The 72,089-nt window shown below is 34.9% G+C and overlaps 1 long non-coding RNA gene across 2 annotated transcripts; it reads left to right on the forward strand.

The window, feature by feature from the left end:
- The first annotated feature begins 27,653 nt into the window (after nt 1-27,653).
- LOC125146709 (uncharacterized) lies at nt 27,654-54,450 on the forward strand. 2 transcript variants are annotated; one of them, XR_007144849.1, is made up of 5 exons: nt 27,654-27,915; nt 33,439-33,666; nt 39,741-39,772; nt 42,765-42,958; nt 54,278-54,450. It is a non-coding gene; the product is annotated as an uncharacterized LOC125146709 (long non-coding RNA). The 2 variants fall into 2 exon arrangements; XR_007144850.1 differs by lacking the exon at nt 39,741-39,772.
- Nucleotides 54,451-72,089: the final 17,639 nt, after the last annotated feature.

The raw sequence follows: 72,089 nt of genomic DNA on the forward strand, positions 1-72,089 counted from the left end.
TAGGTAAGGAAATTTCTAGGTGGAATATGAAAGAGAAAAATGTTTTGAAAAAGTTTCATGACAAGTGAAAGCAGGATTATTTAAACAATATAGTATATATTTAGTTGAATATTTAACTTAGCTTCACTCTCTTCATCTGTAGACTGGCTTTTTTTTCAATATATGAAATTTATTGTCAAATTGGTTTCCATACAACACCCAGTGCTCATCCCAAAAGGTGCCCTCCTCAATACCCATCACCCACCCTCCCCTCCCTCCCACCCCCCATCAACCCTCAGTTTGTTCTCAGTTTTTAAGAGTCTCTTATGCTTTGGCTCTCTCCCACTCTAACCTCTTTTTTTTTCCTTCCCTTCCCCCATGGGTTTCTGTTAAGTTTCTCAGGATCCACATAAGAGTGAAGACATATGATATCTGTCTTTCTCTGTATGGCTTATTTCACTTAGCATCACACTCTCCAGTTCCATCCACGTTGCTACAGAGGGCCATATTTCGTTCTTTCTCATTGCCATTTAGTACTCCATTGTGTATATAAACCACAATTTCTTTATCCATTCATCAGGTGATGGACATTTAGGCTCTTTCTATAATTTGGCTATTGTTGAGAGTGCTGCTATAAACACTGGGGTACAAGTGCCCCTATGCATCAGTACTCCTGTATCCCTTGGGTAAATTCCTAGCAGTGCTATTGCTGGGTCATAGGGTGGGTCTATTTTTAATTTTTTGAGGAACTTCCACACTGTTTTCCAGAGTGGCTGCACCAATTTGCATTCCCACCAACATTGCAAGAGGGTTCCCGTTTCTCCACATCCTCTCCAGCATCTATAGTCTCCTGATTTGTTCATTTTAGCCACTCTGACTGGCGTGAGGTGGTATCTGAGTGTGGTTTTGATTTGTATTTCCCTGATAAAGAGCGACGTTGAGCATCTTTTCATGTGCCTGTTGGCCATCCGGATGTGTAGACTGGCTTTTAATAGCATTTACCCCACAGGATTTTATCATGATTAAATGAGGAAATTAATGAATGGAAAGCACTTAGTAAAAGACATGAAACATAGTGAATGCCAAAAAATAAATAAATAAATAAAGCAACTTTTCTTAAGAAAATATATGAAGCGGGGCGCCTGGGTGGCGCAGTCGGTTAAGCGTCCGACTTCAGCCAGGTCACGATCTCGCAGTCTGCGAGTTCGAGCCCCGCGTCAGGCTCTGGGCTGATGGCTCGGAGCCTGGAGCCTGTTTCCGATTCTGTGTCTCCCTCTCTCTGCCCCTCCCCCGTTCATGCTCTGTCTCTCTCTGCCCCAAAAATAAATAAACTTTGAAAAAAAAAATTAAAAAAAAAAAAAGAAAATATATGAAGCAATATAAATCTGAAGACTAGTTAATTTTGGTTGTACACTTGTGAACATAAAATTATGAGAGAAATTACACAACAATAGGTTGAGATGAGAATCTAATTTGAGTACTTCTGAGAAAAGAAATTAAGTCTTGTGTTTATTAGATTAAGGTGTCTACTTATTTTTTTCATTTGCAGTTATATAGTTTTCTTAATATAGTATTGTATAAAACAAATTCTATTTTTATAGTATTCTTTAAAAATTAAAAAAAAACTGCATATATGGTCTCTTACCATAGTGAATATAATATGTACATCCCTTCTCTAGCAAAATTACACTCTTATTATGAAATGCCAGAGTGGCCATAAAATCAGAACTAATTGTATAATTGTCATCAGAAAACATACTTGTCATTATTAAGTATGCAGATAAGCTTTAACATTTAAAGGAATAAGGTAGGATACTTCATATAAAACTTTACTTGTGGAAAGTTGCACAAGTTTATAAGCTATTTATAGTTTAATTTAGTCTCCAAATACCTTTCAAAACTCATGTTTGATCAAACACAAGTGCTCTTCAAAGTTGTATTTAATTTATTGTATAGCTATTTTTTTCATATTTTATATAAGAAGCTATAATCCCCCCCAACTAATGTCATATATTACATGTTGTCCACTTTGCAGACATATAGACCCGCATATACAGGTTGCAAAATTCCCAGCTTTCTATTGGAAAGCCTATCTACTTCTTCTCTAGGTATCCTCTGTAGGAGGGTAAAGGAGTAAGCAAGAAGCCAGTTATGAGTGTTTTTTGTAGTAATAGTGACAAAAGAAGATATGAGCTCAGATTGAGGTTATTATAGTAAACCCATTACATAGAATAGTGTGAATGGTGGCCCCTGAAATTGTACTACGTGAAGGACTTGGTTAATGCAGTTGATGTGAGAGAGTCAAATTCAAGATACATTTTAATGGTAAAATTCACAAGATTTATCAACAGATTACCTATGGAAGGGTTTGCGAGAAAATAAAAAGCATAAAATATGATTTTTGGTCATCAGCCTGAGCTCCTAAAGTAATGAACTTGTCATTTCTTAAACAGGGAAGATTGTAGAAAAGCCACATGTGTGTGTAGAATGTTATGAGCTCAGTTTCGTGCAAGCAAAATTTAAGATGTCTATTAGACATCCAAATCGAGTTATTTTTGCAATTGATAGATGAAGTCTAGGGCAGAAGTCTGGTCTGGAGACAATAAATTTTTGAGATATCAGAATGATGCTATTTAAAGCCAGGAACCAGAATGAGAACATACTGTTTTTTGTTTGTTTGTTTGTTTCACTTCTTTCTCAATTCATCAACTCCTCTATTAAACTTTCTCCTTGCCTCTAAACTGTGTTACATGCCCCTTCCATGTACTTTCTTATGTTGTGATCAACACAGTACGTTCCAAAGTCATAGCATTTTAATATGTGGTGAAAGTTCCCATCACATTATAATGCTTCAGGGTGGGTTTTATTTCTGTATTGCTTTTCACAGAATAAGGTATTTATAAATATGTATCTAATTGATGAATGAAAGATTTTTGAATTAATATAAAAGATCTGTGATAAAAGGATGACTTTGAGAAACAAGTTTGTAATTAATATAATGGTTTTCCTTATAAGATTATGAAAATCTCATCATGGAAAGCATCCAAATAAAATGTAAAATATATAATTTCCATAGAATATCTTGTGGAGGGGAATCCTGTGCATGATGATCAGGTCCTCTGAGAACCCTATCAACTCTAATATCTTAACTTCCATGAATCCAATAAATTTATTAGTAGACAAAAGAAATAAATGAGTACAAATGTAGGAAGACCCACTAAAAAAAAAAAAGGTGATGATATTAAGGTGTCACCTGCATATTCAGTGGTCTTTCAATAAAAAAGGCTTCAATAAAATGTGATTACCTTGGCAATTTCATCAAATTTGAGGTTCCATTTCTCAGCCAAATCCTCAAGGATTTAAAGGTGCTTATTTAAGCACAGAGTTCACCAAAGACTTGATATTGTGTTAATTTACAGTGACAAATGGAACTCTCAAAGGTACAAGATTTTTAAATATGTGTGAACAGTTCTCTCTGTAGACAAGCCACATGGAGAATAAATTTAGCAAAATGGCATCTTGTTGAACAGAACAAGAAGTCATTACAAGAAGAGATAGGGCTTATCATCATTTGAACGTTTCAAGACTCCTTCAAGGTTGGAGGTTCTAAAGCCCAGTCTTCTCAATAGGATAAACTTCTCCTAGCACCCTCTCATAAACTGTTTTTATTTAATTTGCTTCTTTGGCTATTGACTCCCTATGCTCTATTTCTTACTAACTCTACTCTTATTAACATTTTTGAATAGAAGTAGTAACTTTATTTTAGTCTTGTTCTTCTTATGTAATATTCCTTTTGCAGTGTCTTTTTCTGTCTCTGCTTGCTAAACGGTGAACTGACTTTACAGTTTAATTTTTAGGAAGAAATGAGTTAAAGCAACAGGCTTGCTGTTCACTCACTTTTTTTTTAATGTTTATTTATTTTGAGAGAGAGAGAGAGAGAGAGAGAGCATGCAAGTGATGGAGGGACAGAGAGAGGGAGAGAGAGAATCCTAAGCATGCTCTATGCTGTCAGTGCAGGGCCCAATGCAAGGCTCAATCTCAAGAATCTATGAGATTATGAACTGAGCTGAAATCATGAGCTGGATGCTTAACTGACTGAGCCACTCAGGAACCCCTGTTCATTTACTTTCTTAACCAAAAAGATACTCCTGGGGCAAGAACACAAGACAAGGAAACATATACTCTCTTTATCTGCTGGACCTCTACATAAAAAGGAGAGAGAGTCCACCTCTGAAATATCTTCAGTGACTCTACTGGTTAAAGATACTCTGTAATCAACAGAGTCCAGGGTCTATGAGGCATGACTGCCTGGAGAATGTCACCAAAGCTGTACAACTCCTTAGAATAAAAAAATGGAGACAATTTATAAGTGAAATGTTTTTCATTATGTGAGAATATCTGCAAACCTCACGCAGAGTACTTGTCTATCTGGGCCAGAGGTGCATACCATATATGGGAAAAAGAGCCTAGGAAACCCTTCTCAATGTCACAGATATATTTCTGTTGATCTGAGCTTCTAATTTCCTATACCTTTGAAATCACTTAGTAAAGTGTGTTACTGGGTAAGGTCTCTGATTTGTATGAGGCTGATTTGACAACCCAATCTTTTGAATTAGATCAAAGGATAGAAGAGAAATTTCATTCCTTCAGATCTAAGACATAGTGGAGAGGAAAGGGGAATCATTCATTATCCCTGCTTTATAACACCCACAAGTTAACTCATAACTGTATAGTTTTTAAATGTATATGTAACTCCATTAATTCTATTATTAACGCAAAAAAATTTAAATAAATCTAAATAGTTCCACTTAGTAATGTGATGTAGAAAGTATTTGGATACTTATGGAACAAGACATGCCACTTCTAGTAATAACTATTCTTTGAAATCCTGAATCCTTTCAATGCCAGCTCAGTAATATTTATAAAAATATGATCTTATTTACCTATGAGGGAATGCATTACAAAACTATAAAGCATTTAAATTTCTTTACGGAATATGAAGCTCACTTTACCACCTTAATTTAAGACACAGAAATCAAGACTTTTGTACGTCATGTACACTGTCCAGAAAATATCACTATTAGCCCAGGGACAGAACTATATCCCAGATTTCTGACTTTCCTTTTACTATTATCTGCACTGTTCCAAATATGATACAGTAAATTCAAGTTTGAAAATCTTATACTTGTGAAGAGTGGGTCTATAAAGAAAAATATAAAATAAGTAAAAAGCTTTTCTAGTATTGTTTTGCTTTCATCTTTCTTTCTTTCTTTCTTTCTTCTTTCTCTTTTATTTTGAAACAGTATTTTGTTGACTCTGTCACTCTTCTAGATATGTTACTATGTGATTTGTAACTAGAAACCAAAATAAATTTTGTCAGTTTTTTAGATCCAATTTTCTTAAACTGTGTAACTAATTTGTAACAAGATGTCAAAGTTTACAACTTGAAATTGTAATTCTCATCCTTGTTAAAATACAATATTTGCCATAAAAGTAAAATGATAATAGCAAAAAAAAAAGCAATTGAAATCTAATACATAAATTACAGTCATGTTATTAGGAAACTTATAATTAATGTCATGTCAAGAACTTTAATATAAGATTTATTTTTCAGAGTGACCATAAGTTAAACATAAAGTGATTAATTCTGACATATATAGCTGGTTTCATTTTTATTTATTTTGACAGAAAGAGAGAGGGAGACAGCGGGGGATGGGCAGAGAAAGAGGGAGAGAGAATGCCAAGCAAACTCCATGCTGTCAGCTCAGAGCTGGGCACAGAGCTGTATCTCATGATCCCTGAGATCATGACCTGAGCCAAAATCAAATGCCAGATGCTCAACTGACTGAGCCACCCAACTGCCCCTGGATAGCTGTTTATAATAAGAAAGCATAAACATTTTCTATCAATATACAAAATAGAAATTATCTCCAAATGGTACTTTCTTTTCCCATTAGCAAGAAAGTGGTTTCTTGAATATATATTATAAACAATTATATATTTGGGAAGTCTAGATATGTTAGTATATTGAGTTTTAAAGTTTTTTTAATGTTTATTCATTTTTGACAGACAGAGAAACAGCATGAGTTGGGGAGGGGCAGAGAGAGGGAGACACAGAATCCGAAGCAGGGTCCAGGCTCTGAGCAGTTAGCACAGAGCCTGATGCAGTACTCGAACACACAAACTGTGAGATCATGACCTGAGCTAAGTTGGACGCTCGAGCAACTGAGCCACCCAGGCATCCCAGTATATTGAATTTTAACCTAATTTTATATTTATTCTCCCAATTAGCTGCTTATTTCCTCATTTAATTTAAAATAAAGATCATACATGAAGTGTATTTGATCAAAACCATACAATGTAAGCTTAGTGTATATGCAACAACTCTAGCTCATTTAAAAATCTTCATAAACAAAATCTATATACTTTTAGAGTAAAAATTTCCCCTCAAAAAATATCTAACATATATTTGGTAATTTACATCCAGAAAACAATCCTAACTTTCCAACATAAAAACGCAAACACCCCCATAAAAATGTGCAAAGGACCAAAACCCACCTCACACACATACACAAAAGACAGAGTAATGGCAAACACATATAAAATGTTACTAATGTTATTACTCATCAGGGACATACACATGGAAACCACATTTTGATACTATCTCAAACCATCTAAAATTAGTACAATTAGAAAGACTGACAACACCAAATATCTGTAAGGATGCAGAGTATCCATTACTGGTGGAGCTGTAAATGTATACTTATGTTGCATAAACACTGCTTGCAGTACTTCCTAGACATACTTAGCCAGGAGAAATGAATATAAATATGTCTAGAGAAAGACTTGTATTACAATTATTCATGAAAGAAATCCAAATACCCATCAATGGGAGCACAAATTCTCATTGTGTTGTATAATGCTATTCAGAAACAACAAAAAAATGATTTTAAAAAATATAAGTGAATTTTAGCATTAAAACTAAACAAAAAAGGTCACATACAAATGTACATACTGTATAATACCATTTATATAATTCTTTAAAAATTTTTTTTAAATGTTTACTTATTTATTTTTGAGAGAGAGAGGGAGACAGATCACGTGTCGGGGAGGGGCAGAGAGAGTGGGAAGCACAGAGTTAGAAGCAGGCTCCAGGGTCTGAGCTGTCAGCACAGAACCCAACATGGTGTTTAAACCCATGAACCGCGAGGTCATGACCTGTGCCTAGGTCAGATGCTCAACTGACTTAGCCACCCAGGCGTCCCAGCATTTATATATTTTTTAAGAGCAGGGGAAATTAAGCTTTGTGCTAGGAATTAGAAGAGTGGTTGTCTCTTCAGAAAGTGGAGGTTAGAATTTGGAAAGTGAGGTGGTCAATCTAGCTAGAGTGCAGAATATAAATAGGCTCAAAGGGAGCTAAGTTTGGCTAGATCAAGAGGAGCTGTGCTAAAATAAAATAATGCTAAAATAGCCCAAGACATGTTTTTAAGCACAGGAAGTAAAGGTAGGGTAACATCTTTTTTTTTTTAACATTAATATTGAACGTAATTTTAAAAATAGCACATTTAAAATCATGAATCCAGTAGTTAAATGAAGGATTATACTGCAAATTTAGTTCCTTATCAGTATTTCATAAATTTTATCCTCATCACTTCTTGTGGGCGGAACTTGCTCTGCATTCAAAGACCTTTTATTTCCTTAAAAATACACTTCAAATGGTGTTGAGTCCTAAGAATGTGAATAGATAACTTTTCTTCATTTGGGAGAAATAAACAATTCTTCTTTTCTTTAGCATAATTAAAAAAAAATAGCTGAAGCTATATAGCTTCAAAGTTGGCAGGATTGCAGTTTTTATTGAGGAAGAAAAATTATGCCATAACCAAGAAAACTGGTTAACTATTTTTGTAATGTGGGGTATTTAAATTATACATTAGAATATATATAAGGACTTTAAAAAATTTTTTAAGTTTATTTATTTTTGAGAGAGAGAGTAAGGGAGGGGCAGAAAGAGAGGGAGAGATAGAATCCCAGACAGCAGGAGCCTGATGCAGGGCTTGAACTCATAAACCGTGAGATCATCACCTGAGCTGAAACCAAGAGTGGGACACTTAACTGACTGAGCCACCCAGGCACCCCAGGACATTTTTTCTTTTTTAATTGCATTCAATAGCTCCCTTAACTAGGGCCATTTGAGTTAAGAAGGCATTAACTCAGAGTTCTTAAATGAAGATAGTTTTATTGGAACATGGTCAAATCATGAGTGCCAAAGCAAAAAATGAATTCTGTATGTATAAATTTGCAGCTTCAAAGAAGCAATTAACAGCTGAATAAACTAGATGTTCTTCTCTTTTTCTTCTTATAAGTTATCAATGAAGTACAATTATGTAGAATATTTCCACTCCAAAACTTTAAATGTGCTTCTTACTGAGATATTTACAGGACACTGTTGTTTGAAGAAGGGATTTTGAATGTATAAATAAGTTTGGCTGTAGATTTGTTTGAGACCAGAATTATCCCTACCAAATATTTCTTTTGGGTGTTTTTGTATGATTTGATCTCCAGAAAGGAGATTTCAAAAGTATTTTCCTTATTCGTCCCACAGTAAGCTTAGTAATGTTCAAATTTATTCAGCACCCTTAGTGCCAGTCACTTAGTGGTTAAAGAATCTAAGGCTTATTGACCATAAGTAACTTAGTCAAGGTAATAAAAGCAAAAAGAAGACCAAGATGCAAGCCTTTCTATGTGATCATAAAGTCCCAATTCTGCTCATGACCACAGATTCACTACATGAAAAAGAAGCATAATATGTCTTTGTCTTTTTTGAACATTATTATTTATTTAGGTGGAAAAAAGATGTGTAAAAAGTAAACAGTACAAGATAGAATATATTGAAATACTAAATTAGGTCATACAAACATTAAATGCTATAAACATATTAATGAGGGATATAAGTGAGAGCTGGTATACTCTAACAAGTCTATTGAAGTCAGACTTGCTCCATTGCACAAAATTTGACTAAACTTTAGAAAAGTGGAAGAAATGCCATTTTTAACATTCATGTTTCCCCAAGAATATTTTTGCCAGGCATTTGCTTTCTAGATCACTACATAATCTTATCACACAGCCAAAATTACCCCCTTTTATCTATCTTTTATCCCCCAACGTGGCATAAGTAACCCATGATAGTAATATCCACACCATTATTGTAGACTTATTGATTCCTAAAATGACATTACTATGGCAACTGTAATTACAATGGCACCTAAGCACGATAACTCCAAGGGACTAAATATTTTTGAGGTCTAGCCTATACCTTCAAAAAACCTCTGTGTACTCAAAGAGTAGCATAGTTTGTGACATTTAGTCAACCAGAGCCCAATAAATGTGTATAATGGATTAAAATGATATCACTTTACTTCTGACTTCTGCTTTAGGATGCAGAGAACAGGAAATATGATTACTCCAAAACTTAAGTAAACTTAAGCAAAAAAAAATATCAAGACTAACATCACCTTTATGATTTATTTAAACTGATCAAAGAATTGAGGTCACATGGCCTTTATCTGGGCCAAAGTCTAAGACAGGTGACTTCAGCAGTACAAGAACTCATGACTATTCACTTACCGTAGACACAAAAATATATGAAAGAGTTCAAGGCCACTTGAATAGCTCAGCCGGTTAAGCATCTGACTCTTGGTTTCAGCTCAGGTCATGATCTCATGGTTTTTGTGATCAAACCTGAGGTCAGGTTCTGTGCTGACAGTGCAGACAGAGCCTGCTTGGGATTCTCTGTCTCTCCCTCCCCATTCACACACACAATTTCTCTCTCTCAAAATAAACATTTAGAAAAAAAAGATATGAAAGAGTTCAGCTAGAATAGTTGACTAGTTGATGAAGCCCAAGTACAGGCTGTGGGGCTGTGTGAGACAAGGTAATTACAGCAGGTATATTCAGACTCCAATGCACTGAGGGCTATCTGAACAATAAAAAATTCAGACTTAGCTCACATCCTAACTAGAATAATGCTAAATTTTCACTTATGGCCTAGCAGAAGGGAAAGATTTACCTATTTCCTGACATAAAAAACTATTTTTTCAGACATAAAACCTATGTACCTCAATTTCTACTGACCTACATGAGTTGTCCATCATTCAATAAAATATTATGAAATATATGAAAAATCAAGAAATAACATACCTCTGAGAGACAAGACAATCATCAGAATGAAACTAAAAGATGATGCAGATGTCTGATAGGTAATTTTATATAATGGCGATTAATATGATAAAGTTGCCAATGGAAAAGGTGGCAGCATATGAGATCAGATGGGTAATTTCAACAAAGATATGTATCCAATGAGAAAGAATCAAATTAGGATGTTATACATTAAAAAAAACACAACTTAGTAAAAAAGGTTTTCAATGGTTTCATCAATAGATTTGACATAGATGATAAAAAGAGCTATTAACATGATAATAGGTCAATATAAATTAGTCCAAATAAAATAAAAAGGGAATAAACAGTGAAACAAGCAAAACATCTAAGAATATTAGGACATTATTAAATGGTCTAAAACAGGCTCTGTGCTTATAGCTCAGAGTCTAGAGCATGTTTCAAATTGTGTCTCCCTCTTTCTCTGCACCACCCACCTCTCTCTCTCTCTCTCAAAAATAAATAAACATTAAATTTTAGACCCGTGGTCTGTGAGTTTAAGCCTTGCATTGGGCTCTGAGCCTGGAGCCTGCTTCAGATTCTGTGTCTCCCTCTCTCTCTGCCCCTCGTCCACACACACTCTGTTTCTCTCTCACACACAAAAAAATAGATAAACATTAAAAAAGATTTAAAAAATAAAAAATAAATGATCTAAAACATGTACAATATGATTCCCAGAGGGACAAAAATAGATAAAAGAGGTAAAAATTAAATAAATAATGTCTGAGAATTTTACAAAATTAATGATTGACACCTATACTCACTTTCACCAGTAAGGGAAAAAATAAAAACTTTTTTCACAGATTTTTTTAATTAAAAATGTTTTAATATTTACTAATTTTTGAGAGAGAGGGAGGGAGTTGGGGGGTGGGGGTGGCAGAGAGAGAGGGAGACACAGAATCTGAAGCAGGCTCCAGGCTCTGAGCTGTCAATACAGAGCCTGACGTGGAGCTAGAACTCACAAAATTGATTCATGACCTGAGCCGAAATTGGATGCTCAACTGACTGATCCATCCAGGTGTCCCAAAACTTTCTTATAAAAATAAAAACTGAGGAAATTCATTACTAGAAGATATACTGTGTAAAATTAGGAATTTGATTCAGTAAGTTAGTTACTCAGATAACAAAATTACAGATAAGCCAATTAGGCAATCCAGAATTTAGAAATGACACCACTACCATTTCCGGGCTGAAAAAACAACAAGAACAGGTTGTGGCATGAAAGTAAGGCTCTGCTGTCTAGTAGGAGCTAGAGCTCTACATGGAAAGCATGTCCAGCAGCATCTGGAATCTCAGAGAAGCTGCAGCCGCACATTGAGATGCTTCCTGAAATAGCAACTCCCTCTAGGAATTCAATTGGCTAAATCAAGCTGGAATACAGTCAGCTTGGCAAGCTAGGGTGTTTGGGAGATACAGACTGCAGCATCCAGCCTCTCTGAGATACAGAATGAAGAAAAAGTGAAGAATGGGTTTGAAAGAAAAGAGACAAATTAAAAATTTGTCCTGTTTAGTTTACATTTTAAAATTCTTCTGTATCCATTTTACCACAGTAATCTTAACTCCAAAACAAAATAGGATGCCTCTGCCTCATATGGCGCATGTATATTAAATAATGCATAACTGCTCTTCCTTTCTCCCCAAAGTCTCATCAGTTATTGCATTCATTTCAATAGCCCAAGATCTCCAGGTAGTATGAAAGCTTCCCCATCAAATCCGCAGGTGGCTTTTTGTGATCATAGGACATATGTACTAAACTGTAAATTTAAGAATCTCTCGAACTATTTATACAAAATAACAAGATAAAAGGGAGAAGGAACATAACTCGTTAATATACACAGGTTAACGTATACAGATACATAAATTCTCCCTCTCTTGCTCACATACACACACACGCACATGTACAACTGCTAAATTCCTCATTTCTATAAGTGAATTCAAAGTTATTTATTACTTTCTTTTCCTATCACCTATTACATGCTTCCTTTGCATTAAGCTAGAACCTCAGTTGATCACCATTAAAAACAAACAAACAAACAAACAAACAAACAAAAAACTCATGAGAATTAAATTCATCCTTGAAAGGTCCTCATATTTAGTTGTCCTGGTTTTATTCATTTGATGTAATTATTACTTAATATTTAGTAACAGGCATGACAGCAATCAGGAGAGCCGAATTTGAGAAAACAAATACATTGAGATTGATTTACTTCCTATAATTTTTGACAAAAAGTAATTTTTCATTAGATAAATTATATTTTAAATGACAGGGTGAATGATAGTTAAGAATGTTAAATCAAAGAAAATCTCTCTGACACAAATAATAATTTTCTAATTTCTTGTAAACTTTTTTTTTGGCTTGAGGTTTTTTTGAACTGGGATATTCTAATAATCTATATATTTGAATTTATGTACAATTTAGTTACTACATACCAACCTCAAAGTTGCTTTTCTATTCCTTGTGAATATTCCTTTACATCTAATGAACTCAAACGAGAATGAAAGAGTAGCCTTTAATTAAGAGATAAAAGGATCCATTTCCTAAAACAAAAGCATGTGGCAAGATTATTGACTCCAGTTTGCCACCAGCTCAGCACATTGGCTGATGGTATTGATTGCTGAAATGCTAACAAATAATGGGACCATAAAAAAATTCAATTGTCTAGTGCTATGATACCAGTTTCAAGAGATATTAAAAGCAGGCTAGTTGCCTTCAGGTCATTTGAAAATTACAACAATCAAATATATTCCATCAGTGATTATAATGTAACTAGGTTTTGTTTCTGGGGCTTTTCTTTGCTCTTCAATTGAAAAACATATTTCATATTTGAATGGATACAATTTGTGTGAAAAGTATAGTCTTCAAGTACCAGCTATTTAGAATTCTTTGGCTATGAGAAAGAAGGGAAATATTAATTCGAAATATCACTGCTTGATTTCTTAATGATCTTTTGTTCTCTGCTGCTAATTATAGATTCCAGTGGGAGAAAGAGCTATAAAATGCAAACTTCTTCCTGTTGCTCTCAGATATTCATGAGTTTCATTTCATTTCCTAAATGTTATAAGGAAGAAAATAATGCTGTAAAACCATACAGATCCTGCAAAAACAAAAACGTTATACTGAAATGAAAACAAAATGAATTTTGGACGGAGTATAGAGAACCTAGACCCATCCCTGTATCTCTACATGTCTTATGTGAAGCCTTGTATTCAGGAACTTAACATCTTATGCCTCCACTTTCTCATTGTAAAATGAAAGGTGTGTCTTTAACAGACTTCTGGGGAGATTGCATGTTCTAGTTATCAGTGAAAAGAAACTGACTTTTGTATTTAAACACACTTAGTTGGGATTCCTCCTCTGTCACTCCCCAGCTGTTATTTACTTCTGTTTAACCTTGGGAAAGTTATCTTTTCTAACCATCAGTTAACTGTATCTCTCTCCAATAAGGAGATTTAATTACTTTATTTACCGTATTAATAAGAAATCAAAATGCTTTGCACATTGTAGACACTAAGTGAACAATATTTTTTCTTGTATGATCTCCCTTCTCTTTTAAAGTTTCTTCGAGTTCATCTTATCATACTGTAATATGATTCTAATAAATACAAAGCATGTTAAATAAATCTAGTATTAATTTGTACATGTACCACTGCAATATTTGCATGAGTGTAATCATCCAATTTGCTTATTTAAGATTTTGCAGGCAAATGATTTGTAAATTATGATGTAAAAGTAACCTTCATATTAAAAAAAATTCTGTGGTTGAGGGCTTCTAAAATTAGTTGCTTGGTTAAAAAAAGTACAAATGATATAATCACTTCTAACAAATATAATTTTTCATTAAATAAATACTCAGAATTTACTGTACTTCCTCAGAGTGCTATAATATATATATATATATATATATATATATATATATATATATATATATTCAGAGAACTTTTAAGGTAACCAATTATAGGGTTGCATGTTATCTACTAAAAAAAAAGTTTCTTTTTCAGTGGAAATTTTAGTTTATGTTTACTCCCAATGTTTACTCTGACAGTGAAAAACATAATCCCATTCCTCAGGTACCTCCATGTTCTGTCTTGAATCTTTGGGAAAATCTCTCCCACTTAGAAGGTGTAAAAACACTGATCCTTGTTCAAGGGGCAGAGCTAAGAAAACAGGTCATATTAAGAGCAAGAGATAAGCCTACGTTCCTTCAGCACATGCATTATTTTTCAAAATAAACATTTAAAGACTTAATCTGCAATGTTCTCATCAATGTATTATTGGTTATGAACCCCTTTTAGTTTATTCACTACCTGTGAGCTAATCATCATTTTATATCCCATGTGTTTTATGGAAAATCATTTAAATTACTACCGTTATTTTCATTTTTCCAATAGCATAAAAATCTTACGCAATTTGTGCAGACCTGTTTAAGTGGACTTATGGTAAAGTAATATAAGTTTAAAAAGTACCACATGTGAGGGTAAATGAGCAAATAAGGGTACCTCAAACAAACTTATTAAAAAGAAAAAAAAAGGTTTGACAAAATATAGAACAAAAATATTTGATCAATGTCTGTTTAAATCTAGATTCTGTTTCTCTTATGAATAATTACAATTTAATTTTTCCCAATAATGGCAAAATTATGTCTATCTTAAAACTTAGATTTAGATCAGGGAGAAAACCAAACTTTTTCAGGAACTAAATTATAAGGAATTCATAAGGAACTACAATTCCTTCAATTCATAAGGAGCTACAAAGTTTTGGGCAACAACAAAGAGAGATGATATCCTGCAGAGTTCTAAATTCAAAATCCAGCCCTTCCACTTTCTAGCTGCCCTGGGCAATTATTTTTTATTTTAATTCCAAGGGATTATATTGTCAAAATTGGGACAATAATAATAAAACATACTTCCTACACTGACTTTAGAAATTAAATGAGTTGATATATGTAAAAAGGCTATTACCAAGTGTTTATTAACTGAAATAAAAGAACACAAACAAAAAACAGAGAATAATTGAGAAAAGCCAAGTTTCCTGTAATGTAGCTAGACTCTGCCAAATTCTCTTTTTTTAACTAAAATTCTTACCAATCTTTCACTCTATCTCCTCCCTTCCCTTTTCTTCCTTCCTTTTTTTCCTGCTTCCCCCACTCCCTACCTTATTTACACACACATGCACACACATTATTAAATACAACACTAAGATTATTATTATTAAAGATGAAGAAATATGGGACTTATAATTCATCTTAGTAGGATTTCTTACTATCAATATTTTCACATTTATATATATATATATATCATATATATATACAGCTCTGTAAATTCTGTTGGTTTGAGGTTCTCATAGGCCACAATGTTTCTCCTTGCATTTATCCTGGGTTCTCTTCCTATGGAATCCCTAATGATTATATGGCTAGTTGGGCAGCATATCTGGTATGTGGCCAATAAGTCTAAAAATACACCAGTGTAAGCAAAAGAGTTCATGTGCAGAAGATGTCAGGGTTTTGAAACATTTTGAAAGCTATACAAAGCATTTGAAACATCTGTTCTTATCTGTTATGTAGATAAAATGATGAAGTTTTCAAAGGCAGAATTTGACAAAATGTAACAAAGGAGAAAAATAAAATTTGGGAAACATGAGAGGTTATTTCAATCTGCTCAAGAGTTAAACTTAGAGCAGAAAATATTATTTAAATTGCAAATGTCAAAAATTAGTGAGAAAGCATTTAGAAATAACAACATTTGTTTTCAGCACATCTATGTGCTAATATTAATTAACAAAGGCTTAAGTTAGAACTTTCCATCTTCTGAATAAATGAATAGATAAAAGTATCCTCATCCAAGGAGGTAATACCCAGCCACGATCAATAAAAAGTACATGGCAATATCAAGGGAGAATGATCACATATTGACTAAGCAGAGATGGGCTGTCTCTTTATATATATATATATATATATATATATATATACATATATATATATATATATATATTTTGTTTTTTGTTTTTTGATAGAGAAAGAGAGAGAGAGCAGGGGAGGGGCAGAGTGAGAGGGAGACACAGAATCTGAAGCAGGCTCCAGGCTCTGAGCTGTCAGCACAGAGCCTGATGCAGGGCTCAAACTCAGGAACTGTGAGATCATGACCTGAGCCAAAGTTGGACAGTTAACTGACTGAGCCACCCAAGCACCTTTGGGCTCTCTAACTCTTGAACTTTTTTGTACAAATAAGTCAGGCTTATTTTTACAGGTTTGTTCTAAGAACATTGTGATTTTATACCCAAAGGTATTAGTAGTAAAAGTATTTTTGAAGGAAAAAAAAAACCACAATAATTTTGCTCATCTAGAATTTGTCTTCTAGCTTTCAAAAAGTTGGTGTTTCTCAGGGTCAGGCTTTGAGTCCAGTATTATTTCACTGTTTTTATTGAGTAAAAGTTAAACATTTTATAAATTGTTCCCTCACTATAAAATTGCTTGGGGGCTCTATACTGCTAGGATTCTGAATGATAATATTATATTATGAAAATGTCCTGATTTTTTAAGAGTAAACAAATAAAATACTGCATTAGATTGAATTATGTTGAATTCTAGGGCTAGGTCTAGCCAATATGTACATAGTATTGTAATTTCCTCCAATTTTCTGTATCATATCTGTTTGTAAACTCTCCAGACAGCTGAATCTCTGGTCTCTGTTTAAAATGTATTGCCTTGCTTGGTTGCCCTTTGGAGATTTATTGAGCAAATAATTTTTGCTTTCTGCTACTGTGCAGAAACTGAATCTTTGCCATTTTCTAATTTCAAGCAGAACATGATTTTCTATGGGTTTACATTACAAAATACTAAGGAAGCAATACCCAAACCCTCCTGATTTTTAACTTTTTTTTTCTCTTTCCTTATGCAGTTCTTTAATGAAAAATTCAGATTCATTTCCATGTCCTCTGTGGTAATATTCATTGCAAACATCATTACGGATGTGAGGTCTCTCCCTTAATTAAGAACTAAAAGGCTTCATTTCCTAAAACAAAGCATGTGGCAGGTTTTATTGATCTGGTCTGTGTCGCCAGCTGAACACATTAGCAGAGGTTATTGATTACTCTAGCGGTAATGAGCTTGGGTTCCTTGTCAGGTGAAGTCCACATTCCTTGGGAGCATTTTCTTGAAACGGGCTAATATGGAAGTACATGTTCACTATGATATATGATTCAGCAGACTTTTAAAGCTTTATTGCCAATGAATCATTCTTTAAAAATATAACAGCAGTCATTAAAAAGGTTATTTTCCAGTCATTATCTTTTTATAATTTCTTCTGAATGCTAATGATGCACTTATGAATAGATGCTAAGCCATAACAAGTGTAGCATTAAAGAAATGTGATCACATATGGCTCATACTGCTTTTAATAAGTTCTCAAGTAACCATCATCATTATCTTCTGAGGACCAGCCTGGGCAACTTAACTAGTTCAACTTCACCACTATCAGTAGTCATGATCTCCATCCAGTATTTGGATAATAGTTGATGAAAACATCTTTGTGAATTGATAACCAATGAGAAATGGTAATCTGGGTAGTAAATGTCAGCCACATTTTTTAAGAAAAATTATAGCAACTTCTTCATTAAGGGAAATGCTTTAGATAAACACTGCTAAAATATATTTCACCCCAAGATTTCTATTCAAGTAAAAGACCCAGTACATTACTTATTAATCCATTCAGGTGGAATATTGCCAAATGGGATGAATAAAAGCAGTAAGGGGACTTGTTCTCCTTTTGACAAAATAGCATAAAGCTTAAAGGTGATTGGAATTGGAATTCTTGGATAAGTATAGATATGTGTTCAGCCAAAGGAAACTGAGTAATCTTACAAAAACAAACAAATGTTTTGTTTTGTTTTGTTTTCAAAAATGCCTTTGGGAAATCATTTGAATATTTGAGTTTTGAATTGCTACTTCATTACAGAGAAATTAAAATGACCTGAAGGGGGAAATTGTATCCTGCTAAATGGAAGGGAGAGATCCTGACTAAGAAGTACAACCAATGAAAATACTAAGTGATGTTATTTGGAGCCTGGAATTTCACGTTGATTTTGGAATTTGAGGAAAATGATTTTACTTGGAACCTTCAATCCTTTTATAGTTTGCTGAGAAGTTTCTGTTCAGTCATTGAAATATGTTACAGTGCCCTCTGGACCCTCTGTCAGACAAAGAAAACATCTACATTTCGCCTCTGACCATTTCTGCAACACCTGACTGGAAGAGCAAAATTGTTTCTGACTTTTGAATCAATCCAATCCCCAACCCCCATCACCCCATGAAAAAGCTTTCCACAAAACATAGGTAATATATGTTGTTTCTATCTCTGGTGGGTTTTATACTGTGTGTGCCCCTAATGGAGTGAGACATAAATTTAATGGAGATTTAAACAAAACAAACAAATTAGTATGCTATTTATAATTTAGAGTTGAGATCACCTTTGAAAGATGGACAAAATTGATATTTGGTCATGTGGAATCAGTTGCAGGTGTCTGAAGCCAGATTTATCAACACAGCCACAGAATTTTGGTGTCAAATTCTTATCCAGATAAAAAATAGTTCCTTTGAAACTTACTTACTTGGCTTATTTACATGTCATTTTGTATTGATTAGATTGCCATATTAATTGACAAATTTTTGCCCAGAATACATTTTTTTTTCTGAATGATTTAGTATCTGCTAGGCAGTATCAGTAAAAACATCTTGTATTAGTATGACAAATAGATCTACCTCATGCCAAAAGTACTATAATCTTCAGCATTGGTTAAGGGTGACAGGCTATACATTACACCCATTTTTTTTTTAGTAATACCATGATTTTTAGTGGAGGTGGCCCAATTCTTATAAATAAAAATCTAAGACTTTAAATCTAATTCAATGGTGCTTAATATTTCACTACAACTCTGCCTCAACTTTGAGAAAGAAAGAATAAGATGGTAGGAATTCTACTTATTTATAAAATCATCACAAAAAAGTTGCTATACTTTATTGAGGACCAAGTAAAAAGCAGTAATAGAACACATCTTCTCTCCTCAACAATGGACACAGCGTATATGAGGTGCTAAAAGGAGTTTTAGTGTTCACAATATAAGTGAGGTATGAATAGCCTAGTTGGTGAAGAGTAGCAAGTATAAATAAAGGACTGTAAAATAAAGCATAAACGGAAAATTTAGAAAAAAAACTTGCCATTTTTTAGCTGAGAAAGAAAAGAGATTTATTAAATGTGTTGTAGTCTCTGAAAGAAATAATGTGATGTAGAATAAGAAATATTCATTCATTAGGAGAGATAGGAAAAAAATGAGTTAGTTATTTGCTCTTCAAGGATGTACAGAGGTAAAGTATAAGTTCTTCAACACAAAATCTCAGTGTCTCCATGATCTTGTCCTACTCTCAATGTGGTGCATTTGCAATCACACACACACACACACACACACACACACACACACACACACACACCAGTACAATAGCGGGGGAGTAACATTTTTGTTTCTTCCACAAGCACATTATACTTTTTTCCAGTTCTCCTTGTCCTGTTCTCTCTTCTTAGAATGTCCTCTATTCCATCTTTACTTGTCAAAGTTGCTCCCATGGTTAATGGCCCAAATCCAAGAAGGCTCCTGACTTATGGAATAATAATAAAGCTTTCTGTACTGTGTTGTCCTCGCTAGTCTTTTTTACACTGAATCACATTATATCTCACTTTATAGTTTATACAGAGCATGTGTCACCTTTTCAGGTCTGAACATTCTGCCAATACAATTTCTGAAATATACACCTCTGTTTCTCTCTGAATATCTGGAATAAATCTTTGCAAGTAGAAAATATTTATTTTGAATAAAATTAAAATGATTACTTAGAATGTCCTTTCTATCCAAACAGGCTGCAGTTTAAACACTGTAAGAGGGTTTTGCTTAGTTGTTAGGTGTTCTCTCATCCAATATAACACACATTACATGCAGTAGTATTTTCTAACTTGAAACTTGGGAATACCACTTTCCTGCCTTCCCCCTTCCTTTTTTTCCTCATTCAGGCTCTGGATTTTATTTTTCCTTATTATCCTTATTATCCTAATTTCCAGATTTTTCCTAATGTCAGCCTTCCATTGCATCTGCAGTACGACTTGTCAGTAACCAGTAGGGAAGATCTGGGTTCAAACTTTGCTTTTTAATACTTAAGCATTCTGTAGTACTTTGTAAGCTATTTGCCAGGTTTCAGTCTCCTTATCTGCCTCATAGGTTTTCTTTGAGATTTAAATGAATAATGCATGTGAAACATTGAGCAGAGTGCCTGGTACATAGTAAAAATTTGGTAACTGCAAGTTTTATTATTAATAATAATTGTGATGAAATTATTTGGACTTCTCTTCAAATCCATCTTTGGAAACAAACTTAGGTAGATAAAACATTGAAGTTTTGATCTGTATTAATCACATGACTGTAAGGCAGCTTAAACTCAGTTGCTGTGAAAAATATTAATTTCTGCCAAGGAATTAATTTGATATAATAAGATAATGTACAAAGTATGATTTTTAAAATTCAAGAGGTCATCCTAATTATAATCTGTTACAATGGAAATATTTGCTCATTCTAGTCACAGAATCCATAGAATTATAACACTGTTAATCCAGAAGAGAATATTTTATTTTAAAAATGAGAAAACTACTAAAAAAAGGGTATTCTAGGAATGATACAGGCTTTGAAATATGATTAACCTGAATTTACATCTTTATTCTACTATCTTCTAATTTACAATCATCTACCTAAGTCTCAGTTTCTTTATCTTTAAGTGGGTATAATAGCACCTAATAGAAATGCTAGGATTAAAAAAAAAGGATTATATTAAAATAGCCTGTAATTTTTTAACTTTTATTTATTTTGAGAGAGAGCACAAGTAGGGGAGGAGCAGTGAGAGAATCGAGAGAGAATCCCAAACAGGCTTTGCACTGTTGGCATGGAGCCTGATGCAGGGCTCAAACTCAAAAGACACTTAACTGACTGAGCCACCCAGGCCCCCCAAAGAGCCTATTTTTTAATGTTTATTTATTTATTTATTTTGAGAGAGAGAGAGAGAGAGAGAGAGAGAAAGAGAGAGAGAGAACCAGCACACACATGTGAGTGGGGGAGGGGCAGAGAGAGAGGGAGAGAATCCCAATCCCAGGCAGGCTCCGCCCTGTCATCTCAGAGCCCAACATAGGGCTCGATCTCACAAACCATGAGATCATGACCTGAGCTGAAATCAAGAGTCAGACACTTAGCTGACTGAGCCACCCAGCTGCCACAAAAGAGCCTATTTTTGTGTGTTAATTATATTACTTTATTGACAAATGTCAATATCCTCCCTGTCAAACACATACAGCACATGCTCTCGCATGCACACCCACACATACAGATACTGATGTGTTGATGAGTTGTCTGATATCCATATCAGACCTAACTCTTATTCTTTGTCGTCTAGAATAAGTCCACTTAATAGTACATAAATGATGTATTGAATAGGGTCTAATGCATACGTGTATGTTTAAAAAATAAATCCTTTATTATTCTGAAGTTATATACCAGTTTCTGGACTATAGCCTCCACTAATTTAATACTCTGGAAAAAATAATTTGTAGCATAGTATCATTAAATCATCTTGCCTCATTAGTTTAAAAGAAGGAAATAGTGTATATTATCTAATGATATAACTTTGAGTTACTGCATTCTACCTACCCGATCTTATTGTCAACTGTTGGAACCTGATTCACACCTTTCCCTACTCGTTTGCTTCTATTCAAATTTGTCACACCAATCAACTTTTTATATTGTAAATCAGCTAATTCCAACCGTTCAAACTTCTCATGGAAGTCAATAGTTAGTTGATGGTATTTATCTTAAATCAATTCATATAGTTTTATTATAGCAAGAGTACTGATTATCCAATAAATAAGCCTCTTTAGACTGCAGCAGAGAACAAAGCTGTAATAATGTGTATGGGGGTGATGGAGTCTTCTGGCCATCCTTATAGAAGATATCCACTAGAGTCACACAGAAGTGATGGTTTTGCACCCTGCTACAATACACATTCTTAAACGGGCCTGTGTATGAAATTGAGAGAGTGAGAGGCCTATATGCTGGTTAGGCAGCCACAGGGTAAAGAGAAGAAAGTGACCTCTACATCCATAGTGAAGACCCTTCATCCTCTTCTTGTATATAATAAATTTTAAAATAAACAGCTTAAACTCCATTACTGGCATGCTTTAGCCATGGCATGCTTCATGACCATTTTGCAGACAATTATTGGACTCTAATTTGAAAACTAAATATGAATACAGATTTTTTTAAAAAATCCATAACAGGGGAGCCTGGATGGCTCAGTTGGTTGAGCGTCCGTCTCTTGCTTTCAGCTCAGGCTCAGGTCATGATCCCAGGAGTGTGGGATCAAGACCCATCTTGGGCGTCACACTGAGCACGGAGCCTGCATAAGATTCTTTTGTCTCTCCCCCTGCCCCTCTCTCCTGCTCACCTGCATGCTCTCACTCTCTAAAGAAAAGAATAAGGAAAAACAATAATAATCCATGACTCCATGACATAAAGCAAAGTGTTAAGCCTTTCTTTTTTTTCTTAAATATTAAGCCTTTCAATTCTACGGACAGGGAGACAAGATAATACAGATTAACCAAACAAATGTTTATTCTGTATGTTAAGGTTAAGAAATAACTGAAAGACTAAAAAAGCCTTTTTGTCCTCTGATACTACTTTTGAAGGAATAATATATTAACAGTACAGTGACTTTTTTGTTTAAAACATGTGTTGGGGTGCCTGGGAGTCTCAGTCGGTTAAGCGTCTGACTCTTGGTCTTGGCCCAGGTCATGATCCAATGATTTGTGAGTTTGAGCTCCATGTCAAACTCTGTGCCGACAGCATAGAGCCTGCTTGGGATTCTCTCTATCTCTGCCTCTCTTTCTCTCTCTCACTCTCTCTTTCTCTCTCAAAATAAATAAATAATTTTTTAAAAAAATAAACATGTTGTTTTATCTCATATAAACTTTAGCTATAGTTTCCACTAGGTGTTTTTCATTTGATATTCTTAATACACTGAAGAAGTTTTCATTTGACTTAAATGATTCACGGAAATATAATCTGATCCTCAATATATATTATATACTTACTTATAAATTATTATATTCACATAAGAGAATATTAATCAAAATTCAGAAACTATAGTAACTTGCAATAATATGACTTAATCTAGCAATATAACAGTAGAGGGGATATACTAGCAAATGTTTACACATATTGTATATCTTTCAAATAAATAAAAGAAATAATCGTTTTAAGAATACATACAGATCAAATAAAATACATATAAAAAAACTAAAGAATGGTGAAAACAGGGTGTAAGGTGGTGCTTCCATTGGTGAAAGGCAGGAGGATGGCTTGGTGGAAGGCACTGCAAAGTTAGATGTAGATTATTATTGATCCTATATTTTGAGATGAGTGCTGGAGTTTGGGTATTTCCAATGGCCAAAGCTAAAATTTGACTATCAAAATAAATAATGGAGTAACATATTATAGCACAAAGGAGGAAATATGTCCATGTAGATCTAAATAAACAGTTAAATAATTAAATGGGAAAAGATAGATGTATCTCTTATACAGAAGAATTCCCAATAATTTATGTAGCTCCTTTTCTCTACAGGAAGGGACCTAACCTCTCCTCCCATCTTGAATTAGGATGCTTCATTACTTGTTGTCAAAGAGTAGAGTATGGAAGAGGAAGGAGGGGAAGAAATAAACTTACAATGAAGAAAGCCGGCAAATACTACCTCAGCCAGGTGATCAAAGTTAACATAATCAATAGAAGGTCATATTGACAGGATGAACTTTGGACATGATGTGATTAAAATGGCTCCTTACCTCTGTGGTTTTCCACTCACAAACCAATGTGCTCAAACCAATCATAAGAAAAGCAACAGGCAAACCCAAACTGAATGTGTCAGTCTGCTCAGGCTGCCATCACAAAATATCACAGGCTTAGTGACTTACCCAACAGACATTTATCGTCTCACATTTATGGAGGCTCAAAGTCCAATATTTAGGTGCTTGCAGTGTTGATTTCTGGTGAAACTCTTCCTCTTGCAGATGGCCTCTTTCTCACCATATCCTCTCATGGCCTTTCCTCTGTGCACCCACACATCCTCTTATAAGAACACCAGTCTGATTGGATTAAGGTTCCACCTTTATGACCTAATTTAACTTTAATTACATAATCCAAGGCCTTGTCTACATATACAGTCCCATTAGAGGTTAAAGTTCAACATGTGAATCTGGGTGGGAGGAGGGCACAATTCAGTCCATAATATTGAAGAATGTTATTGGAAAATTAAATTGCAATCCTCAAAACAAGGACATCAAGGATAAGGGAGATCTGAGAAACTGTCACAAATCAGAGGAAGTTGTATAAAATAATGGCTAAATGTAATGTGGTACCCTGGATGAAATCCTGAAACAGAAAAGGATATTGGGGGAAAACTTACGAATTCTAAATAAAATGTTCAGTTTAATTAATAGTAATGCACCAATGTTTGTTTTGTATCGTGATGTTTCATACATGGTGAGGTTTGGTGTTAGCAAAAGGGAAAAGTGAATGAGAAGTATACAGGAATTATATGCATTATATTTGCAACATTTCTATAAATCTGAAATTATTAAGTTTAAAATTTTATCAGTAAGGGGCGCCTGGATGGTTCAGTCAGTTAAGTGTGCGACTTTGGCTCAGGTCATTATCTTAAGGCTTGTAGTTCGTGCCCGTTTTGGGCTCTGCATTGACAGCTCAGAGTCTGGAGCCTGCTTCCAAATTCTGTGTCTCCCTCTGCCCCATCCCTGCTTGTGCTCTATATCTGTTTCTTTCAAAAATAAATAAACATTTAAAAAAATTAAAATTTTATCAGTAAAAGAAAATTTTAAAAATACTGATGGAGGACGTAAATAAAAAGAAACAAACAAAATTAAGCCATGCATAGGTTAATTAATAAGCAAGCTACCTAAAAAAGGATTATAATTGTATTGTGGCTCCCAAAGATTGCCTTCAAAGCCAGTAATTTTCTAGAGGTACTGACAGAGCTCAGAAAAATTTTTATATCTGTGGCTATGGTTTATTACAGAGAAAGGATATTGTTAAAATTTGCAAAGCAAAAGGATACATGGACAAAGTTCAAGAGAAATCAGTCACAAGCTTCTGGTTATTACCTTCCAGTAGGATTAAATGAAGAGGTGCTTGATTCTCTTGACAACTCACCTGAAGCATTGTCAAACAGGGTAGATCACCTAGTTTGGGTAATACTGGAGATCAGTCACATAGGCATACAGCACCAGCTTGACTGAATTCAACTAGTCAGCCTTCAGCACCCCAGTGGCCAAACATGATACAGGTGCCCAGGGCCACCGGCAACCCAGAACACTCAGATTCCACAGTTCGGAGCTGCTTAAGCTGTCCTCCTGAAGACAAGCCTGACCGAGGTAACCTGGACCTGCTGAGTTAACCCTTTCCTGCATATTCATTAGAGTCCTTGAAGTTCTCAGGAATATAATATAATGAATAAAAATTCAGTGTCATGGCGTATACACTTGACCCTATACAGTATAAAATCATAGGCAAGATATTCATGTAAGAAATACTTCCAATGAAGATACTTAGTAATTTAATAAACAAAAGGGAATCGCCACATAACCTCCCACAGAAAGAAACAATTATATTTAAGAAATGAAATTGACAGAAACACTATATGTTTGTTTGTTTGTTTGTTTGTTTGTTTGTTTGTTATCTTCCCAGTACAGCACCATTCATTTTTCCAATGACCTTTTCTTCCTGACTTAAATGAGAGTTTCCATGCAGAGCCCAACCAGCAAAATGCAGCTGCTCAAGTGGACACCCCACGGAAATAGCCTAATTAACTTGCTTCTTTAGAATTTTTTTTTTAATTTGGAACCACTGAGAATGAATTTAAATTCCTTACTTGTATGAAGTTGGGAAGTATAAGTTGTGGGTGTTGTGAGACTTTGTATATCAAGCGATGTAGAGGTAACCATGCAAAAGACAAAGGTTGCCAGGAACAAAGAGTTATGAAATGTAGAGCCACAGGTAAATCCAAATCCTTGATTCCACTTCAACTTGAAGTTCATTCATCCTGCTGTACTGCCTTTTGTCCAGTATCTTTTGATCTGAGTTATATATCAAGTTACCTTTCTGTGCATTATTACCAAATCAAATCCTTCCTAAAAGAATAAAGTTGAAGATTTCATAGAGGAAATGACCTTTAATTGAAGTTTTAAAAGATAATAATAACCAATATTTTTTTAGTATGTTCTATGTTTCAGACATAGTCTATATGCTGGGAACCCTTAGACTGATAAAATATGAATGATATTCTAAAGAGCTGACAGTAAAGTGGAAGTTAACATAAACAGATTAGAATAATTGAGCATGCTTAACACTATAAAGAATTATAGTAAAATAGTTAAAGCATGAGTCTGATTTTGCTCATAGAGAACAAATATATTCTAGGCATGAAGAATTCAAAGTGACTTAGATTTTACTTTAAAAATTGTAATAGTTGAGGGGCGCCTGGGGGGCTCAGTCGGCTGAGCATCCAACTTTGGCTCAGGTCATGATCTCACAGTTCGTGGGTTCAAGGCCCACATCGGGCTCTGTGTTGACAGCTCAGAGCCTTGAGCCTGCTTCGAATTCTATGTCTCCCTATCTGTTTCTCCCCTGCTCATGCTCTGTCTGTCTGTCTGTCTCTCTCTCTCTCTCAAAAATAAATAAACATTAAAAACATTTTTTAAAAAAATTGTAATAGTTGAAGTGTTGGAAGTAGCTGGGATTATTCAGAAAAAGTATATATATGTAACATGGGACCTAAGAAAACATTACTATTACAGAATGAGTTCTAGAAAATTAAAAGAAAAAAACAAATCAGTATCAAGAAAGAAAATGCAAGTCTGATATTTTCTAAAAAGATTTCAATGTTAGAATAAAAATAAATAAAATAAATAATGATTTATTTTAAATCATCCTTGGACATAACAAATGTTTTCATTTATACTAAATCCAATTCCCTAAAACTGGGTCTAATTTTTATGCCTTTACTATTATACATGCATATATTTAAGAGACTGAAAAACTTAATCCCCCCAAAATATTCCCCCCTATCCATACAGATAAATCCATATTTCCCAACTAGTGGCTACTAAACCCTGAGAAATTTCTTCTTTTTATGAGTATAATTTTTTAACTCTCTATTCCAGAAAAGCTGTATTTTCAACTCACTCTTCTAAATAAAGCTCCCTCCCCCCACCTCCTCCTGCCAAACAAAACATTCTTTCAGAGTCTTCTGTTCCCAGGGTTTCCAAACAAAGAGCTATGCTTAGCAACGCTCTACTTGATTTCCTTCTACAAATTTTGGTGTTGTCCCTTCAGTCAGGAGTGAGCCCCTGATGCTCTGCCCAGGTCACTCCACGAGGAGAGATCATGCCAGGTAGTCCCTGATGGCTCTCCTCCTCAGAGTCCCTGTGACTAAACACCTGAGAAAGTTCTGCTCCTGACTAATGCTCTACTCCCTTTGCAGTAAAGCACCACATAAGCTTTTCTTTTTGTGTCTTAAGTGTCCTTGGCATAATCTTTGATTTGATTTGCTGCACTACTCAGGAGTCTTATGGATAAGGTAAGATCATAGATTAAGTATTTCCCTGTTGTTCATTCTTGTCATTTGAATATGAGCAATCATCTGCTATTTAATGTGACTCCACATTGTTACCTATCTTCTTACATGTACAAACATTATGGTACCAACCACACTAAATATTTGAAGCTCTGCAGAATTTTACCAAGAACAGTTTAGAACGTCAATAGCCATTCTGGAATCCTTGGTGTATGAATAAACTTGTTATACAATAAACCCTCTGTGTGGTACCTTAGAATAAAAGGATTTGAAGATTTTAAGTATTCAATGGTCAGCAATTTTTGATTCATATTAAAGAGGCCTCAAAAATACATGAAAAGTCTAAAATTATTTCCATTAAGACTTGCTTAGAAAAAGATAATAAAAACCATGAAATTTATCTCCTTTCCTCACCAACCAACCAACTATAAAATGGCCTCCCTCCTGGACTCTTGTACTTTGACTCCCACTTCCTGTTGCTCTGCCCCTTGTCTTGCATCTCTTCCGAACTGTTTTTTTTTCTTTGGCTGCCCTTTTCTACACACCTCCTCTCTTAATGTCTATCTTGGGTAGAGAAAATGACCAGTCCCATTAGTTCTAGAGTTAAAAACTTGGTGAAGATAGAATTTACAAAATCTAACCAAGGACTTTTCAAACCCTCAAATGGAAAAACAAAGGTTTACTAAAGAATTTAAGATTGTTCTAAGAAATTACAGTTTAGAATTCTCTCTATGAATTAGTCATATCCTCATGAGACATAGAATTGCTTAAACTTGGTTAGAAATATCAGGATGAATTAATTACTAAAATAAATTCAAATATATGCATTGATAGTTGAACACGGATGGATATGAAAAGAGTGTAAAGTAGGAAAAAACCTATTAGCAGCTATCCTTAGGTATTTTTTGTTAAAATTCCCTGTTTAAAATGCAGATGTGCAGAGAAAGGAGAAATTATCCCTTGATTTCAGGGTTCACTTAACTACCTTCTTCTGAGCATACTCCAGTCTTAATAAGGGTAGAAGATATTATCACTACCTCATCTACTTTGCTATTGTTATAGTTGTTAGTGAGTGTATACCCACCCAGTGGGCCAATCAGTAAGCAGTGGTCTTCAACCTTTTGATTTAAGTCATGTTGTTCCAACAAGAACTTAGGTGCATAGACCAGAATCAAGTTTGAATCCTTAAACTTTTTTTAGTCTGCCTAACATCCAGAGAGTATACCAGCCCAGCCTGCTGAGGATTTCAACTAGGGGAGAGAAAGAAGTCTGAAAACCACGAATGGTCAGGTTAGAATCTTGAGTATTCAAAAGAAGTCTGTCTAGCCTCCCCTGCAGTCCTACTGTCCCTCTCAGTACTTAAGAAGTAGCCAAGAAGAGATGGTACCTTTCTGGGAACAGTTGCATTTAATGTCCAAACTGCCTTAATAAGGTGTATGGACCAAGAGAAGGTGAGGGAAGTAGAGTTAGACTATCAGCTAACTGAATATTGTCTGCCACAAAAGTCAGATTGACAGGCTGCAATGGGTGTAGACAGCTGAACACATGTACATAGTAATTGTAATGGCCCTATCAGTATGGCTGGAATTAACTGATCAGAAAAACAGGGGGAAAAATCAACACTAGAAATGCCACAGATAGCACTGATGCTTGTCGATAACCAGATAGAGTCAATCTGCCAAAAACGGGCAGAAGGTCATGTTCCATGAGACGTTGCCTCCCTCATCTTACCAGACGTTGCTTCTGGTAGGAATCACAAATTTGACATGCAATCATACCCACCGCATTAGAAACAATGAAGTTTTTTGTTTTGTTTATGTTTGTTTAATGCCTAGTCTATGATTGTGGGCATATTGCCAGGGCCAGTGTGGTGAATACATGTGGTGATCTGGTAGTCCAGACAGTGTGAGCACTATCCAGGGCTTCGTGCCAGTTGGTCTCGTCAGTAAATAGGCCCTTTCTGTGAGCATCTGTATCAGTTGCCCAGAGATTTCAATTGGCAACCACAATTTGGTTGCACAGTTAATGTTCCCAAAGGTGTGTGTCCCTAATCTACAATAGTCCCACAATTTGAGTCCCATCCACTGAGCAGAGCAAGTGTGCCCCCGTTCAGTTCATGAATTTAGACCAACTCACATTTCTTTTCAAACTATATGTGTAGATAGACACATATCTAGACAGGAGGAAATATTAAATACTAAATATTATGTTTGCCTATAGATATATACAACTCATGGTATATTCTAGGGAGACAGTAGTTGATATTCCATCTCCACAATTTTTCCCATTAAATTCAAATGTTTGTCAAAATAATCATATTTTTAAAAAAACTTTTTTAGTGTGACCAATTGATAGTTGCCAATTAGGTATCCATTGTGGTAGGAGCTTTAAGTTTACTTATTAGGCATAGTGAATTTACTAATTAAGTTCATCGTTCTGTATCCCCCAAAAGTCATGGCCTGAGCTGCTTTCGCTTCACAAGTGCCTAAGCTATTAGTTAGGAATGAGACAGAAAATAAAATCCCACTTTGTTGGATTGAAATTCTAAAAGCCAAGTGCATGCTAAGTTAATTATGTAAATTGTTCCTTCAAAAAATTGTAGCTTCAAAAAGGAAAAAAAGGCTAATATATTGTTTTAAAGAAGAATCTATGTAGCATAAATAACAATTTCTTTATAAAGATGTATTTTCTTTAACTGACATAGTTCTTAGACTCCTAGAAGAATAAACAAGATAAAGGAATAGAATGAGGTTGATTTCATGAAATTTCAGTAGGATAAATATGTTGATTAGTACTGAGTAAAAATTCAGTATAGGTCAAATATACAAATTAGGAGATTTTTTTTTTAATTTTAATCAGAGATACCTGTGTATGAACTTTAAGTGAATAAAATCGAAAGATGTGATAAAAAGGCCCAGGGAATTTTCTCTATGATTCTACTTCATACAGATTTATATTGTATACTTACAATGGAAGTTTTGTATACATATAATTTTTGCAATACAACAGGTGTATTCAAGCATATCTTTTTTTTTTAAAGCTTTTCTTTTTCTTTTTATTTTTTAAATTTTTTTTTTCGACGTTTATTTATTTTTGGGACAGAGAGAGACAGAGCATGAACGGGGGAAGGGCAGAGAGAGAGGGAGACACAGAATCAGAAACAGTCTCCAGGCTCTGAGCCATCAGCCCAGAGCCCGACGCGGGGCTCGAACTCACAGACCGCAAGATCGTGACCTGGCTGAAGTCGGACGCTTAACCGACTGCGCCACCCAGGCGCCCCCAAGCATATCTTATATAGAAAACTACATAATTTTTATAATTATGTGTCATTTGGCCAATTTTAAGCATTCTATCATCAGTATTATATATTAGTTAATAGTATATTTGAAATTCTTTTTTTATTTCATAGATCCCATATTTACATATTTATAAAAGAGAAAAAAGCTCAATATTTTTATATAATTACATTTGTAATGTATAAATAGTTTCTCAAAAGAATTGCCACTAAGACATGTATTCACTATACTTTTATTGCTTATGTAAAATTGTTTTCTTATTCTTCAAGAACCACTAGAAGTTTCATACGTTATTTTGAAAAACAAAAAAGTAAAATCAACTTGGAGTGTATGGCGTTTTTATTCACTATATACTATTTTACCATCTCCAACTCTACATGTCAGATCCAAATCAGATAGACAAAAAGAGAGCAATTATCAGCTGAGACATTTTGCATTCTTTCATGGGGTCACCTTTTAAATAAAACCTATTAGTATTCTATGAATATAGAATACACTGTGCATTCAAAATAGAAGACATGCAAAAGGGACTGAATTCTCAAAGGAGAAGGGTTATCTGCACACATTCATAATCAAAATAGCCAGATAACAGAAAATAGGGCTGCACACATTACACGTAACCCTGGACAGCTGTAACTCTGAGCGGGTCCTACGAGGAATGGGATATACACAGCCATCTGTTCCCAGACATTCCTGACATTCTAGAATTGATTTGCTACTATCACAAGTCAATTAAGGACATTTGTTTTTAGCAGGGCATACAAAAATAGGAAGCAAAATAACATTGAACTGTCAACTTTTTGCTTTGATGGCTCATCCTGGAATAGGAAGCAATGGAAAAGGGAATTATGAATATTATACCTTTTTGTTCTTTTGTAAAGTTATGTGAACAACCCTTACATCTCATAAATGATTCTTCTCTCAAAGAAAGATGCAGACGTAGATATTTGAAAAACACCAAATGGCTACTGCTTCATTTTCACAGCTGATTAAACATCAGGAATATTGGTATATGTCAAATCTGTATTAAGAGTGGGCATTAAGGAAATCATTTTCTTACTTTCTATAAAGCTGTGTTTATAATTAAAATGAATTTGCAGCACAGATGTATGGTTTGCTACATGCATCTGGGGATCTCAAAATGCTTGCAACATGTAAATATTTTTAAAGGATTGCTACACCTGAATTCACATAAAAAGATCATTGGGCTAAGAAAGATCCATTTAAAATTAGACATCTTCATCAGTGTGTTAACTACAGCAGTATATGTGAGGTGATGAGATTGAAATAATCTTTACTACGGAACAAGTCAGATTTCATAACTCATACTTCAACCATCCTTTCATGGAACATGAGTGTTCTTACCTTAAGAGAAAGGTAATTATATATTTTAGCATATGAAAGTGCAAATAGCCACTTCTTTTAAACTATGTAATGTCATAGGTCATTGATTATTGAAATGATATTGGTAATGGCAAGACAGTGCTGTATACAGGCAGCACGTTCTTTCAAGAATGATCTGGGCATGACATTTCCACACCCACCCAATTTCTCTAGCATTTTACCTGCACCACACAATAGCATGTGGTTAGTAATTTTAAGTAATTTACAGATTGCAGAATATTCCTCACATATATAATCACATTTAATCTTTACAATGATCTCGCAAGATAAGTTTGGGGTAAAGTGTGGAACAATCAGGGAGGTATGAAATATAGATAGTAGATGTTGTTATTAGATAGATAGTAAAGACTGTTACTGACTACATTTAAAAATGAAGTAACTAGTAGATATTTTTAGTTTAATTCATTTTTGTTAAGTTGAAGTTATAGGATTTTAGATGCACACTTAGGAGCAACAATATGAGTGAGATTGCCAGCTCTTAGCAGATGATGTCTCAGGATTTTAATATACTCATTTTCACCTTAAAAAATGTGAAGAGTGAAGCTCAGCAGACCACTCAGTAGAAGAATCAGATAAGTAATTTCCTGCAGAAGAATGTCTACACATTAAGAAATGAAACAGAGTTAGGTTAAGTAATGTAACATTGTGTTGAGTTAGGCTAGAAGAATGAATAATGTGTATGCTTTATGTGAGAGTTGCTGAATATAGATAAGGGATATGAAAAACAAGAGACAAAAGGATTCAAAAATCACTATATAGTCACAAAGAGGATTAAAAAATACAGCCCTTCTAACTAATATATATACACTTTGTTTTTCCACTTTAGGAACAAATTGACATGAAGAAAGTTGTCACAAATTCTTGGATCTCTAATGTGAAAGATTGATACAATTAAGATGTTCCTGAATTTCCAAAAAGTTTAGCGCTATTAGTGTTATAACAAATTATTAGCTATTTTTCCCCAAGAATTCTGAAATTCTCAATCCAGGACTGTTTGACACCGAGTAACAACTAACACTGTTTATGAAGATTCGAGCAATATCGTGGTATATATGTAAGTCAAGAATAACACATTTTGCATATCAATCAGTCCAAGTGTTCGATTCCAGGAAATATAGAAATGTTTCTGTGTTTCTAAGTAGCACCTGGAAATAGAAGGGACAATGTTCTTGTACAGCCTTGGGGAAATAGTGGAAAGTAGGGAGCCCTCGGAGGCTAAGAAGCACATGACAACTCCTCTTGTGCAGCCTTTCTCGCTTTCTGACTGTAATTTCCTTTGGAACCTGGCAAGGATGATTCACCCCTGAGGGTAATGCATTGACCTTAACAGAAAGGAGGGATGGAGAGGGGGGCAACTATGGGTTTATTATTAGATATGCTTTACAGAAGTGAAGTTTTTAAAAGTTTCAGAAAGTGGTGTTTAAATTACTATATAGCTGCAGGACACCTGTATTTTCTGTGCTAACTATGTATGCATGTTTTATGAAGCTATTTAATCTGCAATTCACTTTTTAAAAAAAAGCAATCACCATAGCAACTGACATCAGAAAAGTTTTAACACAAGAAGTGTGTCAGGCAATTACATACACATACAGTGTAGCCTGCTTAAGCTACGAATGCCTGGTTTCAGGAAAGTGAGAGTTAATTCATTGTTTTAGTTATTTTTTTCTTATCACCTTAGGCAAATAATGAGGGTGGTGAAGTATAAGCAAAGTAAAAACTACTGAATGTTAACTGAAACATTGCTACTGGCCAATACGGAGGCCCTTCCTAAAGTGGCCTGGGCAATTTTAAAAGAAAGTCTAATTTAAGAGACTGAATACCTTTCAGTCATAAAGTATTCTCTGTAAAGAAAATAATTATATTCCCCACATGAGCACATTCAATGTGATTTTCACATCCCAAAGTCACAGGAATTCTGGAGACTAATTGCTTTCTTTCAGTAGCATAATTATGCTATGTCCATAAGAAACTACCTCTCATCTCAGATCAGTACAGACACACAAACATGTGAAAATTTTTAAAAATACTTAATGTAATTTTATCAACAACCAAAAATTCTAAGCATGTTATATTTTGATAATGTACAATACATGATATTTTTTTCTGCTTGTAATAGAATTAATAGAAGCCATGTTTGGCTATGAAATTTTATTGAAACACAAATATAGCATGTTAAACATGTTTAGCTATAAGATTTGATTTAAACAAAGATTTCCTTATATTTTGAAGTTTTATAAAACTATTTTTTTAATTTTCATTTTGAAAGTATGCTTTAATGATAGATTTTACTTCTTAAATCCCACTTATTAAAATTTGTTTCTGAAAATATTTCAAATCATCACTGTGCAAAATTATAACAATCTAGATTATAATTCATGAATAACTAAAATGATAATTTACTTTTAATATTCAGTTAGGTTACTTATTCAATATTTACTGACTACATTTTATTATATATACATTACTCTTCTATGGATAATTAAAAAAATATTTATATGATCCCTGCCTTTAAAAAGCATATATTATAAAATACATTAAATATATATGTATTATATATTATGCAATCTATAAAAGACAGCTTAAATAAAAGCTAAATTATAAAATTCATTCAAGAAATTATCTACTCACCTTTGGATCTACTTTGTGTAATCCCAAAGGAAACCCATTACAACTTTTTGTTTTTATCTTTATATGTGAAATGAAATAATCTCATTTGTATTATTTTCCCAGAATCAAAATGTAACCACAAAAAATTACATTTCAAATTCACGTATATGCAGGGTCTTTGAGAATTAAAATTTAGATTTGGCTTAATTTCCTCTTTGCTGGAGAACCACTTTTCCTCACCTCTGGAAATCAGCACACGGATTCTATCAGTATAAAACACTTCTTCTAAAGACGTCTCCTCCCCAGTAAACTTCATCTCAATCTGTTTTAGGAGTGTAGCACCTGCTTTTTTTTTTGGCTGCACACTTGGCCCTGAGTTACACCTTCTTCTAAAGCTCAAGATTTGGTTTCTTTTAGACTTGTGAATCTTTGCCTTATATTAACCAGCTTCCTTACAGGATCCCTGACTAACTTCATTTTGGTTTTCATGATCTGAATGTTCTTTTGAGGTATTTTTTTTAACATGCTTGTTTATTTTATTTGTTCAAATATATGTCATTCCATTTATATTATTTTTATTTATTTTATTTATTTTATTTGAGAGAGAGAGAGAGAGAGAGAGAGAAAGAGAGAGAGAGAGAGAGAGAGAGAGAGAGAGAGAGAAAATCTTAAGCAGGTTCTACACTCAGCATGGTGCCCAATGCTTGACTCATCCCATGGCCCTGGAATCATGACCTGAGCCAAAATCAAGAGTCAGATGCTCAACCACCTAAGTGTCCAGGCACCCCTGTCATTCCATTTCTATAGTCTATTGTTTTTTCTGATCCTCAATTGTTGCCTTATGTCCACTCCATGCTTCAACCTGTTTCTTAAGGGTGTGATGTTTTCCCCATTGTTACTCTTGGCCCTGTTTTTGGCCCATTGTTAATTTATGGAGATCTTACTCTATCACTTTCACTTAGCCCTTTCCGAAGTAGGAAATCTTAATCTGTGATCCAATGACCTTTCACCAATGAAAACATTGATAGACTCATACAATTTATATATATGTTTTTCATGAATTAACATTTACACATTTCTTTTTGAGGGAAACTTTCAGTTTCCTTAAGGGGCTGCTGACCCTCCTAAATTTTAAGGATAATTGCTCTTAATTCCCATTTATATTTCCTATTATTTCTTTTATTCTGTGTTCTAATAGATACCACATCTTCTACCGGCTTCATTTCCTTCTTTCTTCTCTCTTTCTGAGTATTGCATTGGACTCAAAATTCTTAACCCTATACTGTCTCCATTAGAGGACCAACTTCATTTCACTACTTTGGCTACATGGGAACAAAAGACCTCAAGATTTCTGGTTTACACCTCAAATATCACCATTTACCTAAAAGGCATCCTCATCAAATTCAAACTGACTAAAATTGGACTTCTTATCTTTTCTCTAAAATTATATCCCTCATTTAATCTGTCAGTGGCACTATAATTCTTTTTGATCCACTAGGCACAAAGCTTTGGAAATACATCTTCTTTTTTTTTTTAAACATTTTTTTTTTAACGTTGATTCACTTTTTTTTTTTTTTTAATTTTTTTTTTTTTCAACGTTTATTTATTTTTGGGACAGAGAGAGACAGAGCATGAACGCGGGAGGGGCAGAGAGAGAGGGAGACACAGAACGTTGATTCACTTTTTGAGAGACAGAGAGAAAGCACAAGCCGGGGAGGGGCAAAGAGAGAGAATCTGAAGCAGGCTTCAGGCTCTGAGTTGTCAGCACAGAGCCCAAAGTGAGGTTCGAACTCACCAACTGCAAGGTCATGACCTGAGCAAAAGTCAGCCACTTAACTGACTGAGGCACCCAGGCACACTGGAAATAAGTCTTCTTTATCCTTCATCTTCAAGTCTCAGGTGAAACCTGCCTCCAACTCTATTGCATCACACAATTTAAACTTTCTACTGTCACCTTGCATTTCTCTCAGGCCACAATTATTGACATCACTTGTTTAACATTTTCCTACTCTACAACTCATCTCTAAACACTGTTATCAGAATAAACTTTTTAAGACAATGGGTTATTATTGGCTTGCCGTTTTCAGAAAACTGCTGGTACGTACTAATTGTCCTGGTGCTAAATGCCACACTTCTAAGCCTATGATTAAGAGACTCCACAATTTGGTTCATAGTATTGTTTCCAAACTTACCTCCCCAGTGCTTGCACAACCTCTTTAAGAACTCTATTTTCTAAAAATAAACAAAAACTGTTCCACAATATATCACACGTAATATTCTTATATTAATATTGTGGCTAAAAATGCCACTTTCGGGGCGCCTGGGTGGCTCAGTCGGTTAAGCGTCTGACTTCAGCTCAGGTCACGATCTCGCAGTCTGTGAGTTCGAGCCCCGCGTCCAGCTCTGGGCTGATGGCTCAGAGCCTGGAGCCTGCTTCTGATTCTGTGTCTCCCTCTCTCTCTGCCCCTCCCCCATTCATGCTCTGTCTCTCTCTGTCTCAAAAATAAATAAACGTTAAAAAAAATAAAAAATAAATAAAAATGTCACTTTCATCTTGATCAAGTTATACTCATTATTTCAAAACTCATTTTCAAGTTCAATCCAGGAAGTATTCCCTGATTTTTCTACATGTTCCTGGTATTAATTCTTGAAAGTGATATTAAAAATAAAACCAGACTCTCTTACTTTCTTTGCAAAGTATTTAGCCTATTTAAAAGGCACGGAATATTGGAATTGTCTTGCCATTTTATGAATATTACTGACTAGCATGCGAGTGAGGTCTTCAACCGCAAAGATTGTGCTTTTACCATCTGTTTGCGAGCCCAGAGAGTTCTTAGTTTATATAGGCTACAAACTCAGAGATTTTTGCTTGAAAATGATTTTACGGGAGCATATCATTTTTATTATTTTTTATTTTTTTAAATGTTTATTTTTGAGAGAGAGAGCATGGGAGAGTGGGGGGGGGGGAGGGAGGAAAGAGAGAGGGACAGAGGATCTGCAGCAGGCTCTGTGCTGACAGCAGCGAGCTCGACGCGGGGCTCGAGCTCACAAACTGTGAGATCATGACCTGAGCTGAAGTCAGACACTTAACCAACTGAGCCACCCAGGTGTTGCAGTAGAAGCATATCAATTTTAGCAGAGTATTTATAAGAAGGCTGCCAGAAAAAAATACAGGATACCTGGCTAAAATGGAATTTCATAAATACAGTATAATCTATTTATGAAATAATTATTTAATAATTAATGAATAATATTTTAGTAAATGTATTTATATCCCATGAAATATTTGAGACATATTTATACTAAAAATTATCTTTTTATCTGAATTCAAATTTCATTTTGTGCTTGTGTTTATTAAATCTGGCATATTTAGTTTATAAGACTTGTTTTCTTCTTATAAGATAATCAATCATATGGAAATTAAAATTAACATTATTGGTGTGAAAGTAGAACATTATTTCAGTATTTTTCTTCCTCTCACATTTAAAATGCAATAGAATATATTGTGAAAAAAGTTAGAAATACCTTGAATTTTGTGCCCTAAGTTTTTAATCCAACTGTCTTCGTCTCGTTGCAACTTACAACTCCCTAAATGAGCCAGTGGCTTCTTTCTCTTTTTTCTTAAACAGTGTTTATTTGTTTTTTTTAATCTTTAACATATTATGCAAACTTGATATACGCCAGGCACTTGTTTAGATGCTGGTGATATAGCAGCAAATAAGATGAACAAAGCACCTGCTTTAAAGTAACAAACATGATAATATAAAAAGAAAATTAAAAAAAATAATTTCAGAGAGCAAAAAAATGTTAGAAGAAAAACAAGCAGGTAGAGATGTAAGAGTTGTATGATCAGGGAAGTTTTGTGAATAAGGCCACAAGTGAGCAGAAGCTTGAGTAGCAAAGAACCTTCCAGAGATGGCTGAAGCAAAACCCTAATGGAAGAACAAGATTAACATACCAGCCAAGGAATGTGACTGGACCTTACAGCAGTAGGGAAAGTGAGTGGTTACAGATGGGGAGGGACCGGTGAGTAGAGGACATCTCATGTAGGAACTTACTAGTCATGTTAAATATATTGGGTTCAATATTAAATATTTTAATGCCTGTTTAAAAAACATGGCTCTGAACATGACATGGAAAGTTAATTTTTGAAGGAAAGAGACAAGAGCAAAACTAGAGCAGCCGGTCAGGTGGCTCTTTTAGCAGCCCAGGAAAGACACACCACACTGGTGGTGTTCTACTCTGGGATGAGAAGTGGAGATGGTGAATCAGAGATGAATTCAGGATTCATTTCAAGCTCACAAGGAACAAATTCTGTCAATAGAATACTGAAGGCAAGAGGATGATACAAGATAACTTTTGGGTTTTGATCTGGGTATCTGGATGAATGGGAAGATAGAAGGATCATGATTAGCAGGACTGAAATGATTCACAAGTTCAGGCGTGTTCCCCACTGTTACTAGGACAAGGGGGAAAAGCCCTTGTTGGTGATTATGAATCCTTTCTTATCTGTTTCAGGAAAAACATCATGGTTGGCAACGCTCACACAGGTACAATAGTATATGTATTATCAGTGAGGGAGGAAATGTTTTAGGGACATTAACTTCAATTTAATATGCATGCCAATATTTAGTCTGAAAACAAGAGGCCAGTCTTATTATTTATATTTAGTATAAGTTCCTTATAACCTTTGTGGCAAGTGCTAGTAGATGCTAATTAATAACTTGCAGTTCAATGCCCAGGCTCCTCTCTGTGTATACCTATATCATATTAACTGAGTTCCCATTATTTTCTCTAATAAGCCTTAACTCTTTCTTTATTCTACACTCTTCCTCTCTAAACTCTGAATTGGCTTTGAGACCAAGAACACTAGTTAAAATATTTTTATGTTAAGAGATTTTCTCAGCACACTATTTAGTGGATAAAACATATTCATAAACACATGTTAAATAAAGAGATCAATACCTTAGGAAAAGAAATCAAATTTGAAAATAATTGCAAAGACAAGTTTTTTCCCCAGATGAGGTATATAATGGCTAAGGCCTTAATCTCAAAGTCAGATTTTGAGTCTGTACCTTATACTGATATCAGCATGTGAAACTCAGCAGGGACACTGCATTTTGAGCATTAAACCAGGTTAATCTGCAGTGCAAACACCTTAGCTCTCAAATCTAAGGCAGCTTTTTGACCCTTCATGTCATCTCTTTCTATAAACCATACAGTTCACATAAGGATTCTGTTCTTTCTGATTAAGAGAGGAAGGAGATTCTGTCAGCTAAATCAATATCTTACTACTGGAAAAAAAATAGAAAATTGTAAATAACAGTAGCAATTTCCTATGATTGGTGAAATGCCATGGCAAAGCAACCATGATTCTTTCCAGGGCTAGGAAATTCACTTTTTATCCTAGACATCTCATTCCAATAATTTAAAGGTTTACAAGAGAATGAAAACACCATGTTTTTATAGCATGTTTCTGCAATGGTATGTTAAGTTTCATGAGTAAAACTAACCACAATCACTAACATTTGACACTTCTACCTGTATTACCTATTTCATATTTAGAACGTCGTATGGAGCATATTAATAACCATTTCAAGTTTTCTAAATAAAGAAATAAATGCCACTGTATAATATGTGCAGGTACATAATTTCTAAGATGTTTCTTTGCATTAAATAACAGGTGTCACTGTGCCCATGCACATCAGTGACCCACATAGCCAGTGATGTGCTAGCAAATGTTTAACAATCCACTGTCAAAAGATGAACAAGGCTTAATTCATAACATTTGACAGATTCTATGGTATAAATACTCCAAATATGGATGATTTCAAGTTATTCATGTGATATCATTGAATGGTGTAGCTTGAAGAAAATAAGAATATACAGTGTTCTTGAACTAGTGAGTTGTACTACATTTACAAGTTGATATTTGATGGTCACCATTGTTCTTATCACAAATCAAAAATCTTAAAAAAAGAACAACCTTTCTAATTGGATATTTTGCAAGCATTTTGCCCAAAACTGGATGTCCCTCCTTTATTACATATTCTACGTGTGTTCAGTTCTACTCACTGGTTTTTATTCTAAGCTTTTTCCTGCACTAGCTTAGAACTAGATGGGCAAATACGTGGTACACACACCATTATTGTTCCCCACAATATCTTTGTGGGTATCATATACATGACTACAGTCATTTCCTCTTCAGATTTAAATCCATCATCCTTCTCAACATAGCACTCCAGGAAGCCATTTCTAGTTAAATATTGTTTGACAAATTGTTGCAACTGCTTTACCAATCTCTCTACTTCTAGTTCTCATAATATGTTCTTAGTATTAACAATAATGAAAATTTATGGAATCCCTTCCATCTGCATAGTAGGATTCTAAATACTTTATATCTAATAACTCATTTAATCATTCTAATACTATTAAATAAGTTCTATTTTTAAATCTATTTATATGGATAATACAATCAAGAGATGGAGGTTAAGTAAATTTTTCCAGTTTCGTAAATAGAGAGCCTGGAATCAAAACCAGACATTTTGACGTTCTCATTTCACTTTGAAATCAAGATTCTCATATTATTTCTTAAAAATTTATTTCTAGAGGCCTTAAATGTCCCCATGTCTCTGATTCTCCTGAAGTCCCGATCTTTTTGGCCTTCAGCAAGCACATTTATTAAGATGATTATCACACTGCGTGTCTCATAAGTTTGAGCAAAATTTAAAACTATATCATACTTTTATGCTATCCAATTCAAGGCTGTAAAATCATTTGTCTTCATCATTCACTCTATTTTGAATTCTAAGCACTGAACTGAATTTTCCCTAAAATAATCACAGAAAATCGTAGACTGGCTACTGTTTGACCTGATTGAGTTCCTCATATTTTCTAGGCATGATATAAATTAAGTACTACTTTTCTAACCCTTAATTGATGTTATTCCATATTTAAAAGTGGTATGTGTGTATATTTTCATTCCTGTTTTTATTATAATAATCTTTCCTTTATCGTAATTTAAATAAATATAATTTTATACTTAACAAGGTGTTTATGTATAAATATATAACATATAATTTATTTTTTTGAAGAATGTGATATCCACAGAATAGAAAAAATATTTTAAAAAGTAAAAACATGAGATAGCAGTGGTAATTAAAAAGCGTTCTATAGGTACAATAGCTTTAGATAATCTTGAATAATTTTTAGAGCATCTATTTCAATTCTTCTTTGCTATTCATCATCCTAAAATTTAAGAATGTGTTAAGTACTCAAGGCACCTAAAACAGATTTTTTAAGTATAATGTATAGTATGTAAATAGATAGATAGATAGATAGATACATAGATAGATAAGATAGATAGATAGATAGATTAGACAGATAGATATCCCTTATCCTACAACCTCATCCTTGAATTCTTTTCCATCTCTGGTATAAAACTTATTTACCATCTCTGGGAATTTTTTTTCTTGTGTGGATTCTACTGGCATTATTGTGATATTAATAATCCATCTTATAAAATGGTTCTTTTTTTTGCAGTGGGCTCCATTTTTTAATTATCTGGATTGTTCCTTTTGAGGAAATCATCATAGACCATTTGGAGTCCTAAGGCATCATCTGAAAAAAAGGCAAATGATCACCTCCCAGATATCTGCTCTATTGAAGGGCTCTCAAACCATCAATGCACTTGTCCATCAGAAAGATTGGCTCCAGACTGCTCAGTCTACTCCTATGTAATTACAACATAAGTGGAATCATTTCACTGCTTGACTTATTTTCTTCAAAAAGTATAGAAAATTATTATTCTAAACATTATTAATTTAAACACAACATTTTACTAAAAGATAAACATAATTAACTACTAAGAAGAAAACTGACTTTTACGCTAGTCAGATTATGGTATTTAATTAATTAATTCATTCATTCATTTTTTAAAATTATTTAATTTTATTTTAATTATTTTATTTTATTTTATTTTTTTATTATTTAAAATTTATTGTCAACTTAGCTAACATACAATGTAGGCTTGACTTCAGAGGTAGATTTCTGCGATTCATCACTCACATACAACACTCAGTGCTCATCTCAACAAGTGCCCTCCTCAATGCCCATCACCCATTTTTCCCATCCCCTCCATTTGCCAACTCGCCACCCTCTTCAAAATTCAGTTTTTTCTCTGTATTTTACAGTCTCTAATGGTTTGCTTCCCTTTCTATTTGTATCTTATTTTTCTTTCCCTTCCACCATGGCCAACTGCTAAGTTTCTCAAATTCCACGTATGAGTGAAATCATATCATATCTGTCTTTCTCTGACTTATTTCACTTAGTGTTATATCCTCCAGTTCCATCCACGTTGTTGCAAATGGCAAGATTTCATTCTTTTTTAATCACTAATATTCCATTGTATATATATACCACATCTTCATTATCATTCATCAGTTGATGGTCATTTGGACTTTTTCCATAATTTAGCTATTTATAATAGTGTTGCTATAAACATTGGACTGATGTGCCCCTTTGAATCAGCACTCCTGTATCCCTTGGATGAATTTCTAGTAGTGCAATTGCTGTGTTATAGAGTAATTCTATTTTTAATTTTTTGAGGAACCTCAACACTGTTTTCCAGAGTGGCTATACCAGTTTGCATTCCCACCAACAGTGCAAGAGGGTTCTCGTTTCCCCACATCCTCACTAACATCCGTTGTTTCCTGATTTGTTAATTTTAGCCACTCAGACTGGTGTGTGAGGTGATATCTCAATGTAGTTTTGATTTGCATTTCTCTGAAGATGAGGATGTTGAGCATCTTTTTATATGTCTGTTGGCCATGTGGATGTCTTCTTTGGAAAATTTCCATTCATGTCTTCTGCCCATTTCTTCACTGGTTTATTTGTTTTTCAGGTGTTGAGTTTAGCAAGCTTTTATGTATTTTGGATAGTAACCCTTTATCTGATATGTCATTTGCAAATATCTTCTCCCATTTCATCAGTTGTCTTTTAGTTTTGTTGATTGTTTCCTTTGCTGTACAGAAGATTTTTATCTTGATGAGGTCCCTATAGTTCATTTTTGCTTTTATTTCCCTTGCCTTCAGAGACATGTAAAGTAAGAAGTTTATGTGGCTGAGGTCAAAGAGGTTTTCGCCTCTTTTTTTCTCTAGGATTTTGATGGTTTTCTATCTCATATTTAGGTTTTTCATCCACTTTAAATTTATTTTTTGTCTATAGTGTAACAAAGTGGTCCAGTTTCATTCTTCTGCATGTTGTTGTCCAGGTCTCTGAGCACCATTGCTAAAGAGACTGTCTTTTTTCCATTGGATACTCTTTCCTGCTTTGTAGAAGATTAGTTGGCCATACATTTGTCGGTCAAATTCTGGGTTCTCTGTTCTGTTCCATTGGTCTATGTCTCTGTTTTTGTGCCAATACCATACTGTCTTGATGATTACAGCTTAGTAGTAGAGGCTAAAGTCTGGGATTGTGATGCCTCCCACTTTGGTTTTCTTTTCAACATTACTTTGGCTATATGGAGTCTTTTGTAGTTTCATACAAATTTTAGGATTGTTTGTTCTAGGTCTGTGAAGAATGCTGGTGGTATTTTGACTGGGAATGCTTTGCATGTGTAGATTGCTTTTGGGTAGCAATATTTGTTCTTCTAATCCATGAGCGTGGAATAATTTTTCCATTCCTTTGTGTCTTCAATTTCTTTCATAAGCTTTCTATAGGTTCAGAGTACAGATCTTTTACCTTTTTAAATAGGTTTATTCCTAGGAATTTTATGGTTCTTAGTGCAATTGTAAATGGGATCTATTTCTTGATTTTTCTTCCTGTTGCTTCATTATTGGTGTAAGGAAATGCAACAGATTTCTGTACATTGATTTTATATTCTGTGACTTTGCTGAATTCATGTATTAGTTCTAGCCGATTTTTGGTGGAGTCTGTTGGGTTTTCCATGTAGAGTATCATAACATCTGTGAAGAATATTAGCTTGACTTCTTCATTGCTTATTTGATGGCCTTTTATTTCATTTTGTTGTCTGATTGCTGAGTCTAGGACTTCCAACACTATGTTAAACAACAGTGGTGAGAGTGGACATCTCTGTCATGTTCCTGATCTCATCAGGAAAGCTCTCAGATTTTCCCCATTGAGGATGATGGTAGCTATGGGTCTTTCATATATGGCTTTTATGACATTAATATATGTTGCTTCCATCCTTTCTTGAGTTTTTGTTAGGAAAGGATGCTAAGCATTTTGTCAAATGCTTTTTCTGCATCTTTTGACAGGATCATATGGTTCTTATCCTTTCTTTTATTAATGTGATGTGTCACATTCATTGATTTGCAAATATTGAAACAGCCCTGCAGCCCAGGAATTAATCTCACATGATCATGGTGAATAATTCTTTTAATATACTGTTGAATTTGATTTGCTAATATCTTGTTGAGAGTTTTTGCATCCATGTTCATCAGGGATATTGGCCTGTAATTTTCCTTTATAGTGGGGTCTTTCTCTGGTTTGGAATAAAGGTAATGCTGGCTTAATAGAATGAGTCTGGAAGTTTCCCTTCCACTTCTCTTTTTTGGAACAGCTTGAGAAGGATAGGTATTAATTCTGTTTCAAATGTCTGTATAATTCCCTTGGGAGGCCATCTAGCCCAGGACTCTTATTTGTTGGGAGGTTTTTGATAACTTATTCAATTTCTTTGATGGTTATGGGTTGGTTCAAATTTTCTATTTCTTCCTGTTTGAGTTTTGGTAGTGTGTGGGTGTTGGGAATTTTTCCATTTCCTCCAGGCTGTACAGTTTGTTGGCATGTAATTTTTCATACTATTCTCTAATAATTGTTTGGATTTCTGTGGTATTGGTTGTGATCTTCCCTCTTTCATTTTATCTACTATCTATTTCAGTCCTCTATCTTTTCTTTTTGAGAACTCTGGCTAGGGTTTATCAATTTTGTTTATTTTTTTCAAAAAACCAGCTCTTAGATTCATTGATCTGCTCTCTCTCTTTTTTTAATTCTGTTAAAAATTCCTCTAAGTGTAAGGTTAGGCTATGTATTTGGGACCTTTCTTGCTTCTTGATATAGGCCTGAATTGCAATGTATTTCCCTCTTAGGGGTGCCTTTGCTGCATCACAAAGAGTTTGGACTGTCATGTTTTCATTTTCATTTGCTTCCATATATTTTGTTAATTTCTTCTTTAATTTACTGGTTGATCCATTCATTCCTTAATTGGATGTTCTTTAACCTCCATGTATTTGGGGTCTTTCCAAATTTTTTCTTGTGATTGATTTCAAGTTTCATAGTGTTGTGATCTGAAAATATGCAGGGTATGATCTCACTATTTTTACTTGTTGAGGGTTTTTTTATGACCCACTGTGTGATCTATTTTGAAGAATGTTCCATGTGCACTTGAGGATAATGTGTCTTCTGCTGCTTTTGGATAAAAAGTTCTAAATATATCTATTAAGTCCATCTGATCCAGTGTGTCATTCAGAACCATTTTCCTTATAGAATTTTTGCCTCAATTATTTGTTCATTGTTGTAAGTGGAGTGTTAAAGTCCCCTACAATCATGGTATTATTATCTATACATTTATTTAGGTTGGTGATTAGTTTATATATTTGGGTCTCTGTTGGGGGCATAAGCATTGTTAGCTCTTCATGATGAGTAAACACCCTAATTATGATATAATGCTCTTCATCTCTTGTTACAGCCTTTAGTTTAAAATCTAGTTTGTCTAATGTAAATATGGCTACCTGGCTTTCATTTGCCATCCAGTAGCATGGTAGATATTTGTCCATCCCCTCACTTTGAATCTACAGGTGTCCTCAGGTCTAAAATGAGTCTATCGTAGGCAGCATATAGATAGATCATTTTTTTTAATACATTCTGATACCTTATGTGTTTTGATTGGGGCATTTAGTCCATTTACATTCAGAGTGATTATTGGAAGATGGAGTTAGTGTCATTGTGTTAACTGTAGGTTTCATGCTTGTTGTGATGTCTCTGGTCCTTTGTAGTCTTTGTTGCATTCCACTCACAGTCTCCCTTAGGATCTCCTGCAGGGTTGATTTAGTAGTCATGAACTCCTTCAGTATTTGTTAGTCTGGGAAAGCCTTTTTTTTCTCCTTCTATTCTGAATGATAGCTTTGTTGGGTAAAGGATTCTTGGCTGCATATATTTCTCAGTCATCACGTTGAATACCTCATGATACTCCCTTCTGGCCTGCTCATTTTCTGTCCAGAGATCTGCTGCTAACCTGATTTGTCTTCCCTTGCTAGGTTAGGGTTTTCTTTTCCTTACTATTTTCAGGATTCTTTCCTTATCTCTGTATTTTGAAAATTGTACTACAATATTTCTTTGCATTGGCCTGCTTGTGTTGATTTTGTTCTCTGGTCTCCTGGATTTGGATGTCTGTTTCTTCCACCAGATTTGGGGATGTTTTCAGCTATAGTTTGCTCAAATAAGTCTTCTTCCCCTTTTCCCCTCTCCTCTTGGACTCCTATGATATGAATGTTATTATGCTTTATGGAGTTGCTGGGTTCCCTGAATCTACATATGTGATTCAGAATATTTCCTCCCCTCTTCTTTTCAGCTCTATAATTTTCCATTATTTTATACTCTACATCACTTATTCATTCCCCTGTTTCTATTCTTTGGCCATTACAATCAAACAGTTTTGCATCTCAGTTACAGCATGTTTTATTTGGGTCTGACTAGTTTTTATGTCTGTGATGTGGGACTCCATTGTCTTCTTTTTTTTTATTTCAGCTGCTATCTTTATGATTGTTGTTTTAAATTCTGATTTAGGCATATTACTTATATATGTTTTCATTTGACCCCTAGCTGTGACCTCATTGTTCTTTCTTTGGGATGAATTCCTCCATCTTGACATTTTGTTGAGGTCTTTGCCTTCTGTGTGTTAGAAAAGCCTGTTATGTTTCCTACTCTTGAGAGTAAAGGGTGTATTAAGAAGAGGTCATATTGTGTCCAGGGCCTCATGCTTCAGGAAGTGTCTCTGGTGATGCTATTTGCACTCTTTTGTTGTGTTTTGTCTGCTCTATCTCTCATATCAGTTCTCTGCAGAGTTTTTTCTTGCCTGCAGTGGGGAGTGTTTGGACCTTGTCCACTGTGTGGTGAATTTAATAATTGTGTTTTTTTGTATGCTTGTTAAAAAAGGCTAGATCTTATTTCCTGTAGAGCTGAAGCTTTTCAGCACTCTATGCTCAGTAGATTTGGTGGATGTGGGGGGATTTGTGCTGGTCTTCTGGAGGAAGGGCCTGCTGCTCCTCTGACTCTCAGGCACACTTGCCATAGTAAAAAAGCACCCACAGAGCACAAAGGGGATGGGCTAGGTGTAAGGGCCTCAAGCCTCCACTGTGGGCTCTGTGATGCTCCCTGAACTCCATCTCTGCTGATGGGTGGTGGTAAAAATGACATTATTCAGCTCTCTTGTCCCTGGAGAGGGGAGTTCGTGCCCTTCACTGTTCAGGAAGCTCTCACAGAAGAGTAAAAAGTGTCCCCTCATTTGTCTCAGGGTTCCTTCAGATCCTTGCTTTTACCCTGTCTATATCTGTGCCATCTGCTCACCTGATAGCACAATACTCCTGTGATTTACCTTAGGTATGCCAGCTGGGTTTCAAAACTCCAAAATTTAGGGACTGGGCATGGCATGGACCCATGCAGATCCTCTGCAGAGTCTTGCCATGCTGTGGCTGATGCCAGTTTGTCCCAGAACACACAAACACACAGGTGCTTGGAGTTTATAGCAAAGCACAGAAAAAAGCTGGCATCGAGGTTAGCTGTCCTCAGTAGCTGCCCCTGTTCCTTTTGCTAATGAACAGGGCAGCTCAGTGGCTCCTGCTGACTCATTTGTCCCCGTAGAGGCAGTGCCACCTCTCCCACATGAGCTCTAAGAAGGGGAACTGTCTTTCCCAGTGTGGCTCAGGGGATCTTTTAGAGCATGCTGTGTGCTCCCGAGCCTCTCCCCTCTTCCTCCACAGAAGTACCTCTATGCCCACCAGGCTCCACCCCAGCTATAGTGTGGAATTCTAAAACTTCAGACTGAGCTCTGTTGCTTGTGAAATTGGCAGTTATCAGCCATTCTCATGTTCCTTGTCAATGATTTTGGGGAAGTGTTTTTCCTGGCAAGTACAATGCCTTGCATCCGCCCTACTCTCTTGCACTCTCTCTCTCTCTTTCTCTCCTCTCTCCCTGATCATGGCTCCTGAGGATTCTTTTCTCCCCAAATCTTATCTCTGCACCTCCTACCCTCCACCATGTGGCCTCTGTTCTAGCTCTAGTTGTGCAATTTGTTCTCTAAAGTCCTCAGAATGATTCCCTAGGTGTTCAGAATGATTTGACATTTATTTAGCTGTGTTTGAGGGATGAGTCAAGCATAAGGTCCTTCTACTACTCTGCCTTCTTAATTCCTCTCCTCTAAATATGCTCTTTTACCATCTCTAGTTTCATTGTTCTGGCAAATCATCTGCTGCTATTTTTTTTTCTTCCTTTATATACAACATGTCTTTTTTAATTAGCTGTTTCTAATTATCTTTTTTTTTCCAGTTTTAAGCAATTTGATTATGATGTATATCAATGCAATATTCCTAAAGTCTCTTTTGCTTCGGGCTTACTAAGCTTCTTAGACTTGCAAGTTTACATTTTTTTCATTAAGTTTTAAATATTTTCAGATATTTCTTAAAATAATTTTCCTTCCTTTATTGTTTTCTTTCAAGTGCTACAATTATACATGTAATAGGCCAGAACTTCTGATACTGTATTGTGTTGATATCCCTCTGCTTTAAATTTCAAATACTTTCTATTTCTATATTTTGTTTGTTTATTTATTTATTTAATTTGAGAGAGAGAGAGAGTGTGTGTGCAAATGAGGATAGAAGCAGAGGAAGAGAGAGAGAGAAGCTTAAGCAGTCTTCATGCTGAGTGTACCCAATAGTGAGTGATACCCAACAGTATAATTGCTTGATCATGGGATAGTTCTATTTTTAAATTTTTTGAGGAAGCTGCATACTGTTTTCCAAAGTCGAAGCACCAGTTTGAATTCCCATCAACAGTGCAAGAGGGCTCCCTTTTCTCCATATCCTCACCAGCACCGTTGTTTCTTGTGTTGTTGTTTTCATCCATTCTGTAAGGTGTGAGGTTATATCTCCGTATAGTTTTGAGTTGAATTTCTCTGTTGATAAGTGATGATGAACACATTGTCATGTATTTATTGGCCATCTGGATGTCTTTTTGGAGAAATATCTGTTCATATCTTCTGGATCCCTTTATAATGGATTATTTGTTTTTTTGGGTGTTAAGTTGTACAAGTAATTTATATATTTTTCATATTAACTCTTTGTTTGATATGTCATTTGCAAAATATCCTCTGCCATTATATAGGTTGCCTTTCAGTTGCATTATTTCCTTAGAGGTGCAGAAACTTTTTATTTGGATGTGATACCAAGAGTTTGTTTTTGCTTTTATTTCCCTTGCCTCAGGGGACCTCTCTAGAAAATAATTGCTACAGCCAATGTCAGAGAAGGTACTGCCTGTGCTCTCTTTTAGGAATTTTATAGTCCCAAATCTCAGAGTTAGGTCTTCATTTTAACTTTATTTTTGTGTATGGTATAATGAATTGGCCCAATTTCATTTTTTTGTATGTGACTTGCCTATAGTTGTGAGCTCATTTCTATGTTTTCTATTTGATTCTATTGATCTATGTGTCTATTTTTGTACCAGTACCATACTGTTTTGATCACTACAGCTTTGTAAAATATCTTGACATCTGGAATTGTGATGCCTCCAGCTTTGTTTTTCTTTTTCAAGAGTAATTTGGCTGATCAGAGTCTTTTGTAGTTCCATTCAAATTTTAGGATAATTTGTTCTAATTCTGTGAAAAATTTTGTTGGTATTTTGATAGGAATTGCATTAAATGTGTAGATTGCTTTAGGTAGTATAGATATTTTAACAATATTTGTTCTTCTAATCCATGAGCATGGAACGTCTTGCCATTGCTTTATGTCAATTTCTTTCATCATTGATTTATAGTTTTCAGAGTACATCTCTTTGATTAGGTTTATTCCTAAGTATTTTATTATTTTTGGTTCAATTATAATTTGGATTATTTTCTTAATTTTTAAAAATGTTCATTATTTTTGAAAGAGAAAAAGAGAGATAGAGCACAAACAGGGAAAGGGGAAGAAAGAGAGGGAGACACAGAATCTGACCCAGGCCCCAGGCTCTGAGGTGTCAGGACAGAACCCAATGTGGGGCTCAAACTCACAAACTGTGAGATCATGACCTGCACCAAAGTTGGATGCTCAACTGACTGAGCTACTCAGGTGCCCCAATGGAATTGTTTTCTTAATTTCTCTTTCTGTTACCTCATTACTTGTGTATAAAAATTCAACAAATGTCTCTACATTGATTTTGTATCCTGCAACATTACTGAATTAATTTATCAATTCTAGGAATTTTTGGTGGAGTTTTTCAGATTTTCTACATATAGTATCATGTCATCTACAAATAAGGAATGTTTTATTCATTCCTTACAGATTTAGATGCCTTTTATTTTGATTGCTGTGGCTAGGACTTGCAGTACCATGTTGAATAAAAGCGGTGAGAGTGGACATCATGTCTTGTTCCTGACCTGAAAGGAAAAACCCACAGCTTTTCCCCATTGATGATGATATTACTTGTGAGTTTTCCATATATAGCCTTTATTATATTGAGGTATGTTTATCTAAATCTACTTTGTCAAGGATTTTTATCATGAATGGATGTTGTATTTTGTCAAATACCTTTTCTGCATCTATTTAAATGATCATATGGATCTTATCCTTTCTCCTACTGATGTGATGTTTCAGGTTAATTGATGTGTGAATTCTGAACAACCCTTGCATCCTGGGAATAAATTTCATTTAATCATGGTGAATGATTTTTTTTTATGTATTTTTTGATTCATTGCTAATATTTTGTTGAGTACTTTGCATCTATGTTTATCAGAGATATTGGCCTGTAGTTCTTTTTTTTAGTAGTTTATTTAACTGGTTTTGGTATCATGGTAATGTTGGCCTCATAGGATAAATTCAGAAGTTTTCTATTTTTTTAAATAGTTTGAGAAGAATAGGTACTAACTCTTATTTAAATGTTTGGTAGAATTCACTTGTGAACTCATCTGGCTCTAGACTTTTTTGCTGTGAATTTTTGGTTGTTGGCTTAATTTTGTTGTTGCTAATTGGTATTTTTTTTATATTGCTGCTTTTAATTTTTTTTCTTTATCACTCTATTTTGCCATTTTAATTATAATATATCTTAGTGTGGATCTGCTTTTGTTGATTTTGTTGGGGGTTCTTTGTGCCTTCTGGATTTGGATATCTGTTTTCTCCCCCACATTAGGGAAGTTTTTATCTATTATCTATTCAAATAAATTTTCTGCCCCCTTTTATCACTCTTCTTATAGGGCTTCTATAATGGAAATATTATTACATTTGATAGAGTCACTGAGTTCCCTAAGTCTAGTCTTATTTTACATAATTATTTTGTCTCTCTTTTGTTCAGCTTGATTATGTTCCATTACTCTATCTTCTAGGTCATTATCTCATTCCTTTGCTTCTTCTAGCCTACTGTTCATTTCATTAAGTGTGTTTCTCATTCCATTTATTGAACCTTTTGTCTCTGCTATTTTACTCCTTAACTCTGTGTTAAGAATCTTACTCATGCCTTCCACTCTTTTCTCAAGTCCAGTGAGTATCTTTATAATTATTACCTTAAATTCTCTATCAGACATTGTCCTTATATCTGTTTTGCTTAGATTTCTGGCCATGACCTTGAGGCCTTCTTTCATTTGGTACAATTTCCACTGTCTCTGTCTTCTCATTTTTCTCTAAGTCTCTGTTTCTGTGTGTTAAGAAAGTCAAGTATATCTCCTGTTCTTCAGGGTTATGACTTTATGAGGGAGAGCTCCTGTAGTGCCCTGCAGTGTAGTGTATCCTATTCCCCTAGGCTTGGTGTTTCAGGGAGTGTCTCAAGTGTGTGTTGCACATGCTCTGCTATTGTATCCTGGCCACTGTATCCTTCAGGCCAGTCATTTCCAGAAGCTCTCTTTGCCTCTTGTGGGCAGTGTCTGGTCCCTGGTCTGAATTGGTGCATTGTAACTAGATGTGCTCTGATCTGCTTGTGAAACGAGATGTGTCTCCACCACCACTGGGACTAAGGCCCTGCAAAACTTTCAGGTTAGGTGATGTGATGTGGGCAAGGGTTTGGCCCTGTCTTCTGGGAGAGGGAGTCCAGGGCACTGGGACTGAGGCAAGCCCACATAGCTGAAACATAACTGGGAAATGGTTTCACCAGAGGGTGAGGGACTGGGGCTTGGTGTAAGCAAGTTAGGTAGTGAATATTGCTGTGCTGGTTCTCACAAGTGGCTCTATATTTATATTGAGAGTCAGGGGAGGGAAATGGCACCTGCCAATTCTTTTTCTCTGGGAGGGGGTCTCTCCATGAATGTTACTTGTCTATGACAAGCTTCAAGCTTGGAGAAGAGCAAATAACCTCCCAGTGTGTGCCCCCTGCACTTTTCAGATCTCTGTTTTCATGCTGTATGTCCACAGGCTGTTTGCCCTGCCCTCTCTCCAAGAGCCACCCAAATGCCTCCAGGCTGCCCATGATCCATGCCCACTGACCATTAAAACTCTAGGTTTTAAGCCCTCCTGATTGCCAGAACACGTGAAGTTTGGCCCCTCTGGCTTTCCAAGCCAGTTTTTGGGAATTCATCTTCCCTGTGTGGGCTCCTCTGTGTGTTATTCTGTTGGAATATCAGAGCCCGGAATCATTTTATTTACAAATTGCTTCTTTCCTCTTACTTACTGATGTCATTCACATCAGCCTGTGGCAAATATTGGCTAAATACTCCCAATCCTGTTTACTTTTCCTGGGCACACACAATGCTATTTCCTAGGCCACCTATGTAGTCAGTTCCAGGTCATGGAAAGTCATTTAGCTAACTGATGTAACTAAATGTGACATATAATAATTTGAGTTTTGGCCCTTATTATTTCCAGAGAAATATTTAGATAATCCTGTTTTCACACCCATGCTGCTGGAAATAAAGAATTTTGAGATGATGGTGTGCCATGATAAAGAAATTTGACACCTTCAGTCAACTGGTCAGAAGAGAGACAGACGTCCAAAAGGATTCATCTCAAATAAACAAGATTGTGACTGGAATGAGACATAAACTTTTATTGGGAAAAGCCTCTAATTTTTGTTGTTGTTAAAGCTGCCAGAACTGTTATCCTTACCAATGAAATGCCAAATCCATTTCTTGCTTCCTATTGGTCCCTTGCAGAAGTTATACTCTTTGGGGATCCTTTTTTGCATTTATTCATTTGTCTGTCTTTGCTTTTAGACTATGAACGATCTGAGAGCAGTGTCTAGGTTTCAATGCAGATAAATATATAATAAATATTATGGATAGAAATAAATACATATATATATACACATATATACATATAATATAAATATAATAAATACTTATATATACACATATGTATGTATATACATATATATATATAACTCATATATATATAACTCATATATATATAACTCATATATATATATACATATATATATGAGTTTCTCTTTCATACACACATACTGATTAATTAACTTTGAATATACAGAACAAAATAGGTTTGTTTGTTTTGTTTTGGAAGATGGCAGAAGAGTAGGAGGACCCCAGGCTTGCCTGGCCCCACAAATACAACTAGATACTATCAAATCATCCTAAATACCACAGAAATTGACCAGAAGACTGGCATAAAAAGACTCCACAACTAAAGGCAGAGACAAGGGCACACTGAAGAAGGTTGAAAGTGAAGAGACATGCTTGGGAGGGAATTAAATCATGGTCACCACAGTGGGGACGGAGCAGTGGTCTTGGAGAAGGGTGAGAGACAGACTGGCACATAAGGGAGCCCACACTCTTTTAGTTAATTGGAAAAGCAGTGGTAATTATGAAAGGTTAAAAAACTCATGCTAGAGGGGTGCTTGGGTGGCTCAGTTTTAAGCATCCAACTCTTGATTTCAGCTCAGATCATGATCTTGTGGTTTGCAAGATCAAGCCTCATGTTGGGCTCTGCACAGGCAGAGTGGAGCCTCATTGGGATTCTCTCTCTCTCTCTCTCTCTGCCCCCCACTCTCTGTCTCTGAAAATAAATAAATAAACATTAAAAAAATTCATGTTAGAGAAATATGTGAGGTAACCAAAGAAATATATTAATTAAGTGAGCAGAATTTTGTAAGTTTTGTTTTATTTGGTGGTCCAAAGTAATTAAGTCATTAACCCAAGCATTTCACAAATGAAAAGTATGAAGGATGAGAATCAAAGTCAATTTCTAAGGAAAGAGACGTAGAGCTTGGTGATAAAAAATAGGATAAATAGAAGGGAGAATTTAAAAATAGCCAAAAGTCAACTTAATCAAAATCCTTATGAAGAACAGTGATCATGTACATATAGAATTCCCTGAGCAAACTTAAAAAAAATTAGAGGATTATACCAAGTTTTATTGGTGATAGAAGTAATGATGTTATACATTTTTCCTCAAAGTCATATGAATAGAAGAGCAAGGGAACAAAAGGAGAAAAGTGTGTCATAGGTGAAATGAGTTTGTTCTCCCAGAATAGAAAAGAATTCCTTACATCATTTAAGGATTCTGTATCAGTAGTTTATAATATCCTTCTGGTATACTGTTAGCATGTATTGAAAAGTTTCAAACTATAAAATCATTTAAGCTGCACAAAATTAAGAGTTAACATTCTGTATGTGACTAAGTAGTCACAGGAGTATTTAAAGAGAAGTGGAAATGTCAAGAACATAAATTAGCTTTTACTTCAGTGGAAGTCTTGACAAATGTGAGAACATAACTTTTGAATATGGGGCAAAAATTCCCTTTAGCTACCATTAACAGGTTATCAATGTCCTATCCTTAAACATGAGAGGGGTTTATCTGAATACAAAATATATTAGTATTAACCAAAATATCTTCCTGTTATTTACAACCATCAACCAATACACACACACACACACACACACACACACACACAGAGTGATGTGCAAAAAATGCATATGTATATAATCATGTGAACCTATGCTTGAAAGTATTTATTTTGATTAGAAGTTCCTGTGACCTACTTGTAAATAATAGCTGCTATTTTATTGAACACGACTTTATAAACACCTATTATAAGTTTACACATAGTATTTCTTTTCATTTAATGAATACAACAGCACTTTATTTTACCACTGAGTTTACTGACATTCTGATAAAGATTAGGAAAAGTGTTTTGTTACTGGAATATTAAGCATTAACTTTTGAACATGAATTCAAACAACTTTCCCAGATATGTGAAGAAGACTTAATGGAGACAGGAGAAAATTGAAATGTCTATTGTTTGAAATCAGGATAGTTTTTCTAATAAAACTTAACTGATAATATATTCTTTCTCCTAAAAACAAATTAATCTTCCCTGTAGTTGAATAAGAAACAAAGAGAATAACAGAGACCCAAGGTTTTTAGGTGAAAAAAGATATGATTGGGGAATGAAGTCAGTATTGGTCTGGAATATTTATTTTGCTTATGTATATTACTATTGTGCAATACAGGTAAAGTGGCAAGCAAAACTATAAGAGACACAAGTGAGATCTTTGGTCCCATGGCCACTTGGCTGGTTTTAAGAATTATCAATGAGCCAGGTGGTTTTAGAGTTGCCATAAGACACTCATAATCAGGGAGGGAAAAAGCTTTGAAAAGGTGATTGCAGAAGGGAATATAAGAAAATTCAAGATAGTGAAATTTATTGCTCATTGTAGCATTGAGCAAATTAATCATAACATATATTAATAGACTGTACTAAATACAATGTCTAAATCCAAGATAAAAATTATACAAATATTCTGAATTGGTAGAGATAAGTGTGTAGGATATAAAGAGATAAGAAAAGCATAACAGTGAACATATAATAGTAGCAATAAGAACAATAGTTATAGGTTTGCATATTGACATTTAGATTTTCTTAAAACCTTGTTTTTTTTTTATGTAACTTTCCTGGAGAAACCTTCATGCAGAAAAAAAAACAAAAACAACTATTGGGGTAAAAATAAATGTAAGGCTGAAAATAAATGATCAGTCCAAGTGTTAGAAGTATGATCAAGACCAGGGCTGAAATTTACTTAATTACCATAAGACATTGAAACATTAGGCCTTATTATTATAACAATATTGTAGGGTATATTGGAGATATCACATAAAAATAAAATTATTTAATTATGTCAATACTGTAGACATTTATTACAGAGAATGAAAAATTAAGGTACTAAGTAGGTATTTCTGATTATTTTAACATCATTAATTTATATACCAAATAAATACTTCCAGCTCTTCAGAAAACTATGGCTAATGGCAGTGTAAGGTATGATAATATTATAACTTCAAAGTGTGAAATAACAGGAAAATATTTAAAAAATATATTACCAACCTCATTTCAAGGAAAGAAATGTTTCCCTTTTAACAAGGAAAGACAGGGGCACCTGAATGTCTCAGTCGGTTAAGTGTCCTGCTTTGGCTTAGGTTATGATCTCGTGGTTGGTGAGTTCGAGCCTCACCTTGGGCTCTGTGCTGAAAGCTCAGAGCCTGGAGCCTGCTTTGGATTCTGTGTCTCCCTGTCTCTCTGCCCCTCCCCTGCTTGTGCTCTGTCTCCCCCCGTCTCTCTCTGTCTCAAAAATAAATAAATATTGAAAAAGATTTAAAAAAAACAGGAAAGACATAAGGATAATTTTAAAGCAGAAAAATAAATTATTTTAACATTCATTCACCAATGTTTCTTTTTATTCTGTCTGAAAACACATAGTTTGTAAGACTTATCAAGATGGAAGGAGATACAGAATATCAGTGACACCAAAAAATTTCACTTTAGTACTTTTTGTAACACCTAATAGCTTTAGAAACAGTCAGGCTAAAAATAAGTTTCAGTCATTTGACTTAAAACTTGGTTAAATATGTTCCATACACTGATCTGACTAGGGGAACAATTTTCCCAGTTCCAGACAGATTGTGTGTCAGATGGAATGATTTATAATATAGGTCCCTTAGCTTTTCAGTTTATGCTTGGTATTATTTATTTCTACTTGACCCTTATAAGTGAAAAGTTGCTTAGCTTAATTTTGTTCTACTATACCTACATGACTTTTTGGAAGTACTAAACAACAGTTCTCTAACTTTATTTTTTTTCTAATAAACTTCTTTGTAAAAGTCTCTGAAAGGTCTAAACACATGATGGAAATATTATAAATGATGTCCAGTTTAAAATTGAAGAAAATGTCAAGTGGTTCTTCATATTAGAACTTGTTCAATGAGGTTTTCTAACCTGTTCAGAAGTGAAAGTAAAGAAAATAAGATTTGTACATTCTACCCTTTCTAGCAGAGTAATAGGTGTTCCTGCAAAAAGATAACAGCAGGGAATCTTTCCTGGTGAGTAATATCAGTCAGAAAGTCAGATGATGGTTGGTACTATATGGTGTACAGGATGATGAATGCATCAGGGTTTAAGGGCAGTGTTAGGAAAAATATAAAATGGGAGTTGATCAATCATATGAATGTTGAAATGCCTCAGGCTGATTTCCAGTAGTCTTCTTTTCCAAGTACAGGCCGAATAAAGAAATTGTATTATTTAACTGTGAATAAAAAAATACATTTGTTTGGTGTTGGTTTTGGTTTTCAGAAGACAGATTAACTGATACTTATAAGGGTAAGCCATTGGCTTAAAAATGAAGTTATTGCTAATGATACACAATTTTTCCAATGATTGAATAATTAAATCTCACAGTTCAGAATATACTAGATAATTTAAGAAATGCTTGGTAATTACAAGAAAACTGATTGGTGGCATTGGTAGTTTACATAATATGGCAGAGAGCTTTCTTCTACAATATTCATTGTTTCTTTCTTTCCACAATAATGAGTGTTTAACCTGATTGTGGTCTATGAAACAAAAGGCTGTATTTAACAAGTTGCACCACATTTATGTGAGATCACATGACTATATTCCCGGCCAATGGAATATTCTTAGAAACATGAAATATAAGTTTGTAGGAAATCTACTTCAGAGACATTTACTGCATGCATTTTGCTCACTTTTTTACCCTGTTTTTTTACATTTTGCTGCTTGGCTCATGGGTGTGATGAGAAAGTATTCTTAATGGGTGGAGAGAACCAGGATTAACTTATTCCCAAGAAGATGCATGAAATGTGGGTTCTTGAGGACTCTGTGGATTCCAGTTCCATCCTTGCCCTGATCACTTAGCTCTATAATTTGTTTACAAAGGGAGAAAAAGGTTTTATATCTTGTTTCAAATACTCTTCTTTTCATCATTCGAATTTAATATTATTCTACCTGAAGCAGAATTGAGCATATGGAAATTGTGAGGGTTTTTTTTTTGTGTATAACAAAGTCCCACAAATAAAGGAAAACTCAGGCTGGAAACAGTTCATCTGAAAACAGAAGTGGAAAGGAGCATAGCTTTGCCAAGGAAGAAATCTGTCTGCTGCCTGAAATCTATACTGCTGAAGGGTGCAGCTACTTTGCAATCTTAGAGAATTTAAAATATGTGTTGCACCTGGATACCAAATTGAAGCATACACAAAAACAGTGACAAAGAAAAGCAATCCTTAACAGGACGTGACTATTGCCCCAAATTTTCTTGCAAGAAGTTTTAATGACTATCTCTCTCACATAGAAAGACATAAGTAAAGTAGTAGCAAAGAACTGGCTAAAGCTGCCACCTTACCACTGATGCCAAAAGGAAAATGGCAAGAAATGTAAAACTTAAAACTACCTCTAAGCAAGATCTTTAACTGTGGTTACTTGCAAATATCTACTACGTTTTGGGTGGAATTATGTTGCCAAAGATAGGCCTGGTAAGCTTGGATTTAAACCTCTAATTCAACCCTTCGAGCCTCAACTTTGCACCAGCAGAAAGGAGCTGGTTAAAGTTGTTGAGATTTCAGAAGTGAATACTCTTTAATGGTAACTTCAGTTTTGCCTGTAGAGGTCAAAGACATGGGGACTACTTAGAAATGAGAGCCAGAAAATATAGCAGGAAATGAGCAAGATTATCTGCCCCCACAGAATAGGATCAGAAGCTTCCGGATGGATGTAAAAAATAAAATATATTACTACAAAAACAAATATTTCTATTTGTGCACAGCAAGCTGTGATCATATTTGTAGACAATGAATGCCAGTTACTTATCCTCTTTTCCAGGTGGCAGGTTTTTTTGACACTATCTTATTTTTACCTTACCATCACCCATCACACACTGGGTGGGATGGGTGTAGGGGAAAGCAGGTTTTTTTGCCCCTTAGAGGTCTCTGGACCATAAGAAACCACATTCACACTAATAAAAAGAAATGGCTGATACCCCAAAACTCAGCTTTTAGTTGGAGGCAGAAACTGGATGAGACTTTATTAGTATTTCTTTCCTTTTAAAACATACTGAGTATATGCTATAGTGTGTAAAAAAAATGCAGCTCACAAATATTGGAGAAGCCAAAACGTAGGATTCTGTAAAAAAAAAAAAAAAAAAAAAAAAGTTCTACTGTTATACCTGTTCCTCATGTTTTCCATATTAATACAAAGTTCATCTGTTTATAGAACAGAAGTTCATCCATCTACATGTGACTAAGGCCATGTGACTGTCTTGGCCAAGTATCAGGTTTTATATTATGCAAAGATATCTATGAGACAGTAATGCAGTTTTTTTGTTTTGTTTTTTGTTTTGAGGTTTAAAGATCAACTGATGCTTACCTTTTCAAGCATCTCTATTTTTTTCTTCTTGATTCTTGGAATATAATCATAATGGTAGGGACTTCATTTTGGACCATTAGTGTTAAGGCATATCCTAGAGATGGTGGAAAGCTACAATAAGTCCCTATGAAGGATGTCCAGTGTTTAACTAGGGAACTGATAGAGCTTGAAACTTCTACCTCTGGGTGACAATTTTAATAGTTTCCCTATGCTCTGTTCCTTTACAAAAGCATTCACAATCTTATGTTTTCTCAAAATCTTCCATCATAAATAGTATTAATATAATTGTAAAGTAATGTAAGCATATTATTTGCACCCTAGTTCTTGAATTTCTAATTTAGTCCAATTAATTTTCATTCATTTTAAAACATAAGGTGCTAGGTGTCAAAAACACAAACATAGTATTATCTGTAATACAAATACAAAAATACAAATATGGATTATCTATATAAAGACATACAGTGTAGTAAGAAATATAAATATGAGTAGAAAATTTCGATGAAATGAGTGCAGAGATAGACACACATTCTGGAACAGAGATGGCAGGCCCATCCTAGGGAAGTTTAACTCTGTTTTTGCCCTCTGCCTCCACATTGAATTGATGACCGAGTCCTGGTAACTCTGCCACCTTAAAGTATCGATTATCTGCTCTTTCCTTACCTTGCTTACCAGTAATGCCATAGTTTCAGCCTTCATCACCAGGGATTCACATGTTTCTGAGCAGTTGTCCTCTAGCTTCTCATTCTCCACAATGTTTCCTTCACTCCATCATAAACAATAATAATCCATTATTATTATCGATAATATTGAATGTTTCGTTATTTTTAACATATACTCAATATTTTACTAACCAAAAGGCTTATTCTGTCTATTGAGCACAAATAGTTGACTATTTAAAGAGAAAAACCTGGAGAGTACCATTTACTTTTAACGATCACTTGATTTAAAAGGATATACTCCAGGGGTGCCTGGGTGACTCAGTCGGTTGAGCATCTGACACTGGATTTCAGCTCATGTCATGATCCTAGGGTCATGGGCTCAAACCCCGTGTTGAGTATAGAGTCTGTTTAAGATTCTCTCTGCTTCTGCCCCTCCCCCACTCGCATGTGTGCACGTGCTTTCTCTCTCTCTCTCTAAAATTAATGTATGTAATGATGTAATTCAAAAAATAAAAAAATAAAGTGATGTATTTTTAATTCTAGAAAAGTATAAAATATAAATACTTCTCAAAAGTAACTACCAATTAATATTTATGCAGTATTAACTAATCAGAATTTACTTACATAGCTGTGGTTTCAGAGTCAGAAATGTAGTACATATTTTGTTGAAAATAAGTTAATATTTCTTAGCATTACAGACAAATTTCTATACAGTAAAAACTCTAGATTGTTAATTAAATGATCATTTATATGACTATTTTGAAAGGCAATTTGAAATGTGTACAAAATTGTTAACTTTTGAATAAAAACTTCTGTCAACATTATTCTCTTACTGTGTGATTGGAAAATAAAGGAAAAATTGCAAAGATTTAGATTAAAGTTCATTCACGGAAGCATTTTTATTATAGTAGGAAATAGAAATATCAAAGCAGTTGATTGTTAAATAATTTAGGGTGCATTTGTACATTGAAATACCAGACAGCCACTAAAAGTTATGATGAATAATAAAATTTATTATGCTATACACTGTATATTCACATTACTCAAAAAGATGTATAATGTATTTTTAAGTAAAAACAGTAGGTTATAAAACAGTATATGTAGCATGACTCCAGGTTTATGAAATGTGTAAGTATATATATATGTAGAGGTTAAACACAACTAATATATACTTAGGACTAACTCTGCAACTGATATTGAATTATGGGATTTATAAGCATCATCTTATTTATTTGTGATATTAAGGTTATTAAAATTTGGAGATTGACACAATGACTCTCAGAGACTAAATTTCATGTACAAAATCACAAGACTGCCCAGTTAGTGGTAAAGTTGACACTGAAACTAAAACTAACTTAATGAGAAAGTCCACGCTTTTAATAAACCGACATGTATGTATGCACATTATGACCACGGAAGGTAAAAAGCAAGCCTCAGAGAATACATAGAAAAATATTTCTGGAATAGTTTACCCAATAAAATGATCTCTACTAACTAGTGTAAAATCTGGAATTGTAGCCTTATATCTCATACCCACTTCAACCTCATTTCCCAAGAAAGTTAACAGTGTCAAGAAAGATTGGACACAGCCATAAAAGTCAGTGCTGGATGAGGGGATGATGGAAGGTTACATTGGTGAACTTAGATTATGTCTGAGAAAATAGTTTACGTATTCACTCGGCTACATATGAATATGTCTATAATGTTTCGAAATCAGTGAAAACAAAAATTGCTTAAAAGCAAGTGTAGGCAGGGGCGCCTGGGTGGCCCAGTCGGTTAAGCATCCAACTGTGGTTCAGGTCATGATCTCACGATTTGTGAGTTTGAGCCCAGTGTTGAGCTCTGTGTTGATAGCTCTGAGCCTGGAGGCTGCTTCGGATTTGGTGTCTCCCTCTCTCTGCCCCTCCCCCACTCATGCTCTGACTCTCTCAAAAATAAATGTTTAAAAAAATTAAAAATAAAAAGAAAGTGTACGAAATACAACAGATATTTAATTTTGTTTAAAACAGTAGCTCTGCTTAATTAGTTTCTCCTGTTTTAATTGTTCTGGTAAGGTTTTGTCTACTCCCACCCTTAGTCATTAAAAAAAAAAAAAAAAAAGGAATCTGAGAGAGGGCACCAGGTGTTCATCAGGACTTCAGTATGTTCCTGGCTCATTTCATTTACTATTCCACAGCAAATGAAAGCTCAGGCAGTCCAGCCCCATTTTGCAGAAATTAAACAGGAAGGGCTGACTTTAATTGCTTTGCAAGTCTGTTGTTATTGAATGACTTGCATAGATGGGTTTGAAATTTATTGGCAAGCAGCTTGATTGTCAGAGCTTAATCTCCAGTTAACAGTTCCCTCTGACTCTGTTCTGCATTCAGCAGGGCTCCCTCAGCTCAGATGGAAATGCACAGAAACCCCCGTTCTTTCAGGCTTTTCTAAGCAAAGAATGTCCCCAGTGCCAAGCCTATTTCGATATAATAGAAATGGCATTAAAAATCACTAAACTCATTTAACCCAGCACATTGTGTGTTTGTCTGTTCAGAATGATTTTTCAGTCACTTTTTACTCTATTTGGTGTAAGAAAAGAGCATTGAAGCCCATATGTTCCCACAGTTGCATAGCTGAGATGAAGCTGCTGAAAAAAAGGTAACAAGCAGGGAAATGTTTTGTCAAAAACCATAATGCACTTCTGGGAATATTCCACAGAAATACACACCCAAGGATAAAAATTAGTACCCAGAATATTCCACTCCAGTTAACTGTTCAACCTATATATTGCTAAATTGTTCTGATATGATATTTTAAAAATAAGAGAAGAAGAAAGAACTTCTATGAAGAAAGTAAATTTAAAATATGGCTAGGAAATTGTAAGGACACAGAAAATTACATATATATACGTATATATGCATATATATCTGTGTATATGTATTTCTGACTATATATATATATATATAGCCAGAAAAAAAAGTTTTTTAATCTTTTTCAATGTTTACTTATTTTGAGAGGGAGAGAGAGAGAGACAGAGTATGAGTGGAGTAGGGGCAGAGAGAGAGGGAGACACAGAATCTGAAGCAGGCTCCAGGTTCTGAGCTATCAGCACAGAGCCTGATGTGGGGCTCGAACTCACAAACTGTGAGATCATGACCTGAGCCGAAATCAGATGTTTAACCAACTGAGCTACCCAGGTGTCCCTATAGTCAGAAAAATTTTTAACACCAGGAAACCCTTCCACATACTAAGAACCATTAAGTTGTAAATAAAAATACACAGTGAAGGAAAATACAAGCATTATATCCATAATAGTCTCTTGGATAGCTCCTTTCCTTTAGGTGGGTACAGGTAATCAGTCATCTAATTTTAACTGTATCTTTCAAAGTTTCAAAGTAAAAATATACATATATATATATATACAAATTATAATATATATATCTATTTTAAAATACATTTATTTAAAATACATTTATTTTAAATATATTTATTATTAAATATATTATTTATATTTAATAATAAATAATATAAATTATTAAATATATTAGATATATTTATTTTAAAAATATGTCTATTATCATTTGTATATTCTACCTATCTAATATCATGAAAATTACTAAGAATCTCTGAAATCTGCCATAGAAAATTTGGGTGACTCCAGAGTGTTATGGAATCTGGTCTAGCGTAATTTAAGAAACCAGCAGGCAAGAAGGAACCAGATAACAAAAAAAATTTGGAAAGAAAGAAGAGAACCACACAGGTAAAAGCCCTAATTATGTAGCCAGTGGTCGTATCCTGTTGTTTCATTTATTAATACTTGAGTATTTTTTTTCTGCTGTCCCCTGGTAATTACCACTTATACCATTTGCCCTTTGCTAGTACAGGCAATACAACATTTATGTTAAAATATTTATTTATTTGAGCATACTTGACATACAATGTGACATTAGTTTCAAGTGTACAACATAGTAATTTGATAAGTTTATACATATATGCTATGTTCACCATAAATGGAGCTATATCTGTCACCAAACAACACTATTATACTATCATTGACATATTCTTTATGCTGTTCCTTTTATTCCCACGACTGATTTATTCCATAACTGGAAGCCTGTATCTTCTTCTCCCGTTCACCTACTTTGCCCATTCCCCTCACTCCCGCCCCTCTGGCAACCATCAGTTTGTGCTCTGTATTTATAGGTCTGATTCCGTTTTTTGTTTGCTTATTCATTTGTTTTTTTTATATTCCACATATGAGTGAAATCATATGGTATTTATCTTTCTTGGTCTGACTCATTTCACTTAGCATAATATCTTCTAGTGGCACATCAAAATAATTACTTAACTTTAATGATCTATCAAAACTTTAATGATCAAGATCAAAGATAGATACCTCAAAGTAAGCACGTTGAGAGAGCTAACATCGTTTTAGATTATATTTTAAGTAACTAGTAATGGCTTCTGATTTTTGATATTACAAAATAAATGAGAAAGAGAGAGAGAGATAAGAAGGAATGATAGGATGCTAAGTGAAATAAGCCATACAGAGAAAGACAGATACCATATGGTTTCACTCTTATGTGGATCCTGAGAAACTTAACAGGAACCCATGGGGGAGGGGAAGGAAAAAAAAAAAAGAGGTTAGAGTGGGAGAGAGCCAAAGCATAAGACACTGTTAAAAACTGAGAACAAACTGAGGGTTGATGGGGGGTGGGACGGAGGAGAGGGTGGGTGATGGGTATTGAGGAGGGCACCTTTTGGGATGAGCACTGGGTGTTGCATGGAAACCAATTTGTCAATAAATTTCATAAAAAAAAATAAAATAAATAAAAAATTAAAAAAAAGAAGGAATGATAGGAGAAATGAAAAGGAGAGATGAAAATGTAAGAAAAGAAGAAAAGGAAAGGGAAACAAGAAAGAAAAGAAGAATGAAAGAAAGCAAAAGAAAATAAAAGAAAAAATGAGAGACAGAAGGAAAAAAAATGAAAGAAGGAAGGAAAGGAAGTAAAAGTTGAAATGATATAGGTCATCCCTATTCACTGTAGGATTATTTGTAGTATTAAAGACTATTGTGACCCAAATATACATAAATAGAGTACTGGGTGAAAATGTTGTATTATTTCTGATACAGTGATATAGCATTATAAAAAAAAATAAAGCAATCTTTCCTTAATTAAAAAAAAAATCTTTCCTTGTAACAAGTGACCTTCATATATTGTTGCATTAAAAAAAAAAAAGTTTTGTTCAAAGAGTATTTATCCCACACTGACATAAAGGAAGAAAGAATATGAACATATATGCATATATTTATTTTGTATTTATTTAAAAATTTGTTTAATCTTTATTTATTTTTGAGAGGGAGACAGAGTGTGAGCAGGGGAGGAACAGAGAGGGAGACACAGAATCTGAAGCAGGCTCCAGGCTCCAGGCTGTCAGCTCAGAGCCCGATGTGAGGCTCAAACTCACAAACCGTGAGATCATGGCCTGAGCTGAAGTTGGCCACTTAACCAACTGAGCCACCCAGGCACCCCCATATTTTTATATTTATTTAATTTTATATTTATTTAATTTTATATTTATTTAATTTTATATTTATTTACTTATATATTTAAATTAAAACTAAAAGATATATTTCTGATATAGATAAAGCATTAGGAAAGACATGGCAGAAATAACATAATGTGAATGTACACTTTTATATAGCTTCAATTTTATGATTTTGTAAATATATCAAATAATTAAAGAACAAGAATTATAAATAATAAAAAAAACCAACTCTAAAAACTAGTAGAAAAAAAAACATAAAATGAAATAATTTTAGCTACATATCAAATTGAAACCTAACTTCACAAATAATTACCTCAAACATTTTTAAAGGATAGTATTTTGATTGCACATTTATGGTGTGATAATTTAAGAATAATAAATAAGTTGTAAAGGTATAATAAACTGCACCTAGTAACTTTATTGTTCGTTTTAACACTGGTATTTCTATTTTGTAACTATAAGAGGTATATTGAAGGACAACATAAATATTTAATTATGTTAAATATTGTTCAGAACTGATCATTACTAGAGATTGATTTCAGGTGTAACAGTATGAAGAGTTCTGTTGACCTGCTTCCCAAGGAAATTAGTGAAAATGATTTTAAAAAAAGAATTCAAAGCCTCTGTAAGTGTTCCTAAGGACAAATAGTAAATGAAGGAATATATATGCAAGAAAATCTATAAAAATTCAGTAAGAAGTGTAAAAGTCTGTGGTATTGAACCAGTACTACTTCCCCACCCTCTCGGCTCATTGAGGTGGAGACTCCACTCCAGATGCTGCAGCAAATAACACATCAGTCTTCACTTCTCAGTTCCCAGCTATAAAGCGCTCTTCTTCAGGGGAACACGATTTCAGCACTTCATATTGTGGCCTCATTAACCTGTTGCTGAGGCTATGCTCCTGACAAGTACAATTAAGAGGTGGGGGCTTCCTTCTAATTAACTCTCACTCTTCACTGTCTCTACCTTGAACAAGACACATTGAGAATACTGGGATCCCAATGACACTTGCCTGACTCATGAGGGGGTGGTTCAATGCCAGAAGAGCCAAGGTCAAACCCTTAGGCTTCTGCCCTCCTCTACCAAGTATTCAGCTCCAAGAGTCATTGAAGAGAAGTTTCCCATTATCCCCACCTTCAACTCCTAACCCCTGACTCAGAAATTTTTTGGCAAGAAGGGGACAAAAGAGAAGCAGGCCATAAAATGCAAAACTCCTAATTTCATTCCAAAGGAACTGATTTCATTTGCAGTAGAGCTTGGACATGTTTAAGCCTACGGGTACTGTTAAGAACAGTGGAGAATGTGAAAGGTAATTGGGAAAAAAAATCCATGACTCTAATAAAGACATGTCTTACAGTATAGGATGGATAGTCTGTAGGAGGGAAGTGGAACTGAGCTAGCTAGGAAGAAACCTCCTGGCATGGAACAAACATCAAAGAATGACCTCAGGAACAATTCCTTCAGAGAATCCACACTTTGATTGGATTAGCTTGTAGAAGAATTTATTTCCCAGGTCATTATTGAAAACAATGGAGCAGTCTGCTAGTAATTAGTGGAGTTTAACAGCTGGGTATGATAAGAGAAAGAGTGGAAAAGACCCCCACCAGTATCAAAGTCACCCCAAGGTAACCTTGGCATACCTATGGCTGCTCCTCCATTATAGCAACATGAGACTTAACACTGTTGGAGAAGGAAGATAGATTTCAATAACAGAATCCAGCTATTCATTAGATAAGCAAACAAAAATGAAAATAAACACAAAAATAAGAAAATGATAAGCCTCATGGATAAGGGAACAACTGAGATTTACTCTAACATATTACATAGAATGTTTAGATTTCAATAACAAAATTAAGATATATATATATATGTATATAGATAGATGTGTGTGTGTATGCATCTATATACACATATATATAGGTATACATATATATATGTATATATATATATATATCAGACAATAGAAAAAGTAATAGAAAATAAAAATATAATATAATAAAATATAAATAAAGATATGATATAAATACAATATAATAAAAATATATGAAAGAAACTCCCAAATAATTTGCAGAACAAATGTCAGATTTAATAGAAAAATATCTGAGTAGCCATTATGAATATGTTCATGGAACAGAAGGAAACCATGATTAGAAAATAAAGGAAGGTTTGATAGCCACAGTGCTTCAAGTAGAGACTATCAATAAAATAGAAGTTATAAAAAACTCAAAGGAAATTGTGGAGTTGAAAAGTAAACAGATAAAAATTCATTAGAGAGGCTCAATAGTAGATTTGAACTGGAAGAAGAAATAATTAGAAACTTGAGGATATATTGACAGAAATTATGCAAGTCAAAGAACAGAAGGGGAAAAATGAAGAAAAATTAACAAATACCCAGAGAAATGTAGGATACTATTAAAGTACTGGTATACATGTAATGAGAGTACATTAGAAGAAAAGGAGGCAAAGGAGAAGAAAAAAACATTCAAACAAAAATAATGGCTGAAAAAGTTTTCAAATTTATTAAAATTTGTTGGAAGAGGGGCGCCTGGGTGGCGCAGTTGGTTAAGCGTCCGACTTCAGCCAGGTCCCGATCTCGCGGTCCCGATCTCGCGGTCCGGGAGTTCGAGCCCCGCGTCAGGCTCTGGGCTGATGGCTCAGAGCCTGGAGCCTGTTTCCGATTCTGTGTCTCCCTCTCCCTCTGCCCCTCCCCCGTTCATGCTCTGTCTCTCTCTGTCCCAAAAATAAATAAAGGTTGAAAAAAAAAATTTAAAAAAAAAAATTTGTTGGAAGAAATAACTTACATATGTAAGGAGTTCAAAAAACTCCAAATAGCTTAAATGAAGAGGCCCACGAACCAACATATAATTAAAATGCTGAAAGTTAAAGACAAAACAAGCAAGTCTGGAAAGCAGTAAGAGAAAAATAATGTACCACTCAAAAGGGGAAACGCAATAACATTAAGAGCTAACTTTGCAGACAAAAAAAAAAAAAAAGAATGCCAGAGGGTCATGGGATATAATATTAAAAGTGCTCAGAGAACAACCAACCAACAAACCAAACAAACAAAAGACCTTTCTACCAATTCCTTCATCCAGTAAAGTTTATCAAAACTGAAGGGCGCCTGGGTGCCTCAGTCAGTTTAGTGTCTGACTTCAGTTCAGGTCATGGTCTCACAGTTTGTGGGTTTGGGCCCCATATGTGTCTTTGTGCTGACCGCACAGAGCCTGTTTCGGATTTTGTATCCCTCTCTCTCTCTGCCCCTACCCTGCTCCCTCTCTCTCTCTCTATGACTCTCAAAATAAATAAACATTAAAAAAAAATAAACTGAAGGGAAAATACTTTTCCAGATACAGACACTATGTGAAATTGTTGCTAGTTGACCTGCTATACAAGAAATACTAAAAGAATTTCTTCTATATGAAGGAGAATGACCACAAACAGTAATACCAATCCACATGAAGAAACAAAAAGGGCCAGTAAAGTTAATTATGAAACTATAAAAGACACAAAAATGTCTGTTTTTTTTTTCTTTTCTTAACTCATTTAAAAATAATTGTAGGGGCACCTGGGTGGCTCAGTTGATTAAACATCTGACTCTTGATTTCAGCTCAGGTCATGATCTCACGGTTTGTGAGTTCGAGCCTCACATCAGACTCTGTGCTGACAGCATGGAGCCTGTTTAGGAATGTCTCTTTCCTTCTCCCTCCTTCCCTCCCTCCCCCCTCAAAATAAATAAATAAAATTTTAAAAAAAGTCCATTCTAAAAAAGAATAATAATATTTGTATATGGACTTCTGGGGGAAGATGACAGAGTAAGAGGACCCTAAGCTCACCTCCCCTCATTAATGCAAGTAGATAACGCCCATATCAATGTAAATGACCCAGAAAATGTGCAAAGATTGGGAGAACAGACTCTCCACAGAGAAATTTATAGAAGACACATGGAAGAGGATAGGAAAGGTAGAGATGTGGATGGGAGCAAAACAAACTCATAGGACTGTCTGTGAGAGGGAGGAATACTGCAGGCATGGACAAGGGAGAGGATCAGACCCTCACACCAAGCCCCAGGCATGGGGAAACCACATGAAACCAGTGGGGCATAATTTCAAGAGTTCTTAAATCAGTGGGACTTAACACTTGGAATTTTAAAAGTCAGCGGGCCCAGCTCTGGGAGAGCCAGGAGAGTGAGAGGAAACTGAGTCCCCAACCTTAAAAAGATAGCATGAAAAACAACCCATAGAGATACAGCACAGAAACAGCAGTGTGAAAAACACCTGGGATATACAGGAGGGAGATTTGTTTTTGTTTACTAATCTCAGCGCATGTGCTGAAGGGGCAGATATCATTGGGACACAGCTCCAGAAACAAAGGAGCTGGTGGGCACAACTTCTCTTCCCCACCCCCCAGCCTACATACACAGATACCCATGTAAACCAGTGCAGCACCAACACTGCCTACCTAATTTGTTAACAGTGAACCCCAACTCCACACACTTTGGCAGATCCACCCCCTCCAAGCCAGATGGCATTTGCAGTTTTGGGTGGCTGCAAGACCCTCTCACAGCTGACTAATGTGGACCTTGCTGGCACTGAGCACCCCACTGCTTCATTCTCTGGTGGCCCTACACACTCATGTTTTGGTGGACCCACCTCCTCCAACCCTACAGTAGGAGTTTTAAAAAATGGTTCCAGGTCCCATCCCACAGGTTACCTGAGCATATCTTGCTAACACCACATGTCCTGCCAATATGCCCTTGGCCAGAGCCCATCCAAAATTGTGCCACAGCCTGGCACTGTGCAAGCAGCCCAACAGCATCCAGCAGCAC

The sequence above is a fragment of the Prionailurus viverrinus genome, chromosome D1, assembly GCF_022837055.1.
Source record: "Prionailurus viverrinus isolate Anna chromosome D1, UM_Priviv_1.0, whole genome shotgun sequence".
In the NCBI taxonomy this organism is placed as follows: Eukaryota; Metazoa; Chordata; class Mammalia; order Carnivora; family Felidae; genus Prionailurus; species Prionailurus viverrinus.